This window comes from Triticum urartu, chromosome 4A (genome assembly GCF_056163025.1).
Source record: "Triticum urartu cultivar PI428250 chromosome 4A, HENAU_Tu73, whole genome shotgun sequence".
NCBI classification, from domain to species: domain Eukaryota; kingdom Viridiplantae; phylum Streptophyta; class Magnoliopsida; order Poales; family Poaceae; genus Triticum; species Triticum urartu.
Window position 1 is genome coordinate 438417344 of NC_141876.1, and position 72089 is coordinate 438489432.

Sequence of the window (72089 nt, forward strand, 5' to 3'; positions counted from 1 at the left end):
TTGAGTCCATCGGAAAGCCAATACTATTAAAAGGGGACGAGGTTTTGATAATGACTCATTGCTCCAGTACTTAGTGATATTGCTCCAAAACCCTCAACCACTTCACCACTTCCATCCTATCCAAAACCCTAAAGTTGATCTCGCCCCCACCGAAAAGCCCTCATCCAGACCCAAGAAGATTACCATATACACTGCTGCTACCTCTTGAGCACTGTGTTGGTTTTCCCTTGAAGAGGAAAGGGTGATGCAGCAAAGTAGAATAAGTATTTCCCCCAGTTTTTGAGAACCAAGGTATCAATCCAGTAGGAGGCCACACTCAAGTCCCTCGTACCTACACAAACAAATAAGAACCTCGCAACCAACGCGATAAAGGGGTTGTCAATCCCTTCATGGTCACTTACGAGAGTGAGATCTGATAGAGATAATAATGATAAGATAAATATTTTTGGTATTTTTTGATATAGATTGAAAGTAAAGATTGCAAAGTAAAATAGATTGGAAACTTATATGATGGAAAATAGACCCGGGGGCCATAGGTTTCACTAGTGGCTTCTCTCAAGATAGCATAAGTATTACGGTGGGTGAACGAATTACTGTCGAGCAATTGATAGAAAAGTGAATAATTATGAGAATATCTAGGCATGATCATGTATATAGGCATCACGTCCGTGACAAGTAGACCAACTCCTGCCTGCATCTACTACTATTACTCCACACATCGACCGCTATCCAGCATGCATCTAGAGTATTAAGTTCATAAGAATAGAGTAACGCATTAGGTAAGATGACATGATGTAGAGGGATAAACTCAAGCAATATGATATAAACCCCATCTTTTTATCCTCGATGGCAACAATACAATACGTGTCATTTTCCTTTCTGTCACTGGGATCGAGCACCGCAAGATTGAACCCAAAGCTAAGCACTTCTCCCATTGCATGAAAGATCAATCTAGTAGGCCAAACCAAACTGATAATTCGAAGAGACTTGCAAACATAACCAATCATGCATAAAAGATTTCAGAGAAGAATAAAATATTGTTCATAGATAGACTTGATCATAAACCCACAATTCATCGGATCTCGACAAACACACCGCAAAAAGAGTTACATCGAATAGATCTCCAAGAAGATCGAGGAGAACTTTGTATTGAGATCCAAAGAGAGAGAAGAAGCAATCTAGCTAATAACTATGGACCCGAAGGTCTGAACTAAACTACTCACACATCATCGGAGGGGCCATAGAGTTGATGTAGAGGCCCTCCGTGATCGATGCCCCCTCCGGCGGAGCTCCAAAAAAGGCCCCAAGATGGGATCTCTTGGGTACAGAAGGTTGTGGCGGTGGAAATAGGGTTTCGTGGTGCTCCTGGATGTTTTCGGGGTATGTGAACATATATAGGAGGAAGAAGTAGGTCGGTTGAGCCACGAGAGGCCCACGAGGGGGGAGGACGCGCCCAGGGGGGTAGGCGCGCCCCCTGCCTCGTGGACACCTCGTTCGTTTCTTGACGTCCACTCCAAGTCCTCTGGATCAAGTTTGTTCCAAAAATCACGCTCCCGATTCCGTTTGGACTCCGTTTGATATTCCTTTTCTGCGAAACACTGAACTAGGCAAAAAAACAATTTGCACTGGGCCTTGGGTTAATAGGTTAGTCCCAAAAATAATATAAAAGTGTAAAATAAAGCCCATTAACATCCAAAACAGATAATATAATAGCATGGAACAATCAAAAATTATAGATACGTTGGAGACGTATCAAGCATCCCCAAGCTTAATTCCTGCTCGTCCTCGAGTAGGTAAATGATAAAAACAGAATTTTTGATGTGGAATGCTTTCTAGCATGTTCTTCAATATATTTTTCTCTAATGTGGCATGAATGTTCAGATCCGAAAGATTCAAGATAAAAGTTTATTGTTGACATAAAAATAGTAATACTCCAAGTATGCTAATCAAGCAATTATGTCTTATCAAAATAACATAGCCAAAGAAAACTTATCCCTACAAAATCATATAGTTTGGCCATGCTTCATTTTCGTCACACAAAATGCCCCCATCATGCACAACCCCGATGACAAGCCAAGCAATTGTTTCATACTTAGCCTTTTCAAACTCTTTCAACTTTTACGCAATATATGAGCGCGAGCCATGGACATAGAACTATGGGTGGAATAGAATATAATGATTGACACTACTAGGGAAAACCTTATACACAGAACTTTAGCAGTAGCGCGGGTCAAAAAAGCACGCTGGTGCTAAGTAGCAGTAGCGCGCCTGTGCAAACCGCGCTGCAGATAAAGTTTTAGCAGTAGCGCGTCTTGTTCTAAACACGTTACTACTAAAATTCCCACGGCTTAGCCGATAGGCTACACATAGTAGTAGCGACCTATATCGAACTGCGCTAACGCTACTTTCTTTGTAGCAGCGCATTTTAATCTAAACTCGCTACTGCTAAAGGATATAAAATTAAATGGAAAGCAAATAGAAAGGTAATTGAAAATGAAAGAAATAGAATAAGGTGAAAGGAAAAAAAATAAAATGTGAAGAAAACTAAATGAAAAAGGGGGGAAAGAGAAAGGAGTAGCAGTAGCGTGTATCCCAGAACGCGTTGTAGCTAACGTAGCAGTAGCGCGCTTTCTGGAACGCGCTACTGCTACTTCTGACTTAACCACGGGGTTCGTCCTTCCCCACGGCCACTTCCCCCAAATCCAGCTCTCCACTCTCGCCACCGCTGTCGCTCGTCGGCCGCCGTGCGCTCTCCGCACACCATCTACGCCGCCCCCGACCCCAGATTCAATGCCTCCCCCGCCCCCGACCTCAACGCTGCCCCGGACGCCGCCCCCGACCCTGACCTCGACGCCGCCATCCGCCGCGCGCCCGAGCCCCGACCCCGACGTCGACGCTGAAGGAAATATGCCCTAGAGGCAATAATAAAGTTATTATTTATTTCCTTATATCATGATAAATGTTTATTATTCATGCTGGAATTGTATTAACCGGAAACATAATACATGTGTGAATACATAGACAAACAGTATGTCACTAGTATGCCTCTACTTGACTAGCTCGTTGATCAAAGATGGTTATGTTTCCTAACCATAGACATGAGTTGTAATTTGATTAACGGGATCACATCATTAGGAGAATGATGTGATTGACTTGACCCATTCCGTTAGCTTAGCACTTGATCGTTTAGTGTGTTGCTATTGCTTTCTTCATGACTTATACATGTTCCTATGACTATGAGATTATGCAACTCCCGTTTACCGGAGGAACACTTTGTGTGCTACCAAACGTCACAACGTAACTGGGTGATTATAAAGGTGCTCTACATGTGTCTCCAAAGGTACTTGTTGGGTTGGCGTATTTCGAGATTAGGATTTGTCACTCCGATTGTCGGAGAGGTATCTCTGGGCCCTCCCGGTAATGCACATCACTTAAGCCTTGCAAGCATTGCAGCTAATGAGTTAGTTGCGGGATGATGTATTACAGAACGAGTAAAGAGACTTGCCGGTAACGAGACTGAACTAGGTATTAAGATACCGACGATCGAATCTCGGGCAAGTAACATACCGATGACAAAGGGAACAATGTATGTTGTTATGCAGTCTGACCGATAAAGATCTTCGTAGAATATGTAGGAGCCAATGAGCATCCAGTTTCCGCTATTGGTTATTGACCGGAGACGTGTCTCGGTCATGTCTACATTGTTCTTGAACCCGTAGGGTCCGCACGCTTAACGTTATGATGACAGTTTCATTATGAGTTTATATGTTTTGATGTACCAAAGGTTGTTTGGAGTCCCGGATGTGATCACGGACATGACGAGGAGTCTCGAAATGGTCGAGACATAAAGATTGATACTATGTTTGGGCATCGGAAGTGTTCCGGGTGAAATCGGCATTTTACCGGAGTACCGGGAGGTTACCAGAACCCCCGGTAACCTAATGGGCCTTAATGGGCCTAGTGGAGGAAGTAGAGAGGAGGCCAAGGGGCAGCCGCGCGCCCCTCCCCCCCCCCCAAGTCCGAATTGGACAAGGAGGGGGGCGGCGCCCCCCTTTCCTTTCCCCTCTTTCTCTCCTCCCTCCCAAGTCCTAGTCCAACATGGAAAGGGGGGAGTCCTACTCCTGGTGGGAGTAGGACTCCTCCTGGCGCGCCCCTTGCCTGGGCGCACCTCCTCCCCCTTGCTCCTTTATATACGAGGGCAGGGGGCACCCCATAGACACAACAATTGATCATTGATCTCTTAGCTGTGTGCGGTGCACCCCTCCACCATAATCCTCGATAATTTTGTAGCGGTGCTTAGGCGAAGCCCTGCGATAGTAGAATATCAAGATCATCACCACGCCGTCATGCTGACGGAACTCTTCCCCGACATTCTGCTGGATCGGAGTCCGGGGATCGTCATCGAGCTGAACGTGTGCTAGAACTCGGAGGTGTCGTAGTTTCGGTGCTTGATCGGTCGGGCCGTGAAGACGTACGACTACATCAACCGCGTTGTGCTAACGCTTCCGCTTTCGGTCTACGAGGGTACGTAGACAACACTCTCCTCTCTCGTTGCTATGCATCACCATGATCTTGCGTGTGCGTAGGAATTTTTTTGAAATTACTACGTTCCCCAACAGACGCCGCCTGCCCCTCCCTCGTCGCATGCACCCGAGGTGAGCACGCCTGCTCCTCCCTCTCCCCTAGCTCTGCCTAGGGTTTCTTTATATTTTAGTTGCATCAAATTAGTTAGGGTTCATATAAGGGTGGAAACGAATCGGATGCGGATGCGGCTCAAATGAGTTAGGGTTCATGTAAGGGTGGGAACGAATCAAATTTCTAAGATGAATCATAAAACGAGTAAAATTTGACCACTTATTTCACTTTATAGTTGGATAATTGGAATATCCGCTACCACTTTCCACCCCTAGCTTCATCAAATTAGATGGTAATTAGGGCAGTAGTTCCTAGGTACTTATTAGTTAGTAAGAACTAGGTACTAATTAGGTACTAGTTTATTTTTATTTATAGTAAGTTTATTTTTAATAAGAACTAGTTGAATTAATAGAACTAGTTAGTAAGAACTTGTTGCTATTTTTTTAGTTAAAGCAATTTTTCCCGCATTGACGTGGACGATGCCTATCCCGCATCCTCGTCGTCGAGTCGGCGGAGGACGACACCTGCTTGACCAGATGGGCCATGTCCGGGACTGGGCTCCGCCGGGGTGGTACTGGGAGGCGCTACCTACCGGGGGCGCAGGTTGGTGAGGAGCCAGCCTGTCGTTGACCCGAATCTTCTTTGGTGGCGGTCGCGTGGGCCAGTGACGGTCCAAAGGCTCGAGGACCCCGCGGAGGTGGTGCGCCACCGTGTCAGTGAGGAGGACGCGCACGTCCGTCGCTACTTGTTTGCATTGGAGCACAGGTTCTCCAATACCTGGCAGGTTCTCCAGGGATCTCACTGGAGCTATGATCCCGTGATGGTTCCTTCTTTGTGGGTGTCCACCGCCCGCGCCGATACCCGTCGTGTGCTAGAGTTTTAGTTGTATTAGTGATGTTATATGTATGACACTATTCGAGATGTATTAGTGATAATATTCGACGATGTACGGACGCATGAGATGATTTACTTTTGCTTATTGAATGCATGCTAATTTGAGTCCTATAGGATATTTTGAAATGTATATCTTGTGTTGCTCAAATAGGATATGTGCTTGCCCAAGTGGCCGGTCATGTTTGCAGGTTACACCTCCGAGTGGCCTATGTTTTGCCGGAGTGTTGATTCATTTCCGTTCCGGCAAATTTCAGGCGCTCGATATGTCCTATTTTAGCAAAGGTCATGCCGGATTTTTTCGTGAATTTTGGCATGACTTGTGCCAGAATATGTAGGAAATATCGAGTGCCCCGGATTTATGTGTTGAGTATCCTAGTAGTTGTCTTCGATCGATTTTCAATTAATGTTTTAACTATGAACATAGGAAATGTCTGACGACGAAAAGGATTTCGGTATTTGCAAATACTGCGAAGACGAGCGCGGCCTGTGTGATGGAATCTTCCTAGATGATGATAGGCGCTTCGGCATCAAGCTAGACGAGAACTTCGAAGTGGATACGGTAAGTCACAACAACAAGTCTTTTTTCATAATTAAGCATGACATTTGCTTCATTTGCTTCAACTTATAATTTAAGCATGACATTAAGCATGACAAGTCTTTTTTTTTACTATTCTACTAGTGTATCCCCTGTCATGCAAGAGTTTTTGTATTGGATAAGATAGGTTTCAGTCATACTATGGAGGAAAAGAAAGTTTACTTGAAGACTGAGCATGGTTATATTTTCCACACAAAATTATACAATTTAGACGACTACACCTATTTTGGATGCAAAACATGGCGAACACTATGCAAGACTTATGCATTTGAGCCTGATATGGTTATCACCTTTGATATTCGTCCGGAAGATGATATTGAAGGTAATACCGACATCTGGGTCGATGTGCAGACGCCTCCAGTTATACCATTATGTAAGTTTCTCAACCATATTTATGTCTTTGATATTGTTTATTCAAAAATAGTTGACAACTAATTTGTATTGTCAGCTTATTTCGGTGCAAGCAAACATGTCCATCGCTTGGTAGACAGGACCTACTACTGTCCCGGGGCTGAACTAAACTGCGATGAGCTAAGTCATTATGTTTCATGGCTTGAGGATCTTGATACTGTCAAGACAAATTTTCTTCCTGCACTTAGAAATGTTAGTACTGAAAACGTGCGACCAATAGTGTTCGTAATGAACTACGGTCACATCTATTTAGGAAGGATGGTAAGATTTTTACTATTTGTCCTCGGTGCATCTTTTCCATACATTATTTTTGAAGCTAAACTTCATTGCTAAGTATGTTACCATACGATGTTCTTCAACAGGGACTCCCGGTGAATGTTGTGCCTTATGGGATCGAGACTAAAGGTACCATGAGTATTATTAGCTTACGGCCAAGATATCCTACATATTACTTTAGTGCATTCAAGATTAGCGACGGATGCTTAATAGTGCAAGACTGGACCAAATGTGTGATGGAGAAGCACAGAGAAGTACTAGGGGGCAGCAAACAAATGCGCTACCCACGATTAGGAGACAGGTTCATCTGCATGCTCCAACTTGATCAAGGAGGAGAGCTACACATGTTTTATGTTATTTTACCTAAGAGAGAGCAGCATGAGTGATTAGCTAGCTAGAAATGAGTTTGAGGATGGTGATGTGCTACACTATTACTATGATGATAAAATAGCTAGTGTTGGTGGTAATGACTATGATGATTATTATTAGCTAGTGTTAGTGGTGATTAAATAAATACTGCTGGTGGTAATGACTATGATGATGATTAAATAGCTTGTGCTGGCGGATTAGATTCAAGTGGAGGCAACATGTGGTGCACATCGAAAGTACTACTAGTCCAAACTAGATCAAGTTTGGATTAGTAGTATACTTTTAACATGCACCACATATTGCCTCCACTTGAACCTAATCCACCTTCATTTGACACACCGTTATGGACATAATGATGTAAACCTCATAACTGGTACTGTACCAATATTTGTATGATGGCGCATAAATGCACTAAAAATAAAAAAAATAAAAAAGAATACTAGTAGCGATGGAGAGAAAACACGCTGCCAGTAGTTACATTAGCAGTAGCGTGGGAGTGAACAAACGCTGCAGCTATTTGTCCTAGCAGTAGCACGTGCGGGCACGCGTTACTGCTAAGAAATAGCTGTAGCACCTTATTAGTAGCGCGCCTACCCGCGCTACTAGTGAGCACAAAACCAGCGCTACTGCTAGGGTTTTCCCTAGTAGTGTGAGGTTGTGTGAGAAGACAAAAAAGGGAGAAAGTCTCACATTGACACGGCTAATCAATGGGCTATGGAGAAGCCCACCGATTGATGCCAATGCAAGGAGTAGGGATTTGCCATGCAACGGATGCACTAGAGCTATAAATATATATGAAAGCTCATCAAAGAAACTAAGTGGGTGTGCATCCAACTTGCTTGCTCACGAAGACCTAGGGCATTTGAGGAAGCCCATCATTGAAATATACAAGCCAAGTTCTATAATGAAAAATTCCCACTAGTATATGAAAGTGACAAAATAAGAGACTCTCTATCACGAAGATCATGCTGCTACTTTGAAGCACAAGTCTGGAAAAAGGATAGTAACATTGTCCCTTCTCTCTCTTTTCTCTCTTTTTTTGTTTGGGCCTTCTTTTCTCTTTTTTTATGGCCTCTTTTTTTCGTCTGGAGTCTCATCCCGACTTGTGGGGGAATCATAGTCTCCATCATCCTTTCCTCACATGGGACAATGCTCTAATGATGATCATCACACTTTTATTTACTTACAACTCAAGAATTACAACTCGATACTTAGAAGAAAATATGACTCTATGTGAATGCCTCCGGCGGTGTACCGGGATTGCGATGAATCAAGAGTGACATGTATGAAAAATTAAGCATGGTGGCTTTGCCACAAATACCTACATGATCATGCAAAGCAATATGACAATGATGATGCATGTCATAATAAATGGAATGGTGGAAAGTTGCATGGCAATATATCTCGGAATGGCTATGGAAATGCCATAATAGGTAGGTATGGTGGCTATTTTGAGGAAGATATAAGGAGGCTTATGTGTGATAGAGCGTATCATATCACGGGGTTTGGATGTACCGGCGAAGTTTGCACCAACTCTCAAGGTGAGAAAGGGCAATGCACGGTACCGAAGAGGCTAGCAATGATGGAAGGGTGAGAGTGCGTATAATACATGGACCCAACATTAGTCATAAAGAACTCACATAATTATTGCAAAAATCTACAAGTCATCAAAACCAAGCACTACACGCATGCTCCTAGGGGGATAGATTGGTAGGAAAAGACCATCGCTCGTCCCCGACCGCCACTCATAAGGAAAGCAATCAAAGAACACCCCATGCTTCAAATTTGTCACACAACGTTTACCATACGTGCATGCTACGGGACTTGCCAACTTCAACACAAGTATTCATCAATTTCACAATTACTCAACTAGCACACCTCTAATATTACCACCTTTATATCTCAAAACAACCATCAAGCATCCAACTTCTCTTAGCATTTAAAATTTATAACCAAATTGAATTACCATGCTGTTCTAAAAGACTCTCAAAATGATATAAGTTAAGCATGAGATATCAATTATTTCTATAAAATAGAACCACCGTCGTGCTCTAAAAGATATAAGCAAAGTACTAGAGCAAAAATTATCCAACTCAAAAGATATAAGTGAAGCACATAGAGTATTCTAAAAAATTTCAATTCATCTGTGTCTCTCCCAAAAGGTGTGTACAAAAAGGATGATTGTGGTAAACTAAAAATCAAAGAATCAAATCATATAAGACACTCCAAGCAAAACACATATCATGTGGCGAATAAAAATATAGCTCCAAGTAAAGTTACCGATGGACGAAGACGAAAGAGGGGATGCCTTCCGGGGGATCCCCAAGCTTAGGCTTTTGGTTGTCCTTGGATTTTACCTTGGGGTGCCTTGGGCATCCCCAAGCTTAGGCTCTTGCCACTCCGTGTTCCATAATCCATCAAATCTTTACCCAAAACTTGAAAACTTCACAACACAAAACTTAAAAGAAAATCTCGTGAGCTCCATTAGTAAAAGAAAACAAACCACCACTTCAAGGTACTGTAATGAACTCATTCTTTATTTATATTGGTGTTAAACCTATTGTATTCCAACTTTTCTATGGTTCATAAACTCTATTACTAGCCATAGATTTATCAAAATAAGCAAACAACACACGAAAAACAGAATCTATCAAAAACAGAACAGTCTGTAGTAATCTGTAGGTTTCGAATACTTATGAAACCCCAAAAATTCTAAAATAAATTTCTCGATGTGAGGAATTTATCTATTAATCATATGCAAAAATAATTAACTAAATATCACTGTCCAGTAAAAAATGGCAGCAAATCTCGTGAGCGCTAAAGTTTCTGTTTTTACAGCAAGATCGCAAAGACTTTCCCCAAGTCTTCCCAAAGGTTCTATTTGACACAAACACTAATTAAAAGTATAAAACCACATTTAAACAGAGGCTATATGAATTATTTATTACTAAACAGAATCAAAAAGCAAGAAAATAAAATAAAATTGGGTTGCCTCCCAACAAGCGCTATCATTTAACGCCCCTAGCTAGGCATAAAAGTAAGGATATATCTAGGTATTATCATCTTTGGTATGCAATCCATAAGTGGCTCTCATAATAGATTCATAAGGTAGTTTAATTTTATTTCTAGGAAAGTGTTCCATGCCCTTCCTTAACAGAAATTGAAATCTAATATTCCCTTCCTTCATATCAATAATTGCACCAATCGTTCTAAGGAAAGGTCTACCAAGAATAATAGGACATGTAGAATTGCAATCTATATCAAGGACAATGAAATCTACGGGCACATAATTCCTATTTGCAATAATAAGAACATCATTAATTCTTCCCATAGATTTCTTAATGGTGGAATCCGCAAGATGCAAGTTTAAAGAACAATCATCAAATTCACGGAAACCTAGCAAATCACACAAAGTTTTAGGGATCGTGAAAACACTAGCACCCAAATCACATAAAGTAAAGCATTCATGATCTTTAATCTTAATTTTAATAGTAGGTTCCCACTCATCATGAAGTTCTCTAGGGATAGAAACTTCCAATTCAAGCTTTTCTTCATAAGATTGCATTAAAGCATCAACGATATGTTTAGTAAAAGCTTTATTTTGACTATAAGCATGCGGAGAATTTAGCACGGACTGCAAAAAGGAAATACAATCTATTAAAGAACAATTATCATAATTAAATTTCTTCAAATCCAAGATAGTGGGTTCATTGCTATTTAAAGTTTTGACCTCTCCAATCCCACTTTTATCAATTTTTGCATCAAGATCTAAAAACTCTGAATCATTGGGACGCCTTCTAACTAAAGTTGACTCATCTCCAGTCCCATCATTATCAAGATTCATATTGCAAAACAAAGATTTAATAGGGACACATCAATAACTTTTAGATCTTCATCTTTATTATTATGGAAACTAGAAGAACACGCTTTCACAAAGCAATCTTTTCTAGCACGCATCCTAGCGTTTTTTTCTTTGCACTCATCAATGCAAAATCTCATAGATTTGAGAGACTCATTGATATCATGCTTAGGTGAAATAGATCTAAGTTTCAAAGAATCAACATCAAGAGAAATTCTATCCACGTTCCTAGCCAACTCATCAATCTTAGACAATTTTTCTTCAATCAAAGCATTGAAACTCTTTTGCGAACTAAATTATTTAATATTAGATTCAAAACCAGAGGACATATTATTATAATTTCCATGAGAATTGTTTTAGGAATTACCATAATTATTAGAGGAATTACTAGGAAACGGCCTAGGATTAAAATTACCTCTATATGCGTTATTACCAAAATTGTTCCTACCAACAAAATTCACATCCATAGATTCATTATTATTCTCAATCAAAGTAGACAAAGACATATCATTTGGATCAGAAGAAACACTTTTATTAGCAAACAATTTCATAAGTTCATCCATCTTTCCACTCAAAACATTGATTTCTTCTATAGCATGCACCTTTTTATTAGTAGATCTTTCAGTATGCCATTGAGAATTATTAACCATAATATTATCTAGGAGTTTAGTAGCTTCTCCTAAAGTGATTTCCTTAAAAGTGCCTCCCGCGGCCGAAGCTAAAAGATTTCTAGAAGCAAAGTTCAATCCGGCATAATTTTTTTGTATAATCATCCAAAGATTCAAACCATGTGTAGGGCAATTACGTATCATTAATTTTATCCTCTCCCAAGCTTGTGCAACATGTTCATGATCAAGTTGCTTAAAATTCATAATATCGTTTCTAAGAGTGATGATCTTAGTGGGAGGAAAATACTTAGAGATAAAAGTATCTTTGCACTTATTCCATGAATCGATACTATTTTTAGGCAAAGACAAAAACCAAGTTTTAGCACAACCTCTAAGAGAAAACGAGAATAGCTTCAGTTTAACAAAATCATTATCCACATCTTTCTTATTTAGCATATCACACAAATCAACAAAGTTGTTTAGATGGGTAGCTGCATCTTCACTAGGAAGGCCGGAAAACGGATCTTTCATGACAAGATTCAACAAGGCAGCATTAATTTCACAAGATTCAACACCAGTAAGAGGAGCAATTGGAGTGCTAATGAAATCATTATTGCTGGTATTGGAAAATTCACACAATTTAGTATTATCTTGAGCCATCGTGACGAGCAAGCAATCCAACACACAAGCAAACAAGAAACAAGCAAAAAGAGGCAAACTGGAGAAGAGAAGGGGAACGGAAAAGAGGGCGAATAAAACGACAAGGGTGAAGTGGGGGAGAGGAAAATGAGAGGCAAATGGCAAATAATGTAATGCGAGGGATAAGAGTTTGTGATGGGTACTTGGTATGTCTTGACTTGTGCGTAGACTCCCCGGCAACGGTGCCAGAAATCCTTCTTGCTACCTCTGAGCACTGCGTTGGTTTTCCCTTGAAGAGGAAAGGGTGATGCAGCAAAGTAGCGTAAGTATTTCCCTCAGTTTTTGAGAACCAAGGTATCAATCCAGTAGGAGGCCACACGCAAGTCCCTCGTACCTACACAAACAAATAAGAACCTCGCAACCAACACGATAAAGGGGTTGTCAATCCCTTCACGGTCACTTACGAGAGTGAGATCTGATAGAAATAATAATGATAAGATAAATATTTTTGGTATTTTTTGATATAGATTGAAAGTAAAGATTGCAAAGTAAAATAGATTGGAAACTTATATGATGGAAAATAGACCCGAGGGCCATAGGTTTCACTAGTGGCTTCTCTCAAGATGGCATAAGTATTACGATGGGTGAACGAATTACTGTCGATCAATTGATAGAAAAGCGAATAATTATGAGAATATCTAGGCATGATCATGTATATAGGCATCACGTCCGTGACAAGTAGACCGACTCCTGCCTGCATCTACTACTATTACTCCACACATCGACCGCTATCCAGCATGCATCTAGAGTATTAAGTTCATAAGAACAGAGTAACGCATTAGGTAAGATGGCATGATGTAGAGGCATAAACTCAAGCAATATGATATAAACCCCATCTTTTTATCCTCGATGGCAACAATACAATACGTGTCGTTTCCCTTTCTGTCACTGGGATCGAGCACCGCAAGATTGAACCCAAAGCTAAGCACTTCTCCCATTGCAAGAAAGATCAATATAGTAGGCCAAACCAAACTGATAATTCGAAGAGACTTGCAAAGATAACCAATCATGCATAAAAGATTTCAGAGAAGAATCAAATATTGTTCATAGATAGACTTGATCATAAACCCACAATTCATCGGATCTCGACAGACACACCGCAAAAAGAGTTACATCAAATAGATCTCCAAGAAGATAGAGGAGAACTTTGTATTGAGATCCAAAGAAAGAGAAGAAGCCATCTAGCTAATAACTATGGACCCGAAGGTCTGAAGTAAACTACTCACACATCACCGGAGGGGCCATGGAGTTGATGTAGAGGCCCTCCGTGATCGATGCCCCCTCCGGCGGAGCTCCGGAAAAGGCCCCAAGATGGGATCTCTTGGGTACAGAAGGTTGCGGCGGTGGAAATAGGGTTTCGTGGTGCTCCTGGATGTGTTTCGGGGTATGTGAACATATATAGGAGGAAGAAGTAGGTCGGTTGAGCCATGAGGGGCCCACGAGGGGGAGGGCGCACCCGGGAGGGGGGGTAGGCGCGCCCCCTACCTCATGGACACCTCGTTCATTTCTTGACGTCCACTCCAAGTCCTCTGGATCACGTTTGTTCCAAAAATCACGCTCTTGAAGGTTTCATTCCGTTTAGACTCCGTTTGATATTCCTTTTCTGCGAAACACTGAAATAGGCAAAAAACCAGCAAATTGCACTGGGCCTTGGGTTAATAGGTTAGTCCCAAAAATAATATAAAAGTGTAAAATAAAGCCCATTAACATCCAAAACAGATAATATAATATCATGGAACAATCAAAAATTATAGATACGTTGGAGACGTATCAACTGCCACATACCAAACCTTAATACTTTGGTACAACCGAAATGGATATGGTCTCACCTAGTTGGCCTGACCAAGTTTTTGTGATGAAGTTGCTTCATTTTGGAATCACCGAGATGAACCAATCAGAATTTATGAAACGAGATCTTGCCCTAGCCATCGCACTTCGGTCCCACCGAGTTGGTATGATCGGTCTCACCGAAAAGCCTAACGGTCAAGTCTTTTGCGCTAGTCGGTCTCACCAAGATTTTCATGTAGGTCTCACCGAGTTGGGTCAAAGACTTGTAACGGTTGTATTTTTGGTGCTGCCTATTTATACCCCTCCATCACAACCTACTCTCTAAGAGAGCCATCGAAACGAACCGCAACTTCCACCACTCATTTTCTGAGAAGAGAATCACCTACTCATGTGTTGAGATTAAAAGATTCCAATCCAACCATTTGAATCTTGATTTCTAGACTTCCTCAAGTTGCTTTCCATTCAATCCCCTCTCCTACCCAAGCCAAATCCGCGAGAGAGTGTTTGAGTGTTGGAGAGGCTATCATTTGAAACACAAGAGTAAGGAGTTCAGCATCAATAACACAGTCTATTATCTTTTGGAGAGTGGTATCTCCTAGACTAGTTAGGTGTCACTTGAGAGTCTTCAAGATTGTGGAGTTGAACCAAGGAGTTTGTAAGGTCGAGGAGATCACCTACTTCATAAAGATCTACCCGAGTAAAGCTAGTCTTTCGTGGACGTAAGCCATGATGGAATATACAAGGTTGCTTCTTCATGGACCCTTCGTGGGTGGAGCCTTGCGTGGACTTGCACAACCGTTACCCTCCATGGGTTGAAATCTCCATCAACGTGGATGTACGATAGCACTGCCTATCGGAACCGCGCCAAAAATCATCATGTCTTCATTGCGTTTGAAATCTCAAATCCTTCCTTTACGTTCATATGCAAAGTCTTTACTTTCCGCTGTACAACTCTTAGACTTTCATGTGTAGGGTGTATTTGACTTGGTAGAATTGCTAAAACTTGCCTACAACTAAAATTAGGAAAATGATAAGTTTTATTTGGTCAAGTAGTCTAATCATCCCTTTAGACATACTTTCGATTCTACACAACATACAACATGAAAAAAATTGGAGCAATCACACTCCATGCATAAGCTATACAAAGCAGTAGCAATCCTCCTCTCTATCAGCCACGCAGCCCCGGACCGATCCTCTCTTCCCCATCTCCGACAACCCACGTAGCCTCCGCCTCTTGCAGTGCCCAACATTGGCGACTTCTTCTCTTCCCTCACAACAACAACACATTAGCCCAAAGAAAAACAAATTAAATGGAAGGTGAATAAAAACATACCAAGACAGAGCATCAACACACCCGCACGCAGCAGAAGCGAGGGCGAAAATCCTTCAACAACAGAGACGACGACGACGGAGGTCCTCCAATGACAGCCACACGCACATGGGCGGATGTCCTCCAACAACAACGACATCCCCCGACAGAGCTCCTTCAATGGCATCATCAAGCGACAATAAGGATGACTGCTCCCGTAATCCACTCCAGTTCCTCGCCAAATCTCACTATCCTCGCACCACCAGTGTCGACCACCCCAAAGCTGACCTCAACCCACCACAACGAAGACATCAACAGATCGACATGTTTCACCCGAGTGGCTCCAAGATGCCACACCGCATACCGGTCTTTGACCAGGAAAGATCGCCCCCACCATTGACAACGAAGTTCCACACGACCCATCCACTTACCAACAAGGCCCACCCAGCAGGAGATCCCTCCAAATATCCAACAAGCGACTTGGTTGAAATTAAGCATCAAATGGAAATCAATGCCCTCAATCGACTGTGCTTCCATCCCGAGGGAGCTTATAGTGATTTATAAAAAATATGTAAATCTTCCTCTCTTCAGTTATGTATTTGTATATTCTAACCTTTTTGCAATTGTATTCTAACTCTTTTACGTACTTGGCACCACCAACCTTTTCCACTTAAAAATTAAACCTTTCCACGTCTCGCAGAAAAGCCCTTGCTTTACTCCTCCGTCCGCCTCCGCTCCCATCTATTCTCCCCCCTCTTCCCTTGAAACCCCAGCTTTGCATGGGCAGGCGCTTCCCAGCCGCCGCCCTAGCCGCCGCTGTCCGCCCCTACGCCCGCTTCTCCCCCGCCGCTAGCAAGGCAGCGAAGCCCCCGACCGCTCCGCTGGATACTCCCAGGAACGCCGGTCCCGGCGCCGCTGCCGGGGCCAGCTCTGGACGGGCCGAGGTGCGGGATGTGGCGGCGGCATGCGGGATGCAGGAGGACGACCGGGTGCCGCTCGCGGAGGTGGTTTTGGACTGCACGAAGCGGTGGTTCCAGGACACGCTCAAGGAGGCGCGCGCCGGCGACGCCGCCATGCAGGTCCTCGTCGGTCAGATGTACCGCAGCGGCTACGGCGTCAACAAGAACGAGCACAAGGTGAGCCCTTCCTTCGCTGTCGCTCCGGATTTTTATGGAATCTGGAATAAAAGGAGCCGCCTTTACTAGCGACCTCGATCTGGATACCTGGCCTTGGAATATGAAAGTTCGTGATTCTTGAGAGAAACCTAGATTTGCATGTTCTACGGTTTATTATGCTCAATCCTATTATATCCTGCATCATAAATCTTATGGCAGTGTCAAAACTTCTTTAGTGAACTTGTACATAATTAGGTGTGCCTTGAGCATGTTTGCCTTCTTGCTATGCTAGTACTTGCATCGTGGCACAATTATGTACTTATCGATATAGTTGCATGAAACTGGAACCGCGCAAATAGATCTGTAACCTGTTTGATTGCATCGAGCATGTAAATTGATTAATAGCCAAATGAATGGACACAAACATGATGCCTCGGATAATCACAAGGTTATAAATTTTGGTAACAAGTATTCGCTACATGTAAAGGGAAGTGAAGTCCATGCCGCAAACATGAGCTTAAACATATACTCCCTCCATCCCAAAATTCCTGTCTTAGATTTGTCTAGATACGTGACATACGTCTGTATCTAGTCATGTTTTAGTGTTAGATACATATGTATCTAGACAAACCTAAGACAAGAATTTTGGGACGGAGGTAATATATGACTGCCAATTTTTTGTTACGACTTTAGCCTGACCGTTTACCAACAACACATAATAGGCTTGCAGTTCAGTTGATGGAGCATGAGCTATTCTGAAAAGGCAGTAGATACTGAATTACTGTACTTGCAGAAGTTTCAGTTTACTACTTCTACTGAATTACATGTCTTCTTGTTATGTTGTATTGCTGCAAATATTTGATTGACTAACCAAGAATTTTTTCATTGTATAGTCTAGAATTTGGATGGAGAAAGCATCAAGATATCGGTCTACAGTCTGGAAAGTTTGCAATAAACGCCCAGGTTAGCCGTCCTTGGCTAATTTCAAGCGTCCTTCATATCTTCAACTTGTTCATGTAAAAGGTGTATGTGCTTCTTTTGTTTGTTGGTAACATGTTGTTTTGTTTTAGGGTACAATGCTAGTGACTCAGATTCAGATGATGTTAAGGAAACAGGCAAATAATGGATATTTCCGAGTTATGGGTTTGTTGGCAGGGTAAGTTTCATGTCCAGAACTGCCTTTTTTATGGCAGCTTTGTGATTTAGTTAATGGAAAAAGAATCCTTGTTTACCAGTTCATCATTATATGAATATCTATACTTTTAGCTGCCTACCATATTAGGCTATACAATGAAGAAGGTAGAATTTTAGGAGTGACTAATTGCTTGATCTTGACCGTGAAATCAACTCATGGTAGGGCCAGTTCTTTTGCAGCTTATAGGACCTTTTTGCCAAATTAAGACAAAAGAACAAAAGAACTCGTTTTGGAGACTTGGGCTTAACTTATTTCCACCCTCACCTCCTTCACAATGGAAATAAGCTGGCGGCCCACTTAGAAACAAAGGGGTATAGCTTTGTACCACTGAAGTTTGCTCTATTTACAAGGAAAATGCCACCGTGAGGCGTCACCTGTACCCAGCCACTGACCCTTGATATTTTTTTGAATCAATCGATTCGTTCTGTCTGGCGAACAAGGAGTGAACTCTTCAGCTAGGGTTCCCCCTGCCGCCGCCCCTCTGCTTGTCCCTTACCTCGCACCCACCCGTCCCTCTAGTGCTGATGACATAGACGGAGGCTAGCCCCTCCCCCGCACCCACCCGTCCCTTCGGCACCGCCGTCGGCACTCAGCGCTTGAAGCTCCGCCTCCGTTGGCGCCCTCTGGTTGCCACCAAAGCCATGCCTCCAAGCATCCTCCCCGGTCGGAAAGCTCCTCGTCCGGGCTTGCTGACCGCGAAGCTCCCCTCTGCTCCGCTGCAGGTCCGGCCGCCGCTGATGACCCTCGTGTGCGAGCTCTCCCCCCGTCCAGCCGGCTTCCTCCAAGCTCTCTAGTTGTCCATTGAGCAGAAAATGCTTGACAATCTCATGGCGATTGTTAGGAGTAGTATTCTGATTGTAGACATAGAGATGTAGCTGATTTTTGTTGACAGTTCTTCAGGTTTCAGGAAGTATAGTGGTCATGCGCATTCAGGAAGTGTACCTGACTTTTGTTGACATTTCTTCAGGTTTATACTTGCTGTAAAAAGGGCAGTTGCTACTGAATGCATTCAGAAATTTGTATACAAGCACTAGCATTTTGATTGTTGTTTGATTTGGTCCTGCTAGCCATTTTGCAAGTTGGCAGTAAGAATACCTTTGCTAAAATGGAAGAGAATATGAATGAAGCACAAAGGTCCTTTGTGTTTTCTGGAAAAAAAAATGAATGAAGTTGTCCAGGTTGCTGCTATGATAAACACAATAGAAATTACATAATATAAGTTAAAAGGTCATACTTGTACAGTTTAGGGGTACTATAGACTTTTCATCAGAGAACTTAGAAAATAAGCTCAGTCAAAAGAACTGGATGGCTTATTCTCATGGACTTATTTCCAGAGCAGCTTATATGAGGCTTATTTCCAGAGCAGCTTATGCATAAGCCACAGTCCAAAAGAACTGGCCCGTACTGGCATGTGGATAGCTAGCTTGCACGCACACCTGTCCATGGCTAGCTCTTTGGTGATATTCCAGCCCTTCAGATCTCTCTTTATGGACTTCTCCCATGTCAAGTTTGGTCTACCCCAACCTCTCTTGACATTATCAGCACGCTTTAACCGTCACTTAAGACTATTTTCCTTATGATTAAGAAAAATGAAGCTTTGAAAGATCGACAATTTTCTTAGCATGTGTTGACGCTTCAGGAAGGCAAGGTTATTCATTTGGGGTTCTATCTTTACACATACGAGACTAAGGACACTGTTTTAGTGCTCTTTTATATACTCCCTACGTCCCAAAATAAGCATGTCAACTTTGTACTAACTTTGTACTAAAGTTAGTACAAAGTTGAGACACTTATTTTTGGACAGAGGGAGTATATCATAGCAGTGTATACTTTATCCCTATTTCTACTTGTTCCATTTTAGGAGCTTCATAGAATATGATATTTGTTTAACAAGCAACTTTACTTTGCAGGGCCTGCAGTGACTACAAAGCCAGCAAGGCGGCACAAAGAATTCAAATATGCAGTTGTATCAGGAAAAATTATCTGCGGCCTCATTTGTTAGCCCGTACGGTGTTCTGTTTTCTTTACCTTTTTAAAGTGTGTTAAATCTGCTTATCATCACCAATGTAAAATTTCTTGGAATGTGTTTCAACTGGACATATAACAGCATCAACAGGATATTCATTTACACAGGTATTCATCATCCATTATAATTCTGTGAATGTTGTGTTTGCCGAGCCCTCACAGAAAGTTATGGATGAATCCACTTAGATGGCAATTAAGTGATTTAGTATGGCTCAACACTTGCATACCCATTCGGTGATATAATAATCTCTCAAGTTCTCAGGAGCTGATCCAGAACATAATCTTGATCACAATTGTTGATTACTTGCCACTACCTTTTTTTTAAAAAAACCTAGCCTTTATTCACTTGAAACAATTGTTGATTACTTGCCACTACCTTTTTTTTTAAAAAAAACCTAGCCTTTATTCACTTGAAATAACAGTTTCATTCAAAGGCTCCTCAATCCATGTTGGAGAAAATCTAGCCAACCTAGCAAGCTCATGCACTTCTCTACTACAAAAATCAATACAAGAAAGATGATAATGAGAAGCCAAATAATAACAATCGTCAAACACCGCCGCACCCAACGACGCCCTCCATTTTTCATTGTGTCAATCACCTTCAATACAAGAAAGATGATAATGACTTAATGAGAAGCCAAATAATAACAATCGTCAAACACCGCCGCACCCAACGACGGCCCTCCATTTTTCATTGTGTCAATCACCTTCAAATCATCAAGAGTTAATAACCAGACGAATGCACCCTGCCCTTTGAGCAAGGCATAGATCGAACCTAAGCGCCAGAGCTTCCAATCTACTCCAATCTACTCTCCAGTTTCCCTGTAATGAATTTTTCTTTGTCGTCCCTCGAGACTGCCCCAGTCATAGCCTTAAGTAAGCCATGATCAAATGATGCTTCAACATTAAGCTTCACAAAACCCACAGATGGGCGAATCCCCCCCCCCCCCCCCCCCCCCCCCCACACACACACACACACAAACCAATAGAAATATTTGGAGAAGCATGAAAATAATTAGCCATGAGAACAAGAATCACCATAGCAATCTGGATAGTATCCTGAATCTTCTCCTTATGCACAAATATTAAGCAGTGATGGCAATCAGCTCACGCGTATTCTGGAGGCCCATGACAGATAAATCTTAATCTCGCAAGTGAAGTAAAAATTCCAGGACAACATCACCAGCACGGTCAACTTCACAAGTTCTCAGTAATTTTGTCCAATCTCAGCCTTCTCCAAACCTCCTTGGCTTTCTGGCATTGAAACAACAAATGTTTTGTATCTTCTAGACCAGAAGAACAAGATGGCCAAAGGGGCGAAATTTTCAGATATCTATTGGCGAGCGTAACACAACATGGAAGAGTGTCGTGTAATGTCCGGCAAATAAATATTTTAACCTTCGCCAGACAAGATAATTTCCAAATCTTGCATCAAATGGGATTAAAATTGGTTCGACCCATTCCATTGGTGCCTTGAAGTTTCTCTCCATGTTGGTGATCCCATTTGACGAAATAGGCAGATCAAACAGAAAAAATAAAAACTCATTCTTGGTATAGATCCAAGCAACAAAGTCTTGCATGTCATGTTGAGGAAGACAAATAGAAAGGACCCGTTGTACATCAATTGGTCACAATGTTTGTCTTACCAAATCTTCATCCCTACTGCTAGACATAGTCAATGAAATCTGATATCTTTGATAGCAATGACTTCATTTTGGGTTGATGACTTTTCTGTTAGCACAATTAGGGATCCAAGCATCTTCCTAAATATCAAATACACCGATCATTACCAACTCGCTAGATATAACCATTTTTCAGAGAATACGCCCGCCATAATGCTTTGCCAAGAAAAAAGATCTCATTTTAAACTCATCAGTGAATCTCCATCAGGAAAATACTTAGCTCTCAAAAGTGACGGATAAAGAGTCTGGGTTCTTAAGAAGACGCGAAGCCTGTTTCGCCAACAAAGCCAAACTAAAATAATGGATATCATAGAAACACACACATCCTTTGTTTTTTTGGGACACACTCCACCAAAACATCCAATGCATTCTGCTCTGGTCTTGATCATCTCCCCACCAAAACTACGACATCATGTCAATAATTTCTTTGCAATTTTTTTAGGAATTTTAAAGAACAGATATACCATATGTAGGAATATCTTGGACAACAAACTTGAGAAGAATTTCCTTCCCTCCCGAGGATAATAATTTTTCTTTCCAGCCACTAATTTTCTTTATAATATGATCGATCAGATATTAAAAACAGTCGGTCTTATCTAAACCCACATTAGCTAGTAAACCTAAATATTTTTCATTGAGAGCCTCGGTCAAAATATTCAGAATGGAACAACTTTGTTCTCTGGTTTCCACTCTCGTATTTGGACTAAAAACTATACTCGATTTATCAACACTCACCAAATGCCCCGATGTGATACAATACTGATCCAAAACTTGTTTCAGAGACTCCGAGAGTATTAGCTTTCATGAGGATAAATGAGTCATCAACAAAAAGGAGATTGGTAATAGTGGGGGCATCTCTACACACCTCCGCTCCAGAAATATTTTCACTCTCCTTCCCATGCACCAAAAGATCAGTAAGACCCTCCGTTCATAATAAAAACAAATATTAAGATAAAGGATCACAATGTCTTAAAACCCTCTTAGGTTTGAAGCTTTCACTTTCTTCTTCATTAATTTGGACCTTACCTGGTTTTGAATCTGGAGGTGAACTTTGATCTTGAATTAGGCATGCCACAAAAAATATATTACTCCCTCTAGTCCTAATTAACTGTGAATGGACCTGTGAAGGGGTCGTGTGAATTAAATGGGGTCGGAGGGAGTACTATTCTTTTTTATGGTAACTCACAGTTCATTACCTAATTTCATAACTAAAGTTGAGCTCAAAATTGGGTATAATAATATATTAGTACTAATTTAGAATTTTTTTATATTATGAAATTACTTTGCAAGAATCGAACATATATGATTTCTCTATGTTTAATCTAAAATATGTTACAAATTTCATATCATCAAAGCTCGTAGATTTTCTCCTTCTTGAAATAGGCCTCAAAGGATTTCGGTTCATTAATAAAGAAGAAGAGGGTTGCCTGGTTAATTAACGAAAAACCAAGCAAAAACCATTACAACAAGCTTGCAGAAACAATGCACCCGAGCGACCTGCTTACCCGCACAAGAAAGCACACACCATTGAGGAGAATAACACTTGTAGAGTTTGACCTAACCCTTGTTCGTACTCTATTTGTTTCAAAATACTCACCATATTTAGGCTTCATTAGGACATTGATTCATAAAGTTGTTGGCATAAAGAAAACTACTCTTATATACTTTGTGTTACATAAATTTGTTGACATTGATTCATGTTCCAAAGTACTTATACACGATTACGATTTTGTATCGCAAATGTTACATTTAAAACTGAGATTATTTATAAAAATAAAAATGTTCACTTGTATCGTTGAAGTTAAAAAAGTCACTAAAGTTTAAAGATGAGTATCGCTTGAATTCGGATAAAAACAAAACTACCTTCACTCAAGTTCATATATTTAATCTGAGGGTGTTCAAAGGAAATAAAAATAGAAAATAAAATGAAACAAGAATATCATGGGAAAAAATTTAGGCAGTTAATGTAGCGCCCGTGAACCGACACAATGTAGATCTAGCAACTTCCGCTAACCTCCGCATAATATCAGTTCCAACACCCCCACTTTCACACAACGTACATGTGAAAACTGTGCATGCCATGTGATGAAGCGCTGGTATCACAACCCAGATTACAAATATTTAGTAACCAGGGCCTTTCGACAAAGATCCAACTCATGCAATGGAAGCGAATAAATCTTAGACAGGTAAAGAACAACAATTGCCTTAAGAAGGCTCAAAGTAAAGAAAATGATGTCCATATCCCTGCTTAGACTGCTACCCGAAAGCAACCAAGCTAACACCGTCCATCACCATATCTGTAAGTGTTTGTTGTAGCAAGAGTACATTGTGTACTCCTCAAGTCTCATTACCAAGGGTACTAACACTAACAATACATTAGGTATAGAAGGGATAAGTGGTAAAGCTGCAAGAATCTAAGCGAGACACTACAACTCACATATAGAAAAATCAAATTCATGAGATTCTCCATCAAACTTAACAGTAACTTTTTCTTTTATGCAATCAATAACAATACTAGTAGTATTCAAGAAGGGTCTATCAAAGATTATGGGATAAAAGTTATCTTGTTTAGAACCAAGTACTAAGAAATTAGTAGGATACTTAGTTTTTTCACAAAGAACTTCAACATCCTAACAATCCCTAGAGGTGAGATAGTATATGTATTTGCAAGTTTAATAGTAATATCAATATCTTCCATCTCATAAGGTGAAATGTATAACCTCTTGATATAGAGAAAAACGAACGACACTTACACTAGCACCCATGTCACATAAATCATGATAACAGTGATCGCCAATCTTAGCCGAATAACAGGCATGCCAACAACCCTAGCAATTTTGTTCTCCATAACAACGTTAGAGGCTTGGTCACATAATTGAATAACATGTCCGTCAACATTTCCAGCTACAAGATCTTTAGCCATGGCTATTTGAGGTTTAAATTTAATTTGTTCAGAATAATGTTTAGATGCTCTAATATAGCTTTTAGTAACCATCATTGTTACCATAGAGTGCTCCTCAATCCTAATAGGAAAATATGCTTTCTTAATATAAAAAGTAGGTGAAACAAGATTAATAGTATGAACTTGTATTTCATTATGGGATAATTGTATTTGTGCCCTTAGTTGTGTCACCGTCGACAGGAATACCCCTAGTTTTGTAAAACACGCGGTCTTGCCCAACTCAGTTTGTTTGCCTTGTGTTTTTGCCCTTACGGCACGACTCTGTCCAGTCAGCGCCGTTTGATCGTAAGTAGCGCTAGATTTTGGACATTGCTTGCCCCCCGGTCGACCTAACCATTCCCACTATCTCTCTTTCTCTCTCAGCAACCCTAGCTCGCTTGGCGGCAGCGAAACCCGCACTGCCAGATCCATTGCCAGGCGATGGGGGAGACCGGAGAAAGCGTCGGCAGCCGCGGCCGCCGCCGTAGGGACACCACATCTTCACTTGAGCGCGGAGAAGGCGGCGGTGTTGGTGGAGCCAACGGAGACAAGGGTAGCGGATCTGCACGGGAGCGTAGACAAGGCGGCGGTGGCGGCGTCCACAACAACAAGGGTAGCGGATCTGCACGGGAGCACGGGCAAGGCGACGGTGGCGGCGTCCACAGAAACAAGGGCAGAGGATCTGCATGGGAGCGTGGAAAAGGCGACGGTGGCGGCATCCATGGCGACAAGGGCAGCGGATCTGCACGGGAGCACGAACAAGGCAACGGTGGCGGTGCCCACGACGACAAGGGCAGCGGATCCGCACGGGAAATTCCTGCGGGGTAAGTATCAGACCTAGATCTGCTCGTGTTCACTGCTGTAGGATTGATTCCACGATGCTTTAGGCTCGGTTTTGTTCCTTTTTCACGGGAGATGTCATGTTTTTATCATAGGATGAATCCAGCGACCGCGTTCTATCTTTCTATTAGAATGGAGACCACTGTTCTAGTTTCTGCGGGTACTAAAGGAAAAGATTGTGGCTTCACATTTCCATTGTTTGTGGAGAACACTACTACATACCAGGATTTTAGGGCTGTCATTTGTGCCAAGTATCCATGGGGATTGTTTGATGCTGTTGAGATGAGATATTGGGATAGTAGCAATCTTTGTTGGGTCCCTGTATAGTGTGATCCAGAGTTAGGTGTGATGTTTGCAACAAATGCAGAAACTATGCCATGCAATTTAGAAATCACAGTGATACAGAGAACTAGAGCACATAGGTTTGACAACCCATCTACTTCTAGGCCCTCTAAATCTAAGCCATCTTGTTTTAATCCCACTGTTGGAGGAACAAGGTCTAGAACTAGGGCTGGCAGTAGAAGTAGGGTAGCAAGTGACACCCTTACTGCTCCTGGAACTCCAAGTGTTAATGAAAGTCAAGAACAACTAAACATCTAGTTTGCAGAAACAAAATAACATGTTTCATCTTGACCACAACAGTGCATCATTATCTTCAAATACATCATACTAAGTAGACTGATACAACTACAACACAAACAACAATATAACACAAATTCCTACAAACAACAATGCTAAAAGAAGCATCATCTCGTCTCTTCCTCTTAGCTTCTTCTTCAAAACACGATTCTTCCTTGACAACTCAAGGTTTTCCTTCTTGAAATTGTGACTTTTGATCCAGCTCTGTTCTACCTCTGCATGCAGGTCTTCAAAAGCCAGGGCAACTCGCAATGGAGGAGGAGGATAAACCCAAACCACCCACCGACACTCCTGTGGTAACTGATTGCACATCACATTAACCAAACATTTGATGTTTCATAAAAAGAACTAATAGATGCTCAAATTCACAAAATTTACATCTAAAGGACACCCTAAAAACCAGAGGCCAGTGCTTGCCCCTCCCCAGGAAACACGGCGGGCAGGAACAAGGCTGTGACCAGGGCAACGATGCTTTGAACGATACTCCAATCCACAATAGGTGTCATCGGGAAGATAGAACTCAGAGACGAGCTGCACAATATTAGCCCCATCAACCTAAACCAAATGGAAGGGAAGGAAACTCAAACTTTTCCCCCAAATATCACAAACCCTAGAAACCCTAGAACGAACTGGGGGTGGAGGAAGGCACACACTGATGTTCACTTACCTCACTGGCCGCCTGCGAGTAGTTGGAGGAGCCCGAGCTCGCCGTGCTGTGCCGCTCCATCCTCTTCCTTGCCAGGCTTCGCCTCACCGGCTTTGCTTTGCTCCTCTGTTTTTTGCGCGAGCTCACTGAGGACGAAAGGGTATTAAGTGTAGCACCGATAGGGGCAAAAAATGTCCAAAATCTAGCGCCGCTTACGGTCAAACGGCGCTGACTGGACGGAGCCGTGCTGGAAGGGCAAAAGCACAAGATAATCGAACTGAGTTGGGCAAGACCGCATGTTTTCCAAAACTAGGGGCAATCCTGACGAGTGGTACCCAACTAAGGGTATAAAACCGATCATCCCTTTCATTATTAGCAACGATAGTTTGTTTACAAGTATATTTAATGGGTTCATGATATTTAAATATTTCTTCTTAGGGAGATAAATATGAGCAGCAAAAGATTTATAGAAGTTGGCAACTATTTGAGAATCAAGTCCATACTTAGCACTAAGTCCTTTAAAAAACATCTATTTCAACGAAAGACTTAACACAATCATATTCAAGATTTATACCTGATTCTTTACCTTGGTTGACTTCCCAATGTTTAGCATTGCATTGAATCCTTCAATAAGATCCCATTTGTAATCAATACATTTACTTGTAAAATAACTAGCAGAAGAAGCATCAAGCATTTCTTTATCGCAAAGAGAAAGTCTTGCATAAAAATTATGAACAAAAAATTCTATAGAGAGCTCATGATTAAGTCATCTAGGAATTAATGAGTTAAGCCTCCCTCAAGCTTGAACCATACTTTCTCCTTAATGATGCCAAAAGTTATAGATAAAATTCCATTTATAATGAATCAAGTGCATATGATAGAATTTTGAGTGAAAGGCAGATTTTAGTTGTTTCTAGTTCCATGACTGCGGATAATCCAATAGCTTGAACCATGCTAATGCATTTGCCACCAAAGACAAGGGAATATCTTCTTCTTAACCTCCCTATTTGGCAAACCTAAAAGCTTGAATATACCACATAATTCTTTTATAACGATCCAGTGCATATTAGGATGAATCTTTCCATCTCCTGCATAGCGGTTAACTCTTACTTGCTCAAGGATGGCAATAGGTATTTTGAAATAAACATTTTCAGTAGGTGGGGGTTCCTCCCTCACCACTTCTGCACATGGGGAAGTCACTCCAAATAAGCCTCTTAAGGGATTATCTTCCATAGTGAAGCAAAGGAACAAACGAAAATGAAAAACAACAAGTACAATAAAGGTTTTTCTTACCAAATTATACTTAGCAAAGAGTGGTACGCTCCCCGGCAATGGCGCCAAAAAGAGTCTTGATGACCCACAAGTATAGGGGATCAGTCGTAGCCTTTTCGATAAGTGAGTGTCGAACCCAACGATGAGAAGAAGGAATTGACAAGTAGTTTTCAACAAAGTTTCACTGCAAATGTTGCAAAGATAATTTGATAGGTTGCTTCATAGCAAGATAATTAGTAACAAGATAAATAGTAACAAAAGCAATATAGTGCAGCAAGCGGCTCAATCCTTATGTATGCTAAGGACAAGTCGGTTGTGTTTCTTATAGGGATTAAAACGCTCTTGATGATTCACGGGAATCACGTCAAGTTACTTTCAACACGATTCATTAAGTTACTGTTCATTGCTTTGATAAGTCTTGTGTGGGTGGATCAGAGCTAAGGTATTGTACTTATTTGAACAAATATCTATGTATGACTATACCCTCCATGCAAGCATCCACAAATACAAGAGATGTAATTAAGATAAATTTAACCATAGCATTAAACATAAGGATCCAAAACAGTCCCTTGCGGAATAATTCATAAGATGGGGTTTAGGTTTCTATTTCTCTCGCAACCCATCATCTACAAACTACTTCCACAATGTCTTCTCCTAGGCCATATGATGGTGAAGTGTCATGTAGTCGACGTTCACATGACACCACTAGAGAAAGAACAACATAATATTATCATCAAAACATTAAACAGTATTCAACTTCACATGATTACTAGCAACAGACTTCTCCCATTGATACGTCCATTTTGCATCATGCTTTTATATCGATATTTATTGCATTATGGGCTGTTATTACACATTATGTCACAATACTTATGCCTTTTCTCTCTTATTTTACAAGGTTTACATGAAGAGGGAGAATGCCGGCAGCTGGAATTCTGGGCTGGAAAAGGAGCAAATATTAGAGACCTATTCTGCACAACTCCAAAAGTCCTGAAACTCCATGAAAGTCAGTTTTGGAATATATTAAAAATATTGGGCGAAGAAAGCACCAGAGGGGAGCCAGCCACCATCCACGAGGGTGGGGGGCGCGCCCTACCCCCTGGGCGCGCCCCCTGCCTCATGGGCCACCAGACAGGCCCTCGATGCCCATCTTTTGCTATAAGGTGTCTTTTGCCCTGGAAAAATAAGAAGGAAGCTTTCAGGACGAAGCGCCGCCGTCTCGAGGCGGAACCTTGGCGGAACCAATCTAGGGCTCCGGTGGAGCTGTTCTGCCGGGGAAACATCCCTCCGGGAGGGGGAAATCGTCACCATCGTCATCACCATTGATCCTCTCATCAGGAGGGAGTCAATCTCCATCAACATCTTCACCAGCACCATCTCCTCTCAAACCCTAGTTCATCTCTTGTATCCGGTCTTTGTCTCAAAACCTCAGATTGGTACCTGTGGGTTGCTAGTAGTGTTGATTACTCCTTGTAGTTGATGCTAGTTGGTTTATTCGGTGGAAGATTATATGTTCATATCCTTTATGCATATTAATACCCCTCTGATTATGAACATGAATATGATTTGTGAGTAGTTATGTTTGTTCCCGAGGACATGGGAGAAGTATTGCTATAAGTAGTCATGTGAATTTGGTATTCGTTCGATATTTTGATGAGATGTATGTTGTCTTTCCTCTAGTGGTGTTATGTGAGCGTCGACTACATGACACTTCACCATTATTTGGGCCTAGGGGAAGGCATTGGGAAGTAATAAGTAGATGGTGGGTTGCTAGAGTGACAGAAGCTTAAACCCTAGTTTATGCGTTGCTTCCTAAGGGGCTGATTTGGATCCATATGTTTCATGCTATGGTTAGGTTTACCTTAATTCTTCTTTCGTAGTTGCAGATGCTTGCGAGAGGGGTTAATCATAAGTGTGATGCTTTTCCAAGGAAGGGCAGTACCCAAGCACCGGTCCACCCACATATCAAATTATCAAAGTAAGGAACGCGAATCATATGAGCATGATGAAAACTAGCTTGACGATAATTCCCATGTGTCCTCGGGAGCGCTTTCCTTTATATAAGAGTTTGTCCAGGCTTGTCCTTTGCTACAAAAGGGATTGGGCCACCTTGCTGCACCTTGTTTACTTTTATTACTTGTTACCCGTTACGAATTACCTTATCACAAAACTATCTGTTACCGATAATTTCAGTGCTTGCAGAGAATACCTTACCAAAAACCGCTTGTCATTTCCTTCTGCTCCTCGTGGGGTTCGACACTCTTACTTATCAAAAGGACTACGATAGATCCCTATACTTGTGGTTCATCAAGACTCTTTTTTGGCGCCGTTGCCAGGGAGTGAAGCGCCTTTAGTAAGTGGAATTTGGTAAGGAAAAATTTATATAGTGTGCGGAAATTTACTATCACTTGTTACTATGGAAAACAATCATTTGAGGGGCTTGTTCGGGGTATCTTCACCCCGACAGTAGAGCAAAGAGTTGCTCCTCAAGCTACTGAACCTACTGAAAATGTTTACTTTGAAATTCCTTCGGATATGATAGAGAAACTGCTAGCTAATCCTTTTACAAGAGATGGAACATTACATCCCGATATGCACCTAATCTATGTGGATGAAGTTTGTGGATTATTTAAGCTTGCAGGTATGCCCGAGGATGTTATCAAGAAGAAGGTCTTCCCTTTATATTTGAAGGGAAAGGCATTGACAGGGTTTAGGCTATGTGATGATATTGGATCATGGAACTACAACCGATTGAAATTGGAATTTCATCAGAAGTTTTATCCTATGCATCTGGTTCATCGTGATCGTAATTATATATATAATTTTTGGCCTCGCGAAGAAGAAAGTATCACTCAAGCTTGGGGGAGGCTTAAATCAATGTTATATTCATGCCCCAATCATGAGCTCTCAAGAGAAATTATTATTCAAAATTTTTATGCTCGGCTTTCTCTCAGTAATCGCTCCATGCTCGATACTTCTTGTACTGGTTCTTTTATGATGAAGACTATTGAATTAAGATGGGATTTATTGGAAAGAATTAAACGCAACTCTGAAGATTGGGAACTTGACGAAGGTAAGGAGTCAAGTATAACACCTAAGTTTGATTGTGTTAAATCTTTTATGGATACCGATGCTTTTCGTGAATTTAGCACTAAATATGGACTTGACACTGAGATAGTAGCTTCTTTTTGTGAATCATTTGCTACTCATGTTGATCTCCCTAAGGAGAAGTGGTTTAAATATCATCCTCCCATTGAAGTAAAAGTAGTTGAACCAATTAAAGTTGAAGAAAAGTGTAGGATCGAAAGTATGTCTAGAGGGGGGGGGGTGATTAGACTACTTGACCAATTAAAAATCTATCCTTTTCCCAATTTAGTCTTTGGCAGATTTTAGCTATCTTAGCACAAGTCAAGCAATCTTAACACAATTCAAGCAAGCATGCAAAGAGTCTATGAGCAGTGGAAAGTAAAGCATGCAACTTGCAAGAATGTAAAGGGAAGGGTTTGGAAAATTCAAACACAATTGGAGACACGGATGTTTTGTCGTGGTTCCGATAGGTGGTGCTATCGTACATCCACGTTGATGGAGACTTCAACCCACGGAGGGTAACGGTTGCGCGAGTCCACGGAGGTCTCCACCCACGAAGGGTCCACGAAGAAGCAACCTTGTCTATCCCATCATGGCCATCGCCCACGAAGGACTTGCCTCACTAGTGGTAGATCTTCACGAAGTAGGCGATCTCCTTGCCCTTACAAACTCCTTGGTTCAACTCCACAATCTTTGTCGGAGGCTCCCAAGTGACACCTAGCCAATCTAGGAGACACCACTCTCCAAGAAGTAACAAATGGTGTGTTGATGATGAACTCCTTGCTCTTGTGCTTCAAATGATAGTCTCCCCAACACTCAACTCTCTCTCACAGGATATGGATTTGGTGGAAAGAAGATTTGAGTGGAAAGCAACTTGGGAAGGCTAGAGATCAAGATTCATATGGTAGGAATGGAATATCTTGGCCTCAACACATGAGTAGGTGGTTCTCTCTCAGAAAATGTGTATTGGAAGTGTAGGTATGTTCTGATGGCTCTCTCCATGAATCAAGAGTGGGTGGAGGGGTATATATAGCCTCCACACAAAAACTAACCGTTACACACAATTTACCAATCTCGGTGAGACCGAATTGAGAAACTCGGTCGGACCGATTTAGCAAACCTAGTAACCGTTAGGATTTTCGGTGGGACTGAGATGCAACTCGGTAGGACCGATATGGTTAGGGTTAGGGCATAACGTAATCTCGGTGTGACCGATTACACAAACTCGGTGGGACCGATTTTGGTAATAAGCTAACCAGAGAGTTGGTTAGGTAAACTCGGTGGGACCGATTTGCTCATTTCGGTGGGACCAAAATGTTACAAAAGGGAGACAGAGAGTTTACATTGCAATCTCGGTGGGACCGATCACTCATCTCGGTAGGACCGAAACGTTACGAAGGGAAACAGAGAGATTACAACCCCATCTCGGTGTAACCGAGATCCCTATTGGTGAGACCGATTTTCCTAGGGTTTGTGGCAGTGGCTATGACATCTGAACTCGGTGGCGCCGGATAGAAAGAATCGGTGGGGCCGAGTTTGACTTTTGATTTAGGTCATATGTGGATGTGGGAAGGTAGTTGAGGGTTTTGGAGCATACCACTAAGCACTATGAAGCAAGAACGCCATTAAGAAACACCTCATCCCTCCTTGATAGTATTGGCTTTTCCTATAGACTCAATGTGATCTTGGATCACTAAAATATAAAATGTAGAGTCTTGAGCTTTGAGCTTGAGCCAATATTTTTGTCCTTAATATTTTGAGGCGTCCACTTTCCTCATCCATGCCATGCCATTCATTGAGCTTTTCCTGAAATATTAATCTTGGAATAGCATTAGCTCAATGAGCTATATGTTGTTAGGAATTACCAAAACCACCTAGGGATAGTTGCACTTTCAATCTCCCCCTTTTTGGTAACTGATGACAACATATAGATCAAAGCTTCGACGAATGATAATAAGAGTGAAAAACATTGTCGCTTTGAGAAGTATGTGAAAAGCAAGAGCTCCCCCTAAATTTGTGCATAGTTTATGATTTGCTTTGGACTGCAAATGCACAAAGAGTTAGGCTCATGGGTTACTCTTCCATGTCACATACATCTTGGTGGAGTGCTCAAAATGATAATAATTAAATACATGCACTCATCACCAAGCAAAGTGAATGATCATATAGGGATAAAAAGATAATGTCATCCAACAAGCATTAAAGTAGCATATGATCAAACACATGATCATCCAAGTATCACGTAGACAGAAAGTATCTCAAACAAGCAAATAAACTTCAACCACCAAAGCAAGAGAGAATAAAAAGCAACGCTCTCTCTCGAAGCCTATGATCTATACATTTTTCTCCCCCTTTGGCAACAAGTTACCAAAAAGTTCCTAGAAAATGCATAGCACTAAATCGTCTCTCAGGCTTGGTCTTCAGGTGGTGGTGTCCGGATAACTCCAAGAACGAAGGCTTCAGTCGAAGTAGATGGAGCTGATGGAGTAGGTGCTGGAGCTGGTGGCACTGAAGCTGTAGCTGGTGCAGATGAAGTGGCTCTGGTGTCTGGAACAGGCACTGCAGCAGACCTCTAAGCTCTAGGCACTCTGGCAAATGCATCAGTGGTTGTCTTGCCCTTCCTCTCCTGCATATCATCCTGAAGTTGCTCCACAACAGACTGGATCTCAGTTACCTTCACATCCAAGTCATAGAACTTCTGTTCCACGATCCTTTCCAGGCTCTCCTAGTTTTGAGTCAGGGTGGCCAATCCCTTCTCAATCCTCAGAGTGGAGGCAATCAAGTAGCCAAGCTGATCTTGCTTGCTCTTCAGAAGATACTGAGATGCTTCTTCAGTAGTTGGCATCCTTGCAGCCTTTTTAGCCTTCTCCTTCTCCTTCTTTGCTTGTGCGTGCACAGAAGATGGTTCATTTTCATCCATCACCACAGTGTTGTCCTCAAATTCTGGGTAGATGGGCAGGTGCTCCTTGTCCAGCAGATATGTGCCAGTGCCCATCTTGGAGTTAATCAGCTCCTGGATCTGTGGGGCATACCCACAACTCCTCTTCTGATCTGCAGCTGTCCTCTTGATAGTTTCAACTATTAGGCTCATGACTTTGAACTTCTGTGGGACATCAAAGATGTGAAGCAAGTTAATTGCATGGCCTCTGATCATCTTGTGATCACCTGACTTTGGCAAGAGAGTGTGCCTGAGGATCCAGTTGATAGTTGGCAAGCCTGATAGAAGGTAATGTACAGATCCAAACTTGTGTGTCTCAAGAGCAGCATCTGGGATCTCCTTGTACATGTGTGCCATGGTGTTATGATCCTTCTTCTTCTTGGCATAGACATCCAAGTCATCTTCACTCTCTTTTGGAGCATTGATCAATTTCGCCCATTCAGCAACCGTTGACTGGTACCTAGTGCCTTCAGACATCCAGACAATCCTTCCATCTGGTTAGAAGTGAGCTATGGAGTAGAACTGCATGATGAGCTCATCATTCCATTTTGTGAGCTTCTGAGCCACAAACTCATCAACTCCACAAGCCTTGAAACTGTCATATACACCTGGATAGTGTTCATCATTCTCCCTGATGTACTCCCAGTCGACCCATCTCATGTCACACACTATGGGCTTCTTGTCAAGCAACAATGTCTCATAGAAGTCCTGTTGTTCCTTTGTATGGAACCTGTAGTCCATAGCAGTTCTCCTTCTGGTGGCATATGGATCTGACTCTCTCCATAGCCTCAATCCTGAGTCCTTCCTTATCTTCATGTTTTCAGCTACTGGATGAGCATCATTGTGATCTGAAATTTTTGGCTTCAACTTCCTCAAGACACGTGACTCATCATCTTCTTCTTCCATTTCAGCTTCAGGCACTGGGGCCTTGTTCTTCTCCTCAGCAGGGATGTTCCTGGTGCTCCTCTTTGGTTTTGGCTTTGGAGCTAGAGCAGCAGCCTTAGGAGCAGTCTTAGGCTTAGATGGAACAGCCCCTGCACTGATGGCATCACCCATAAGCTTCTGAGCTTTGGGTGCTGGTGCAGCATCTTCTTCCTCTTCCTCTTCAGAATCTCTCATGATTGCACTACAAAAAAAAGACACAGCCGTGACATTTTGGGCCGAAGGAATTTTTTTTCTGTCATACATATGACACTTCTATGACGATAATTGTGACAAAACCCGATATCATCATAGATGTGGTGGGCTCCTACTTCTATGACAAAAAATCATGACAGAAAATGGGCTTTTCGTCCTGGGCGGGCCAGAGACGCAGCTGCATGACACTCTTTGGGCCGTCCATGACGGAAAAAACCGTGGTAGAAGCGAGGGAGAGGAAAATTTCGGGGAGTTCCCGGTTACGGTGGGAGGTCGGGGGCCGAGCGATGCGCGTTTCTCTCGTACATGTATGCGCGTGTGCGCGAGGCATTGGCTCTAACTGAACCCGAGCGAGGCGTTGGGCTCTAACTGAACCCGAGCGATTGCACTGCAGGCTATGCGTTACTGAACCCGAGCGATCGATCGATGGCTGTTAACTGAACCCGATCAAGCGATTCCTTCGCTACTGCTGCTAACTGAAGCCGATCGATGGGATGAACAGTGAGCGTTGCGGGGGGGGGGGGTTGGATGAACAGTGAGCGGTGGCGTTGCCTCTGGATGAACAGGACCTCGTGGTGTGGTGGAGGGCTGGATGAATAGTAGACGGTGGAGGGGTGCCCGTGGAGGGGTGGATGAACAGGACCCCGTGGTGTGGAGGGCTGGATGAACAATAGACAGTGGAGGGGTGGTTGAACAGGACCCCGTGGTGTGGAGGGCTGGATGAACAGTAGAAGGTGGAGGGGTGCCTGTGGAGGGGTGGTTGAACAGGACCCCGTGGTGTGGAGGGCTGGATGAACAGTAGACAGTGGAGGGGTGGTTGAACAGTAGCCGGTGGAGTAGCGCACGGTGGAGGCTAGATGAACAGGAGCCCGTGGAGGCTGGAGGAGGTCGACGGTGGAGATGAACAGTATCCCGTGGAGTCCCGTTTTGCGGTACGCCACACCCCTCCCGATGAACAGGACCCCCGTTTCGACCGTAGCGCTCCAACACAAGTCCGTTTCCTCCGTTTTGCGGTACGCCACACCCCTCCCGATCAACAGGACCCCCGTTTCGACCATAGGAGGTCCGTTTCCTCCGTTTTGCGGTACGCCAGACCCCTCCCGATGAACATGATCCCGTTTCGAACATGGCCGGTCGAACACAAGGCCGTTTCCCCCGTTCTGCGGTACGCCAGGCCTTGTTTCCATCGCCGGTTCCGTCCAAGCCCTCCCGATGAACACGACGCATTCCGTTGCCTCCCCATGAACACGACGCATTCCGTTGCCTCCCCACGAACACGACGACGATGTTGTTTCTCCGTTCTGACCCAGCCACGTACAGGAGCCCTAGCTGTACGTATGCGCGAGTAGGCGTTCGAGACCCCGCCCATATGTACACATACGTGGCCGTATTTTCTTTCTTGCACCCTGGCCGCTTTACGTACGTGTAAATGCTACGTGCGCGCCTCTACTACGACACGTGCGCGCCTCTACTACGACACGCGCGCCTCTACATCGACCAGTATGTACGTACACGTTCACGACCAGAATGACAACGCTACGTATGCTTCGACCAGGTGGGTCCCGACTGTCAGGCACTTCCTTGCCTGCGAAGATGTAGCTGGTGGGTCCCAGCAGTCAGGGGGCGAATCATTTTTTTTGCCTGGACGCACTTCCTTGCGTGTGAAGATGTAGCTGGTGGGTCCCAGCAGTCAGGGGGAAACATTTTTTTCACAAAATACGGTGGCCCATCCGGTGGGTCCCGCTGTCAGGTGGAGGAATAATTATTTTGCACGTAATAAGGAGGCACTTCCTTGTTGCGGCCGTGGACCCAGCTGTCAGCCTCTCCACGTACAGTCCACGTCCGATGGAAGCCGTTCCTTGACCACGTTGACCACGCCGCACCGAGAGCACCAGGGCGGTGGACGGCGGTGAGGCCTAGGAAGGGGACGACGCAGAGCCGGGGAAGACGCGGCAGTGGATGCCCACGCGTAGAGGAGTACGAGAGTTCACTGGTTCGCTGCGGTGTGGGGCTGCAGTCGCAGCAGAATAACAGGGGGTGTGGGTGAGTAGAGGGATGGCCTGGCCAGCGGTGGGAGTAGTAGGGGGCGGTGAGGCCTCCGCCGCATCGCAACCGGCCACGGGAGGCAGGAGCACGAGGCACGACCGGCGCTGGTTTGGGCGGCTGGAGCAAGAGGACCAGAGGTTGAAGAAGCACTACGGCCGTTGGATGGACATCGTACGGTCACTGGAGCTAGAATCGTGCATATTGACTAAGTTGACAAAGCCCTCCGTCCCCGTCAACTTAGTAGGCCCACAAGTCAGCCTCCCACCAAGGTGGGTCCCAGCTAGCAGGGGGGTATTCATTTTTTTGAGCGTAATAAGGAGGCACTTCCTTGCGTGCGAAGATATAGCTGGTGGGTCCGAGCTGTCAGCGGCGGTAACGTTTTTCATGAAATACAGAGGCCCTTTCGGTGGGTCCCTGATGTCAAGTGGAGGAATCATTATTTTGCGCGTAATAAGGAGGCATTTCCTTGCGTGCGGCCGTGGACCCAGCTGTCGGCCTCTCCATGTACAGTCCACTTCAGATGCATGTCGGTCGTTGACCACGTTGACCAGGCCGCGCCGAGAGCACCAGGGCGGTGGACGACGACGAGGCCTAGGAAGGGAACGACATGGAGGCAGGGAAGACTCAACAGTTGTTTCCCACGCGGAGGGGAGTACGATTGTGCGAAGGTTTACTGGTTCGTCTGCCGTCGCCGGAGAATAACAACAGTTGTGGGTGAGTAGAGGGATGGCTAGGCCAGCGATGGGAGTACGGTGGGGCGGTGAGGCCTGCGCGGTAGCAGAGCCGGCCGCGGGGAGGAGGGAGCAGGCAGTCCCGCCGGTGCCTGTTTGAGCGGCTGGAGCAGGAAGAGTAGAGTTTGAAGAAGCACGATGGCCATTGGATGGCCATCCAACAGTCACTGCTTGTGCGTCAACCTTTTTTTAGGAAAGCCTCAAATCTGTGGGAAACAGCATACAACCCATCTGCCATTATTTCTAATAATTTACAGCCCATTTGCTAATTATTAAGGTTTTTTTGGAGCCCATGTTCTTTTTGTTAGCATTACAGCCCATATTGTGGCCACGGTTAAAAAACTATACGAAATTTTGCATATTTCGATGCGGTCCGAACTGTTTTTAATCCCGAAATTTCGACTCACATTCAAACTGATTTTAAAAATAAATGTATATCAATATAAAATCCAACAAATTCTCCACACATAAAAATTAATGTAATTTCAAATCTCGAAATGAAGAAAAGATATTTGAAACTAATTGCCGGTTTGATGTGTTTTAAAAATGTACAGCCCATTTCTCATTACTGATGGGCCATTTTCTCAGCCAGCCGAATGAAAGCTCTCCTCGTCTTGAAAGATTTGCAGCCCAACAGGCCTGACAGTGCGACTTACTTGGCAAATCACAAAAAAACTGGGCTGTGGCCGTGGACCTAGCTGTCAGCCTCTCCACGTACAGTACTCTTCCGATGGAATGTCGTCGACCACGTTGACCATGCCGCGCCGAGAGCACCAAGGCGGTGGACGATGGCGAGGCCTAGGAAGGGGACGACGCGGAGCCGGGGAAGACGCGACAGTGGATTCCCACACGGAGAGGAGTACGAGGGTTCACTGGTTCGGCTGCGGCGTGAGGCTGCCGTCGCCGCAGGGCCTGACTAGCGGTGGGAGTAGTAGGGGGCGATGAGGCCTCATCGGCAGCACAGCCGGCCACTGGAGGCAGGAGCAGGCGGTCTCCCCGGTGCTGGTTTGGGCGGCTGGTGCAAGAAGAGCAGCGATTGAAGAAGCAGCAGGACCGTTCGATTCAAATCCAATGGTTACTACTGCTAGAATCGTTTGTTGACTAAGTTGACAAGCCCTGCGTACGCGTCAACTTAGTAGGCCCACAGGTTAGCCTCCCAACCGGTGCGCCCCAGATGTCAGTGGGAGGAATTATTTTTTTCGTGTAATAAGGAGGCAGTTGATTGCGTGCGGCCAGGCCAACGGAGGGAGTAGGGTGGGCCGAGGAAGCCTGCGCGGCATCACAACGGGCCACAAGAGGAGGGAGCAGGCAGTCCCGCCGGCGCTAGTTTAGGCGGCTGGAGCAGGAAGATCAGAGATTGAAGAAGCACGTCGGCCGTTGGATGGACATCCAACACTAACTGCTGCTAGAATCGTGTGTTCACTGACAAAGCCTTGCGTAAACAAGTCAGCCTCGAAATCTGTGGCCTGTACAGCCCATTTGCTATGATTTTTATAATTTTTACTCATTTTCTAATTCATATGGAATTTATTGCAGCCCGTTTTCCATTTTTAGAATTGCTGGCCATTTTCTGGTCAGTACCAAGGTCAAAAAATCAACTAAATATGTGGGAAATTTTGAAAATTCGCAAATTTTTGCTGGGAACGAAATATTCTTAATCCAAAAATTAATAGCCATACTAAAAAAAATTTAAAAATAAATTAGTACTATGTCATGTTAAATCCAATGAAATACGTATAAGATATCAGTGAAGAACAAAAACAAAAAAAGAAACTTATATCCCATTTGCTATAAATTTTTTGGAATTTTCAACCCCTTTTGATATTACTTTTAACAAACATTGACCATACTCTTAAGCCAGGCCGGAATGCATCCCTCCTCGTCTTTAAAGATTTGCAGCCCAGTAATTCAGAGAAAACAAATAGGCCTAGCTTGGGTATTCTTCAAAAAGAAATACTAGGCTACCTATTTTCCCAAAGAACTGGTGCATGAGCATTTAGTTTTATTTATTTAATTATTTATTTACTTATTTATGTTTAGGGGACCATGAGCATGTGCCTGGGCCGGATTCATGTGAGAGCCTCCCTTCTAGTTAATTATGGGCTTCTCTATTGGGCTTTCATCAGTGGGCTGCATGTTATCAACAAGTGGAAAATGTGTTCCGAGTTTAAAAAAAATGTGTTCCGTACGATAAATAGTATGCGCTACGTACGGTACGGGGCACTAAAGGATCGAATCGTGCAACGACTTCCAAAACATTGTGTTTGTCATTCTAACAACACATTTATTCAACCAACAGACGAAATATACTACTGATTGTACATTGAAAACAGCAGCAGCAACCAGGGCTGGGGGTGCAACAGAAGCAGTAAGCAGGCTAGAAGAGTGAAGACGCATCTCTCTCTTCCAAACCAAACATCAGCCATCATTACAAAAGGGCTACCAAAAAAGAACAAGTGTATGCATCAAACTAAATAAAGATCCTACCACACCAAGTGTACGTATCTAACTAACTGGCTTAGTTAGACGTTACTATTTATTAAGCTGTGGAGATTGGCTGACGGTTTGAACCAGATGGGTGCCTGACGGGGGAAACTCTAGCCAGCAGGTCGAAGTCTGATACTTGCGACCCTCTATCCTACTTTGGGCTACAGAGCGTGGCGGCACATATCAGGGTATGGTGCATGCAGAGACGCATGGTACGTTGTGTACACACAATTTTGCCTGATGAACGAAACCGCGCTGCCATCATGATCCTTGCCGTCGGTTTCTCCTGGTTAATCAGATAATTCAGTCCGACAAACAGAGAGCGTGTACCAAGGCTACTTACCAGCCTCCAGTCAAAAATTCCTGAAGGCCCAGAGAAGTTGGGATCCTGCTCAAAGACCTTGCAGTGACTGTGATTGTATTCCGCGAAACAACACGTCCGGTACGTGTGAACGATCATCAATCTTTCGCCATCGTCTGATCGAGCCAGGAACCACCTACAACTGCCATGCCGCTTTTCTTTGAAAGGTTCTGGGATTAGGAAGGGTAGGGACACCAGGCGGCCTACAACATCATATCAAGTTGGAGTCAAATAAAAAAGGGCTCTTGGTTTAGTCAATCTTAAGAACAGCATGTTATGAGCATGAATATTTTTTCAGCAAATGTTGACAGTAATATAAGCAAGCCATCATGATATCATAGGAAAGTAACATACTGCTATAACAGCCGTTTGTAGCGATGACTGGAGTAGGCCAGCAATACGTCCATCCATAGAAGGAGTCGACAACGTAAATGAAGCCCTTGTGTTCAATGGCATCAGAGAACCATGGAGGATGTATGATCCTGCGATGGACGTGCAGATTTATCCATTTACCGCAGTGACCTGTCAGATAGGCGAGACCGCGATTGAAGAACGCAATTAGCCCGAAGTCTTTATAATTCGCAGATCTTGTGGGCACTTGGCAGATTACAACCTTGAGCAAATCAAACTTGGTATCATGTTGGCTACTGTAAGATTCCGAGTATTCTGGGCCGCGGTGCCAAAGCAGTGCGCGTCTATCAAGTGCAGTGTTAATCGAAGGAAGGGGGATCAATCGCCGGGTGTAGACCTCCACGAGCATCCAGCTACCGCGACCGTCAACGAGCACCATCCAAGACGTGTTCATGCCGACCCAGTACATACCGTTAATGTAGTTGAGGCTGACGGGGATCGGATCGCAGTCAAGGGGGTTGATGCTCGCCACCCTATGATCGTTATGCCGCGTGACACGCTGTTTCTGAAGATCAGACGGCATCAGCAAGCAAGGAGCTGGCTTAAAAAGCTACGGCCCGAGGGCTTTGAGTAAACGGTACAGCCCCGACGAGCACGCGACAAGCGGCATGGTACTGAGATTGTCCACACGCGAAACAATGAGCTTGATTACCTCTGTGGGGAGCGAATTCCAGCCACTCTTTCGGCGGACGCTGCTCGGTTCTGCCATTGTTAGTGCTTGGGTTTCGGACGAGGGGGGAGGCGCCTTAGCAGGGATGGAAGATTGGACGAGATTATGTGCGGGCAAAGATGGAGAAGCGAATATGTGCTGCGGGAAGTGGACATGTGATGATGACTACAACACGCCGCTTGACTCACGAGACACATACCAGCAGCGTAGGGTCATGTCGATGCCAGACAACTTGCTTGAGTGTTCACAGTACTGGTACTCCCTACAATGCTATGCCCTAACTTGCTTGAGTAGAGTAGTAGAGTAGGACTCTGCTCTACTACTAGCACCAGAGGAGTAGTATATTCTAATCTAAAATAGTTACAAACTTCAATGCCCGATCGTGGAACGACTATGAACCGTGCTCAAAGACCGTGTCTACGTGGTGTTTGGACATGGGCGACAACCTCAACGCCAACGGTGCAGCTCCCGTTGCACCACATGTGTTTCTGTCCTTCCTGTTCGAAATCGTGGTAAAATTCATGTTTCTACTCTATATCCTACTACTATGCTAGTCCACATGATTAGTTGTGAATGACGACTTCTTCCCCGACCTCGGCAACCTCATCCTCGACGACATGGGCGACAACGTCAACGCCGACAACCAGTGAGATACAGGGTGTAGGAAGCAGTTTGGGAATTTGAATGCCTTTCCAACCAGTGAGATACTCCGTACAAAGTACGAAAGAGAAATAACCACAGAGAAGGAAGCTAGAAGTAAACAATCAAACGAACATTTTTGCATTTGTTTTGCATTGAATCGTTTCATAAGCTTGACTAGTGCTGTTTTTCTACTTTTACAAAAACCGCATCGTAATGTTAAAACGTGCATTTGCACGTACATAAGTAATAGTAGTGCTCCCTCCGTCTAGGTGTATAAGTCTTCCCTCCTTCTTGGTCACAGTGCACAACCGAAGATGACTTATTGACCTGGACGGAGGGAGTAGCACAGTCTGCAAGCATATATCGAGAGAGACGTGTAGTGCGATAGTGGAAAAAAATACTCATATATGAGACTAGGTCTCACGGTTAGCAGGTGAGACCCGTCCTGATGGATGACACGTGGCTTTTAAGTGGGGGGTGGGGGATGCTTTGTGATTTGTGAATGCCACATGTCATCCATCAGGATGGGTCTCGCGTGAGACCTGGTCTCATAGAATTCTTTTCCTGCGATAGTATATAGTAAAGTTTGTGCTATATGCACGTACTTGCAAAATGCGTACGAATACATAAGGTTTCCAAAATTTCCCTTTTACATACTTAATTAAGGACGCTAAAAATTCCTGAACGTTCGGGATTTATCATTTGCGTCCCGAAACAAAAAATATACTCCTCCTAAAAGCCACGGCGCTCGCAGGAGCGCTTGCGGCGCGCCACGAGTGCCCTGGTGCACGGCCGTTTCCCAGCGCGCCGACACAACGCCTCTTCCTCAGCCTCGCAACTCGTGAGGTGCTGATTGGCGGCTTGCCGGCGGGCGAGTGCGATTTCACCGGTGTGGTGATCCGGCGCCAACAGGTACTCCTCCTCGCTGGAAGCGTGCACCGGTCCACGTACCGCCAAGCATAGATGAGGCGCTTGGGCCCGACTGCACTCAGGGCATCGGCACGGGCGTCCTCCGCCACCCTCACGGCCCTTGCACGAGCCTTCTGCCAAAGAGCCAATTGCCTGACTCTGTCGGACGCGACATAGGCCTCCCAGGCAGCTTGTTCCGTGGTGCGCTTCTCTTCCTCGACCTTCTTCTCCGCCTCTATTTTGGCGTGCTCTGCTGGAGGCAAAGCCTCCCACAAGGCAACATCCATTTCTTTCCAAAGCTCCTCAAGGCTGGGGGGCTCGGCGGGCGGCGCGGCGTTCTCCTCGTAGCGGGGAGCCGACGCGTCCTCCGGCGCGTGTGCTGGCGAGATTGGGAACACCGACGCGTCCACCTCGACGCGTCGTGGCGAGGAGCGGAACGCTGACACGTCCTCCTCGACTAGTGGCGGCGAGGAGCGGAACACCGACGCGTCCTCCTCGACTAGTGGCGGCGAGGAACGGAACGGCGATGCGTGACCGTCCGCGCGGTGTAGCGAGGGGCTCCTAGGGCTTGGGAGGGGCGATGCCATGGTGGTCGACGTGAGAGGGAGGGGGAGGAGATAGCGATGAACGTGAACGTGAGGGGGAGGAGATAGCGATGTCGTGGGAGGCGCAATATTTATAGTGAGCAATGGCACACCTACGTAGGATATGGACTGAGCTGCACTGACTTAACTGCCGGTCCAGTTGCGTCACTAACATGTGGGCCAGACCCCTGTTGGGTCCATATGTCAGTGACCGAATGCACCTGCAGTTAAGTAACAGCTACGTGGGCATATTTGTTGGAGTAAATTACAGGGGAGCGAAGGGGTGGAAATATTGCTGGTCACAACAGATTGGACGAGCGTGGGGGGAGGAGAGTCATGCATGCAGATTTTTTCACACGGGGTGGAGTGGTGGGACCACCGGAGGGAGAAGGAGAGTTTGGCAGGCATATTGTTTCCACACATGTAGAGGAAAAAATTTGGAGACGAACGGGCTTCCTGCAGGTACGAGGAACGGTGCATAATAAGTCATCTTGCATGCCGGGCTAGGTATAGTCTCAAGTCATTAAAAACAAACACGCCCACACATGTTCATATTTCAAGGTGCACTAAATTATTGCATGCGATGATTAAGGCTGGCCATAATGGTGGTATCTTAGCTGGTATCATGCACACGGGAATAGCAAACATGCTGATGTGGCAAATAATTAAAGAAGAGAGGGGGGTTAGAGTAACTAGAGTTCATGCATGCATTGGTAAACACATTTTTTTATGGAGAACGACATCACTAGTTGAGTACTTTTGCAGACTTCAAAAACTATTCCACAATGTGTCAACATTCACAATGTCAAATCGATATTTTTACACTCATTATAAAACGTAGTTCTTATACTCCCTCCTTCCATCTATATAGGGCCTAATGCGTTTTTCGAGGCTAACTTTGACCAAATGTTAGAGCAATAATATATGACATGCAACTTACACAAAGCACATCATCAAATTCGTATGTGAAAGGAGCTTTCAATGATATAATTTTCACATTATGCATGTCATGTAGTATTAATTTTATCAATAGTCAAAGGCGGTCTTGAAAAACGCATTAGGCCCTATATAGATGGAAGGAGGGAGTACTCATTATAATCAGTACTCCCTCCGTCTAGGTGAGCAAGTCATCTTAGATTGTGTACTGTGACCAAGGAGGAGGGGAAAACGAGAGATCTTAATGTTTATTTGCTAATTAATAGCATTGCATGCAATGAACTAACCACTGCATGTCGTGTTTGGTAGTCTCAAGTCATTAAAAGCATGCACACCCACATCTCCTATTGGTTGATATGTCAAGAAACAAGAAACAAGGTAGAAGTTAATGCACCGCGCCTAACTGTTTTGGGAGTATTGTAGATATTGATATTTTTAGTATAAATTTGGTCGTGGGATTTCATTGATGCCTGTCAAAGCGTTGACAGGTCTGCTATGCGTGACCTGAAGATGAAAGCGTTGAGCATCTCGAAGTTGATCAACAATCTTCAATTGTCAAAGATTAGCCGTTCGGCCAATAAGGTGGCACACTTAATCACTAAGTATAGCTTTGACAATAGATTAGATGGTATTCTTGTAAATAACGTACCGCCCTGTGTGGTGAATATTGTATCGCATGAGTGTACTGGTGTGGCTGGTTAATTAATATAAGGTGGTGTTCAAAAAAGTATAAATTTGGTCAAACACTTTGCAAACGGTTGACGGGAGTAAAAATGACCAGAGGGAGTATCATGCATGCGGAGTAGGCAAAAAAAATTGCTTGTCTAAAAAAAGGCAAAAAAATTGCTCATTTATAGTCGGTCGAAGTCTCAAAGGGCGCGACCGCGTGAGGGAGGTGAAGGTCGTGGGAGGCGCGACATTTGACGGAATTAACTGAAGTTACATCCACGTGCCGGCATGGCGTGTGAACAGGCAGAAGCTATACCGTCAGGCCTACGATATGGGTCTAGTAGACATGACATCTAGTGGGTCCCGCATAGTTCTCGAGAACTCTTTGGGGGCTTGCAGCCGTTTATCCACCGGGCAAGCCAGCAACCCCACGCCGTTCGCACGCCCTACTCGTCCCCGTCTTCTACCTTACAACAGTTCGCTCCCAGTCGTCCCGTCCTTTCACATTAGTTCGCTCCCAGTTTTTTTGCGGGGTACAACAGTTCAACTTCTCCTAACCCTCCTCCAAAATCCATGGCCTCCCAAATCTCCATGGTCGCCGCTGAGTACCAGGTTAGAGCCATCACCGGCGATCAGTTCATCGTCATCTACACACGTGGATCCGAGACGGTGAAAGCATGGCTTGCTCGCTTCCTACGCATGTTCAACAGTTCAATGGATGAGTGGGTCGCTGGGCTAGATGTTGAGTACACCACAGTCCTGGGACGAGAGAAGGATCTAAAGGACGAAGAGAGGAAGAAGCCCGCCATGATCCAGGTTTGCGTACATAATGTTTGCTTGGTCTACCACATATGCCATGCCGACGTTGAGTGCCAGGATTTTAAGAACTTCCTCAAGGACAAAAGAGTGAAATTCGTTACTGTAGGCTTTAAGAACAACAGTGACGTCCTGCATCGGATAGGTCTCGTTGTAGGCCAGCCCTTCGATCTCCAAAAGGCAAGCCTGGTGTCCTCCTCTCAACCTTCAATGCTGACCCTGGCAACAGCCATGATTGATCCTTCGTACGCTAAACTGAAGAAACCTCATCACGAGTTTCATCATGCATGGGAGTCGAAGACATTAGATGAAGATCACATCCTGTACGCAGCAATGGATGCCTACCTTTGTTTAAATATCTACAAGGGTTGGATGAAGAAGCAGAGCCCAGTGTCCGGTTCAAGCAAAGAAGCGTCGGCGAAGAGGAAGAGGAAGAGGGACGAGGACGAGGACGAAGTCGAGGACGTGGACTCGGACTCCAAGTAGGTGGCAGTGCCGTCGCTCATGCTGGTTCTACTGCAGTGTCAAGCGGACTAGTTGCTTATTAGTTTATTTTCAAGGGTGTGTTGTGCTGAGGCCCCAACAGAACTATGGGGCTGTTTGGATTGTGACTATCTTTGCCATATGTTGCCACATGATTTTTGCCACATTTGTCACACTTGCCTTACTTGAGTTGCTCAAAATTAGCCATACTTTGGCTTGCCTAAGGGAATCTTGCCACACTTTTTGTGTCTATGACATGTGGGGTTTACTGCTCATAAAAAATTCCTTGTCTCAAGTGTGCTAGAACCAAACACCTACCTAACTTGGTCAAACTTGCCTAAGGTTAGGTGTGGCAAAGTGTGGCAATGTGTGGCTAGGAACCAAACAACCCCTATGTTTATGTTCTTTCTCATTATTTGAACTCTTTAGTACGTATAGTAGTACTAGTACTATGTCTTACTACTGTTCTTCTTGCAGTTGGTACTACTGCTCGTATCTTCGTGTTCCTACTGTACTTAATACGTTCATACTAGTAGTATAATTTGGGTCAGTCGATTTGTGAAAGAAGTTCGACGGAGCGAAGGAAGAAGACGATAGAAGAGGTGGAAGAAGCCCTTCTAGCCATCCATGTTGCATCAAACGGCTCACATGAGTCGACTGACCCAAATTGCTCCTTCAGATTGCAGGATCCACATGGCATTCAAGGTCTCGAAGGTAGATTCCGCGTCCGCACCCGGTTTGCGGGCTCGACGCGCGCGCGACCGGCTTCCGTCGCGACAGCCACCATGTGCGCCTCCTCCTCATGGACGGAGACGACAATGACATGCTAGTTCCTCCTCACCGGCGTGCTGGAGCACGTGCCCGTCCTCCTCTTCGTACGCTGCGTGCATAGACGCGGCTCCACCAGCTGCTCGCGTGCTTGGCAGCGCGGCGGCATCGCAAGGAGGGACTGCAGACGACGTGAGCGGGCGAGCCTTCGGCTTCATGGTACACGGATGGCAGCGACACGGCGGTGATGGGCGAGAAATTGTTGGCCGGAACAGGCGGGCGCCGGCATGCGCAATGGCGGCGGCATATTGATGAGTGCGTGTGTGGGAGCTTACTTTAGTTTTATATATAAGGTTGGTCAAACTTAAAAGAAAACCATACTAGTACATGTAAACATTAGACTTAGGCAGCGCTTTTATTAGTTACTAGCTTATGTTCTTGCCCATTGTGACCAGCCTTAGTACCACGGCCACGATACGGAATCCTGTGCAAGCGCGTGAACCGCGGCCGCGCGGTCGATCGAACGGTGCGTCACCGTGTCGCGCTCGAAGGACATCCACCGAACCTTTTTGTGTGTGTGAAAACAATCCTCGAATATTACTCAACTTTTTTTTTCCTGTGAAAGTTCTTGACGCTGCAATATTTCCATATATTTGAATTTAGCTCCAGTTCGTGTTTATTTGGATTTGGACGTTTTAGGTGCGCCCTAGTTTTTTTAATACTGATTTTGTGTGTGTGACTGAGAGAGAACGTGTGTATGTGTCCATATGTGTGTTGTGGCGGAAGGGCAATGTGGAGACGGTGTGCGTGTGATACAGCCATAGAGAGGTGTGAATGCGCAAATGATCGTGCATGAGTGAGACATAGACAGATGCCGATATGTTGTGTATACATGAGAGAACGGTCTTCTAGTTTACTTGTGTGTGTGTGTGAGAGAGAGAGAGGGGGGGGGGGAGAGAGACAGAGAGAGGAGCATCCGTAACACAACAACCATCTCTCCTGATTCATCCGTCTCTCGCACGGTCGCATGCAACACATGCATCAGCGCGCACATTTTGACACCCTCACCCGGCCCCTGCCCACCTCAAGGCCCGCACAGTCTCTTCGTGAATACCCATTTCTCTCCTTAGGTTTGTTTTCTCTCAATATCACACACACACACATAGACACACGTAGCACAACACACACACACACACTCCCCCGAGCACACAATTCATCCCCATCCAAGGTTATACGACGACCACTCTCGCTTGTGCTTCTTTGCACCCTAACATGCACAACACCTCAATCTTCAAAGAGGGCAATGAGCAGATTGAAGACGACGACCACACCGCGCTAGAGAATGCGGGGTCATTTGGAAGTAGGGTGATGTGACGACGGCTGACTGACTCCTCCCCCACCCTCTCTCTCTCTTGCACAAAATTACCAATCCCTCTCTCCCCCGCACAAAATTGTCAATCCCTCAACCCACGAGATCCTTCCCCTCTCGTCCATGTTTTTCCTGCTCCCTCATCAAACATGTTGTCTCTTCTCCTTCCACGTATACAGAATCCAGATGCACACGCATCTCATGTATATTACATGTATGCATCTTTCTCACAGACCTAACTTCTTCCTCTCTCTTTCTCTCTCTATCTCTCTCTCTGTCTCGTTAGGTTTGTCTCCTACTCTCTCGTCCACATACATACAATCTTTCCCGCCCTATCTGCTCCATCTTCAAAAGCTCTCTCTGCACGTTTCATTCACACACTGGGATATGTCAAAATGTTGCTTCTATAATGGCTGATGTAGAGTTATGGTTGTTCTTGTTGCATCCTACAAAGTAATAACTATGAAATGCATTTAGATTCTCATTTGACTGGGATTATGTGAGTTTGAGCATGTTGTGAAGTACTATAGACCTTGTATACATCTTGGGATTCGACAATGATTATAACTATTGAATTGTATAGACCATTACATTCGAAGTCAATAGCCTAATATATTTATTTCACAATTTCAACAAATGATTAGTTCACTACAAACTAAGAAAACAAATGTGTACTCCCTCCGTTTTTATTTAAGTCCGCGTATTAGCATTGGTCAAAGTCAAGTTTTGTAAACTCTCAGAAAGCTTATAACAAAAAATATTAACATATACAATAACAAATAAATACCATTAGATTCATTATTGAATGTACTTTCACATCATACATATTTGTTATGGTAAATGTTTATATTTTTCTATAAACTTGGTCAAACTTTAGGAAGTTTGACTTCGGTCAAACCTAATATGCAGAGTTTACTACTACTACTCACTAGTTGCTTAGCTGAATCACTCAACACGCCACACGGGGAGTCCAGTGTCACAAAATTTTGAGGTCGGCGGGAAAATCTCCTGTGACCCTGATTCGAGCAGTGGGAAGTTACCATCATAGCCTTCGGAACAGGCCTACGGATGACGCTTGGTAGGGGGCTGTTTTCGTAACTTCAGGTTCACCCTACCCAGCCAACCCCACCCCGGCACCCAGAGTAGTACACCTGAATACTCCCCAATTTCTATCCCCACCGCAAAATAGACTTCTCCACGGCACTGCAACCTTCGTGCTCCTCCCCTTTACATCGGCGCACTCGTCCACCGCAGCGCATCTGCCTAATCGACGACCTCGTACGCCGCACTGGAGCTGGTCCACCATCGTCGTCATACACGGAGCCTCTTCCCCGGCATCGTCTTCCATGGTCTCGTATCTGCTTCCCGGAAGCCGACGCCAAGCGCAGAAGTACCACCGTCATGGACAATGAACTGACTCCCGTTGCCGACCATGACTCACAGAGGCCGCCGCGACCATCGTTCTCCTCCTCGATTGGTAATGTGTGTATTGAATCACTTAGCAGTACATGTGCAGTTGCAATTTTGTTCATACCTACCCTTCAAATTTCCTGGGTGCTATTGTTTCCGTAAAAGTAATTGGTTATAGCCTCCATTGTCCAACAGAATATCAGCTTGTAATTGTGCATCGCTCCTGTATCACGCTGTGCTTGGGTAGGTTTTTCATCTGCAACCAGTAGTGTGGCAAATGATGAAAAGGTTTTTAGAACTAGCAAAATGCCCATGCGTTGCACGCATCAAGATGCATTTGTATGAGTAGTTTATCTTGTTGGAGATGATCTAACATGACAGACGAGTGCTTTAATGTTGCCCACAAGATGCGCGAGTATTACTAGTAGTATATTTTTCTTGCCATGTTGAGATTTTAAAACCACGAGTGTGAACATGCAGAGGAGCAATGAAGATCAAACACAGGATATTCGGGACATCTTCAAGGAGCGTGGCAAGTTAAAGAGGAGCTGCACCGAACCTGTAAACGAGCTATGGTAAGTAACACCCTTTCAATTACTTTCATGTAGCCTCGTGTTCTTCAATGTGTATATGTTGTAGTTTCTGTTTCTCTTAAGCGTGGTGTTCTTCGATGTGTAATAAGAAGAGTCTTAATCGTCCTAATGCTTTCGTCTTTAGCTTGATGTAGGAAGTGGGTGTTCTCACCTTGTAGTGTGTTTTTATTTATTTATTCCTTTTGAATTCACTTCTCCGAGTTCTGTTTATATGGCTTCTACTAAATGGATCTAGGTTGCTCTGAGTATTGATCTAAAAAAGAAGTAACTTCATGTCAGGATGCAGTTCCTGCAAGGAGGGAAGTATGGTCAACCTCGAGATCATGTTTCCAAAATGAGGCTGGATTACGCACAAGGTACCAGTTCTCTAATGATGCTGGATTAGACACAAGGTGCAAATTCCCAGATGATGCTGGATTACACACAAGCCAGGTGGAGTCGTCAGTTGTTCGTGTCCTCGTGGCATTAGTAAAGGCTGAAAGAAAGTGTGCAGCATCCCTTGAGAATGTAGCTGAGTTCCTGAAGAAGCGAAAAGAGCAATCAGATGCTCTCTTCACCCAAGCCAAAGAAGAGATGGAAGAAGCCAGAAATAAGCTAGCAGAGGCAGAGCAGGCTAGGCGTCTCCTGCTATCTAAAACTATTGTCAATACAAAATTTCCTTCATAATAGCTAGGTTCAAATGTTTATCCAGTCAGCATGCCTGTTGTGATGTCCGTGCATCTACTGATGTGGCACACAATGTTTTTTTCCGGTCATGTAATAACAGCAATTACTTTCCAAACAATAACAGACGAAGCATTGGACATGGTATAGTTCACGCGCAAGCCCGACATTCCAAGTTCAACTTCCACATCAAACTCATGTTCATAGATATCTGCACATTCAGACATAATGTCCACAACCATGATTCACTTCAAAGCCAAAACAAATGTGAGGAGAGTTATAAATAAAGAAAATCATCTACTAGTTCCTGCTACCAGTGCGAGCACAACAAGTCAAGACCATGCGTAAATTAATTATATTGTAGTCATTTTTTGTGTTCTAAAATGCTTGCCGGCTCACGGAAGGACGTGTTGCCGGCACACGCGCGGATTCAATGAAGGCAGGCGGGGCAGTCTTAAGCTGGTTACACGCGGTGAGAGGCGTGCTCAGCCGGGCCTGCAGCGAGTGCGACCCTCTTGGCCGGCGCACCGGTTCAATGCCTGCGCTATGAGAGGTCACGTCCGTGTTAGAGCAATCACTCCCTCCAGTCCTTTTTTGTTTGGGTATAACAAAATCTCGTTTTCCATTCACATTTTAGTGGTAGGAGTTGTGCGTGTGTGTCTGTGTGAGAGAGATAGGAGACGGTAGTCGGGGTTGTCTGATCGGTAAACAAATGAATAATGTCAGTCTAGGATGGAGACGAAAAGGAGACCGCAACAAATGTTGTGTCTACAGGAGAGATAGAGAGTAATTTTAGTGGTATGAGTCATATGTAGAGACATATAGGGTGTGTAGAGAATCCCATAGAGAGAAAGACAAAGTGAAAGACGAGTGGAGACTGTGTGTTTGGCGGTGAAAAAGAAAGCTTAGGTACCGAGTGATACCAGAGAACAGTAGAGACGTGAGAGATAATGAAAACCGTGTAATTTATAATGATAGGGAGAGTGTGACACTTCTCAAGGGAGACGTCGAGAGACCATGTTTGCGAGGATAGGAGCAACATGAAGTGAGCATGCGGGTGAGCTGGAGAAAAGAGAGTGATAGCTACCTGAAGGAGCATGCATGCGAGAGAGATGGGCGTGAAAGGAGTGAACAAAAAAGGGATTCAAATATTTGAATTCGAGATGATGATACATGTAATCCATACTCGAACCAAAATTGATCTATCAAACATGCATACTCATATGAATTCACGCACATCTATGTTATTTAATATGTAGATATTACTGATCCATACATTTTAGTAGAACATAATTTGGTTAAATTTTTTAGAATTCAACCTTAAGATTTCGAGATCGTTGTATTTGTAAATCATATTATACATATAAAGGAGCAGAATTCTTTGTTGTGCTTTTGAAAGTATATATAAAAAAATGATGTATATAGAATGTAATTCCAATTGAAAATGGATCCCGCCCGAAAAAAATAGAATACAAACGGGATTCGAATTGAGTTGGCACGGTAAACGTGCACTCTGCAAAATTTGAACGAAGCGGGGAAAGTTGGAGTAGCCGCCCGAAACCAAAATCGGCGAAATGGAAATCACTACTGCCTATCCCTGCCACGCAAAACCTATATGCTGGATTTCTATAGGTTTTGATAGGGGTAGGTTCGTAATTTCACCCAAATGTGACGTAACCGCCTCTCACCCGGATTCATACATGGTGGGCGCCAAAACACAGTGTGTCCTCGGCTGAAATCGACTCCCTCCCCGATTCATATTCATACACGGTGGGCGCCAAAAACAAACTCTCGTCGGCAAATATTCGGTGTATGCGAGATTACCGTCCTATCCCCAACCGACTAGTGTTGCTGTGATGTAGTAGAAATTTGAAATGGGGGCTAAGTTTGTAAATTTCCTCGCATTTGAGACAAGTGCGCCCTGAATACATGGTTCCCCCCTTCCTCTCTACCTCCCTTTTCCCCATTCGTACTTCGTGGCGCCAAAACACCCTCTCCACCCCACTCTCCTCCGTCCGCCGCCGTCCGCCACCCCATCCACCGTCCTCCTCCACCATGCCGGAGCTGATACCCCGACGCCGCCGTCCATTACAGGAGATCGACCTCTCTCATCCACGGCTTCGGACCGGGATCCTTGCACCCCGTCCTCTCGCTTCATCCCCGCCGTCATCCACCTTGCCGGCGCCGCTCCTACGACCGTCTCGTCCACCGCGCCTCGCCGCCACCGTCTACCCTCCTAGATCTGCTTCCACGCCGCCGACAGCCATCGCTACCACAACACCGTCAAATTCTCAGCAGATGCGTACACGGCGCTGCACCAGAGGCGGTACTCTTTCGTATCTGCTCAACTTATTTATTGTAGCAAGAAAATAGATCGCCACTGCTTTACTCTGATTTCTTGTCTTGGTTGCGGAGTTGCCTTTGTCCGGTTTGCGCCTTCAGATCCGCCATGGCACGCTCAACACCATACTCGCAATGCTTATGGTTTTCCCCTTTTATATTCCACACTAGTTAAATCACAGTAGACTAAATTTCAAAATTGGGTTAGTCGATTTTTTAGAGCTCGCCGGAGTTCGCCGGTGTGATCGAAGGGGCTCGGGTGGTTGTGGGGCCTCGCCGAATGAAGAAAACTCGACGCGGGTGGGGGTTGGGGTGGGGGTGGCGGAGGAACACATGCGGTGGGGGCCGGTGGTCCGGCCGGCGGCCCGTGCGGTGTTCTGTATGGGAAGAATCAGAGACGAGGAAGAAGAAGGGTTAGGAGACGTAGGATCTTCATCCAACCACCTGAAATGGTCGAGAGACAGCTAGAAGTTGCATTCTTAATGCGCTCTGGTTCATCATGTGTGGGCACTGCGCAACCAACATTTCATTATCCAAAATCTGCTTGCTCTTCTTTACCATGTTCCTCTTCCGTTCTTCTTTAATATGTACTCTCTGCGTTCCTAAATACAAGTATTTGTATAGATTCCAGCATGGACTACATATGGAGCAAAATGAGTGAATCTACACTCTAAAATGTACCTGGATACATCTGTATGTGATCCATAGTGGAAATCTCTACCAAGACTTATATTTTGGAACGGAGGGAGTATGATAGTAGTACAGTATGTTCCTTGTACTGAAGATTAGCAGGGACATTTGCAGTGTAGAGGTCTATACGGTCGGTTGTGATGGACACTTTGAGCCTCTTTGATTCGTAGGATCTTGTAAACATAGGAATAGGATTTGTAGTGGCCTTCCCACTTGAATCCTATAAGAATAGCAAGGAAATGTGGGGAGCTGTGTCGCCTTTGAGAGTTACATTGATATTAACAGTACCACACCTTCACTTGAAGAGAGCTGGTATCCGAAGCCTTTCTAGCCGTACCGGCAATACTAGCACATATATTCCAGCAAGTTCCACTTTGCTGATTTTACTCTGATGCTTAAGGTTTTCCCGTTATATCTACACTATGATCTGTGTAGCTGCTTTGTGTCGCACTAGCAGCAGTCCACTCTTGAAGCTAAACACTGCAATGACTTACAAAATTGGCACCAAGGCATTGAGTGCCATTCTGGATGCAATGAAACTCATACGCTCCCCACCTGTTGATTCTTGTTCAGAATATCATCGTAATGACTGTTCTAACCTCGAGGAGTCAAAGGCAGATGGCCTGTCCTGTTCACCCATCAAGGTGCCTGTTCTAATTTGGCAATGTTTTATTGATTACGGGTATCTTGCATATGTTGTCTTGCATTTCTTCTACTTTGTTGCACCGCCATCTTCTTAGTTTACTCATCATATATGTCGAGATGCCATGCCCATCCATTATCAATACATATTCCATCTGTCATCATACCATGTTTTTCCACTCAAATGCTGTTCTTGTGCATCAGACATCAAAAAGGAAGAGGGTGATTGCCGAACCTGAAGGAGCACCAGCAAAGTCCTTGAAAAACGTGGTGGTGCCGGAGAAATTAGACAACACCCCACTTATATTGGCTGTACAACCAGTGACACAAAACGTAGGACCGACTCCAGCAGACTGTACCCATACTTCACTGGCCACACCACTAGCCCCACCACACAGGACCAACACTCCAGCAAAAGGTATACCGATTTCATTTGCCATAGCACCAGCTGTACCACAGAAAAATCCCACTCCAGCAAAAAGTACAGCAAGTCCACCGGCCGAAGACGTATCCCAACTGCAGAGACGGTCAATTCCTGCAGATTGGAACCCCATTCCATTTATTCCCAGTTTAAAAGACAATGCTTTCAATGTTGTTAGGGACTACGTGCATATATTCCCATCATGGGAAGATTATTGTGAAGACAAACACCATTTTCACATCTTCCTGTCCAACTTACGTGTAAGTGCTATTATTCATGGCTATTATTTTCCTGTTTTCTGCTGATTGAACACATCAATGATTTACATTACATTGTTGTAACTAGGCGAGGGTCAATCTGGATAGTCATGACGAGCAAAGCTTGCTTGTGCTTTTGAAGGAAGCATTTCAGCAGTATCGGTGTTACCTGAGGAAATCACACTTTGATGGCAAGTCTATAAATGAATTTCTGGTGAAGTCTCCTGTGCTAAATTTAGAAGACATTGAATGGAAAAACCTTGTTATGCACTAGTCTCGTTCCCAGGATGAGGTACTGTCTATGAAATCACATTACAATTTGAACTTCTACTTTTCCGCATGTGCCTTACGGATCTTTTTTGCAGGAAATCTGCTCGAAGAATTCCGGTTTGACAAAAATGACAGGATATCTCAAATATGCTGCCCGCTGCTTTCCTCTTGTTAGTACCTGTTGTCCTGTATCACTGTACTTGCATACATACCTGGTTCATTATGTGACAGTAGTATGCATGATAGCTTGCTTATCAATTGTTCGCTCCAAATTATCTGATCTGTATGAATGGTTACATTAGTGTAGAATATATCCGATACCAATGTTTTTTTAGCTCTGCATTGTTCTTGTAAGTACATGCTGTCCTTTATTAGTGTATTTATAATGACAGGTAGTTGTTCATGTACCATCACTCTGCAGCTTATTTTCCTTTGCCCTCCATTTTCTACACATCAGATCTATATTTACTCTTACCATAAGGTTGGTACTGAAGAAGTTTAGCTGTGCATTGCTCTTGGCTGTACCTTTTGCCTGTATCGCTGCACTTACATTTATAGCTACTTGGTTATGTAGCATCACTCTTCATCTTATCTTCAATATTCTTCATTTTTTTCGTATATTATGACATCTATATTTACTCTTAACAAACTGTAGAATAAAGGCAATGCTTTTGAAGAAGATTCTATGGTAAACTTCTTGAATTGCCCCCCCATCAGCATGGACAAGGCCTTTATAGAGCATGTCTTCACCAATAATGTAAGTTTGTCCATCTCAAGCCTTCAAACTTTGTTGTATATATTTGGTTAGGCATGACTGCAACAGCTGTTTATTTTTGGTGTTTGCATCAAATTGCTTGTTTAAAGTTTATTATATGTAGTTCATAAACAAAAGTTCATCCTTTCTCAATTTAAGTTTTCAGCTGTACAACCAAGTTCCTTCTTCATACCATGTAAATTAAACTATACAGAGCAAGTGATCTTCTTTTGCACTGCATGTATGCTTTTGTTCTTCATCTGTAATCTAGTGGTGTGGTGAACCTACCCACTACAGCACAATGTCATATTCTACAATGTCTTAACTATGAAAAGGTCATATCATTCTACTATTATTTAAACCGTCTCTTTATTTGCCAATCTGAAATGGTATAAATTGACAGCACACTAACCATTGATACTTATGAGTTCTTGATCTGTAATCCAGTGGTGTCGTGAAGCTGCCAACTCCTTCACAATGTCATTTCCTGCCATGTCTTGACCTGAACAATACCATATTGTGTTAATGCAAATTTAAACTGTGTCACTTTATTCGTCAGTAAGAAATGTGATGAATTGTCAGCACTGATACTTTTATGTGCAAAACCTGTCATCCGTCTGCTCGTTTAGCTTTCAGAGTGAGGAAGATATAAGTGTTGAACAAGCGCAGTCTCATCATCTTGCTCAGCTGCTTGCGCTGCAGCTCCCCAGCAGGGCTAACCTTTCTTGAACTCTATTGAAGTGCTGTCGGTTTTGTATATTATTTTGTCAGCGTGTTTATTTGCACTGGTGGCGATCTTTGATGCCCAGTGTATGTAATCTGCTGTCTGCTTGTGCTTTATTATCATAGTGGTGAATTTTGATGCCCAGTGGATGTAATATGCCATAATTTCTTTATTTTATAGTATAGGTTTTTTCTTATTCATGATGCTGCAGTTATTTTACTGTATATATATCCTGTCTTCGCAGTAAACCGGCCAAACCGTAAAATTACGGTACATAATCGGGCCGTCATGCAATCACGATGTAGGTTGGGCCTGAAACGTGCCGATCAGCTCACGGGCTGGCAGCAGCCCGAAATGAACCCCGGCCCATGATTGTGCGAATCAAATCACGGGCTTTTAACAGGCCGAAAAATTGCCTCGGTCCTTGTTTGGCCCAATCAAATATCGGCTGCTAGCAGGCCGGATGCAAACCGGGCCGTAGTTAGGCCCAACTATATGACATGCTTTTAACAGGCTGAAATTAATATAGGGCCGAAATGTTAAACGGGCCCTTAACAGGCCAAAACTAATATCAAGCCGAATTACTAAGTGGGCCTTTAGCAAGTGGGCCCAAAAGCATAGTGTCCAGTTGACGGGCCGAATCTGATATGGGCCATAGTTAGGCCCAAACCCTCTTAAAGGGTCAGACCTAATCTGGGCCGTAATTTAGCCCGGAATGTGGTAGGCTTTTAACGGCCCGGATCTCATATGGGCCACTATTAGGCCCGGAGCGTGGCAAGCCATTAATAGACTGTATCAAATATGGGCCGGCATTTGGCCCAAAACATGGCAGCCAGTTAACGGGCCGGCCTACTAGGGTCCTCAAAATCTTGTGGGACTACAGCTGGGCCGACCCATTAATGTCGGTGAAATCTCATGGGCCTTTAGCTGGGCTGGCCCATTATGATCCGCAAGAATTTTGTGGGCCTTTACCTAGGCCGGCCTATTATGGCACACAAAAATCTTGTGGGCCTGTACCTGGGCCGGCCCATTATGGCCCGCAAAATCTTGTGGGCCTTTAGCTGGGCCAGCCCATTATGGTCCGCAAAATCTCGCGAGCCTTTAGCTGGGCCGGCCCATTATGGTCCGCAAAATCTTGTGGGCCTTTAGTTGGGCCGGCCCATTTAAACTTGTTGGGCCGTGCCATGTGTCGACGTATTATAGGCGCCTTCTGTCCAGTGAGTGGATGACATCTGTCTCGACGATGAGCCAACACGTGTTTCCTCTAGCCAATGATGATTTTACACGTGGAAAATCCCCATTGGTCGGGGCTGTTAATGGGTTATCGGATCCAAAACCCGACCCGATAGCTTAACGGTGTTCCGTTACGGTGGATGCCACGTGTCTGTCACCCTTGACGAAAGCACTTCTGTGACGCGCGATTTATCGTCATGGAAGTGGACACTTCCGTGATGATAATTTTGGTAATGTCATGGAACACTTCTACGACAACACATGTATGACTATCTTGATTCTGTCATAAATTTGTCATGGATGTACATGCATGACAAAAAAGCGACCTACTGTGACAAACACGTCTCATCACGGAAGTGTATTTTTTTGTAGTGTTGAGGATCTCCCAAGCACTCTAGCAGTGGTCTTCTTGACCCTCTCTTTCCTCTTCTTCTCTGCCACAACCTGCTCTTTGGGTGCAGATCCCAAAGTCTCTTGAGTAGATGCTCTGGCCTTAGACATTGGAGCTCTCTTGGCAGGAACCTTTTGCTTCATGCCTGGCTTGGTGGCAGCAGCTGCGCCATATTCCTTCTTCAGGACTTTCCTCTTTGAGGTGGTTTCTTCTTCCTCAGCCACATAGTCCTCATCCTCTGACTCTGAGGTTCTTTTCTTGCTGGCCCTGGTGGCAGCCTTTGGCAGATTGCTTGGTGTGCTCCTGCTGCCATCATCTGAGCTGCTAGAGGGACTAGTGCCCTCACTCAAGTGAACCTGCTCCTCTGACTTGTTCTGGCTGTCACTCTGATCAGACATATTGCAAACACTGATAGCAGACCCTGTGAATAGATTATAGATGAGGTAGAGTGTATGAGCATCACAAAATGCAGATGTTTCTGCAAAAGAATGAGTCAAAAACTTAGTTTTAGTTTTCCACAGAAAGCATTTCGGATCAACCAATTTGTAAACTCGGTGATACCGAAGCAGCTGTTGGAACCTAAACTAGTGAACTCGGTCAGACCGAGTCACAGTTCGGTGGCACCGAGACTGCTAGGGTTTCACAAAGTCCTGAACTCGGTCACACCGATTTGCAATTCTCGGTCAGACCGAGAATCACATGTGCAATGTCCTGAGCCGAATCGGTGGTACCGAGTTCCACAACTCAGTGGGTCCGAGATGGTTTCGGCGGAAACCTAACCCTAAATTTTCAATTCACGACTAAACTACGGAGTGTTTTCGATGGATAGAATGATCTCAATCGTGGCAAGATAGATGGAAAACACAATGTGCTAGGAATCAGATAAGGATAGCACAGTGATCGAGTTCATACCCTAGTTCGGCGATGAACTCGCTACGGCGGCAACGGCGGGGATGATTCCCGTTGACGGCGGCGGAGACCAGCGACAGGAGGCAACTGGCGATGAGGAGGACGATCCGGAGATCCAGGGAGGCAGAGCGGGCTAAGCGCGGGCGAAAGGGTTCGGAGAAATTTTCCAAAATTTTGCCCATGGGTATATATATCCCGACCCTGTCGGTGTGACCAAGTGGAACAACTCGGTGGCACCGAGATGCATAACTGCAAGCAGTTACTGCAACTCGGTGTGACCGAAAAGTTCAAATCGGTTGCACCGAGATCGAAAACCTAGATCGACTTAGTGATCTCGGTATGACCGAAATGGGTGAATCGGTCAGACCGAAACACACAAAGAAGTTTTGGAAGTTTAAGTCTATGACGAATCGGGGACTCCGAGTGCTCCTCACACAGAGTAGTTCGAATCTGACTTGATCAAATTTTGTGATGTAGCATGAATAGAGTTTGAGATGAGAAAAGCATAGATAGCTAGAGAAGGTTCTTAGGCATTCTTGTCCATCCACTTGGCCAAAAGAAAAGGAAAGCAAACAATCAAAACAATAAGTGGATGTCCTCGAATGAGTAAATTATGCAACCAACATGTTCACACAATAAAATGACAAATGAAATATGTGACAAAGCATGCACAAACAATTCTAGCATCTATCAAGCAATTGGCGATGACTAGGTCATCTATATATGAGTATATTGACTTAGGAGTCAAATGAGAACATTTGATCATAGGTCATACTCATCGTTTAAGAACAAGTGGGGTTACCACTTTTACATAAAGCGTTGTTGTGTTCACACCATTAGTATTGCTTTAACTCAATTGTTAGAGTAAAGCCCCCCTAGATGCGAGATCCCCCCTAAGAGGGATGAACTAACCTTGGGTTTTGTCGATGATGACTTCATGTAGATGTTGAAGATGTGGATGCTCAATGTTGATGTAGATCATTTGGAGCTATCCTTTGGAGTGAGTTGCACTTTCAATACCTACACGGGTTAGTCCTACAAGGAACAAACAAGGATATCCATAGACATAGAGTGATGCACACACAAGATGATGTCTATGAAAACTTTAGGTTACCTTGTCCCTTGTCTTACCAACAAGAGGGTTTGTGACTCCTTGAACTAGTGCAAGATGTGGAAGTTGATTGCACTCATTCTTGCCAAAATGATAAGAGTGAAATATGTTGGTGGAGTCACCCTCAAGAACTCTCTAGTTCTTCTTCTTCGGGATCCACACCATCTTGATGGGAATCCTTGGAGTTGTAGTTGTACTTGATGAAGTGGAACTTGATGTAGTCTTGGGAACCCACTTGACCAAGGCCTTAGGAGCTTCTTCAAATGCATCAATTTCCTCTTGAAGCTTGTCCTTTCCTTTTTGCTTGTGGTCTTGTGGTGGAAGATCATCTTGAGCTTGTGTTCCTTTGAAAGAAGTAGGATCATACTTCTCTTGTTGAGGAACAAACTTCGTCTTGGGGTATTGATATTCTTCCCACTCAACTCCATTGGCATTGAACTTTCGTTCAAAACCAATACCTTGATTCTTCCGGTGCCTTCCTTGCTTGCGTACAATTTCCTCGAATTGCTTACTCCCGGCAAGGCTCTTGTAAACACCTTTCTCTATAATTCCCTTCAATAAACTATTTTCTTGCTCAAGTGTAACTTGGCTAAGAGAATCATTAGTGGAATCAAGAGAACTACTAGAAGCAACAACATTGGATTTAGCATGATTATTGTTACTACTAGAAGAAGAATCTTTCTTGTTCTTGTTACTAGACTTGACTTGAGGCATGTAAGTGGATAAGAGTAAACGCTTGGCAATGTAAGAAGAACTTTTGTTGCGAAGATCATCATTGATTGCCTTTAAGAACTCATGCTCTTGCTCAAGATTGAGCTTCTCAAAACGTAATTTCTCATGAGTCCTTAAAAGTTCTTGATGATCTCCTAAGATAGTTTCATGAGCTAACTTAAGAGTGTTTAGTTCTTTAGTTAGAGACTCAATCTTCTCCTTATCATTGTCATTCGTTTCATCTTGATTAGCATGATTAATTGACGTTTCATCATAGTATTTATCACTATAGTTGTCAACAAGTAAATCATCATCACCTAACAAGTCATCTTCATCACTATTGGAATCAACATACTCGAGGTGTGATACCTTTGGACCTTTGGCCATGAAGCATCTTCCAATTCCTTCATTTGGTGAATCAAATATGTCGTAGGAGTTGGTTGACACAAGTGCTAGACCGGCAACACCTTCATCTTGAGTATATTCAGAGTCGGAGTGATAGCTTCTCTCGGAGTCATTATCGGAGTCGGAGCCGGATACCCATTCACCAACATGAGCTTGATGTCTTCGTTTTGTGTAGCTCCTTGATGACTTGTCCTTCTTTTCCGAATCCTTGCTTCTCCGAGAGGGTCTTCATTCATATCGATCATCCCTACTCCTTCTCTCCCTTGATGGTGATTCTTCTCTTCTACTTCTTCTTTTGGGAGAATCTTCCCTTCTCTTGTGGGGAGCCGTACACTCATTGGAGTAGTGTCCGGGTCTTCCACAATTGTAGCAGTTTCGCTCTCGACTAGAAGATCTTTTGTCATTGTAGGACCTTGACTTGGAACTTCTCTCTTTGCTTCTATTCTTGTAGAATTTGTTGAAGTTCTTCACCATTAGGCTCAATTCTTCATTGAAGGTTTGTTTCTCACTTGATGATGTGGGGGCTTAACATGAGGCTTTGTAAGCAACACTTGACTTGTTATGGAGCTCCTCCTTATCCTTGAGTGACATCTCATGAGCAACAATTCTTCCAATGACTTCCGTTGGCTTGAGATCTTTGTAATTTGGAATCATTTGGATCAATGTGCATACGGTATCGTATTTTCCATCCAAGGCTCTTAGGATCTTCTTGATGATGAATTTGTCGGTCATCTCTTCACTTCCTAAGCCGGCAATCTCATTTGTGATAAGAGCAAGCCTAGAGTACATTTCAGCGACACCTTCACCATCCTTCATTTTGAACTTGTCAAGTTGACTTTGAAGCACATCCAACTTGGATTCCTTGACGGAGTCGGTACCTTTGTGCATATCAATCAAAGTATCCCAAATTTCCTTTGCATTCTCAAGACGGCTGATTTTGTTGAATTCTTCAGGGCACAATCCGTTGAGGAGGATATCACAAGCTTGAGCGTTGTATTGTAGCATCTTCAACTCATCCGCAGTAGCTTCACGATTTGGTTTTCTCCCATCAAAGAATTCACCTTGCAAGCCAACACACATAATAGCCCAAACGGCGGGGTTATGTCCAAGAATATGCATTTTCATCTTATGCTTCCAACTAGCAAAATTAGTGCCATCAAAGTAAGGACCTCTACGGTGATAATTTCCCTCGCTAGACGCCATACTCTCCTAGGTTGTGAAACCAAGGCTATGACCACCAAAAGCTATGGAAATCAAAGCAAATGGAGACCAAAGCTTTGATACCACTTGTAGGATTGAAAGTATGTCTAGAGGGGGGGGGTGATTAGACTATTTGACCAATTAAAAATCTATCCTTTTCCCAATTTTAGTCTTTGGCAGATTTTAGCTATCTTAGCACAAGTCAAGCAATCTTAACACAATTCAAGCAAGCATGCAAAGAGTCTATGAGTAGCGGAAACTAAAGCATGCAACTTGCAAGAATGTAAAGGGAAGGGCTTGGAGAATTCAAACGCAATTGGAGACATGGATGTTTTGTCGTGGTTCCGATAGGTGGTGCTATCGTACATCCACGTTGATGGAGACTTCAACCCACGGAGGGTAACGGTTGCGCGAGTCCACGGAGGGCTCCACCCACGAAGGGTCCACGAAGAAGCAACCTTGTCTATCCCATCATGGCCATCGCCCACGAAGGACTTGCCTCACTAGCGGTAGATCTTCACGAAGTAGGCGATCTCCTTGCCCTTACAAACTCCTTGGTTCAACTCCACAATCTTTGTCGGAGGCTCCCAAGTGACACCTAGCCAATCTAGGAGACACCACTCTCTAAGAAGTAACAAATGGTGTGTTGATGATGAACTCCTTGCTCTTGTGCTTCAAATGATAGTCTCCCCAACACTCAACTCTCTCTCAGAGGATATGGATTTGGTGGAAAGAAGATTTGAGTGGAAAGCAACTTGGGAAGGCTAGAGATCAAGATTCATATGGTAGGAATGGAATATTTTGGCCTCAACACATGAGTAGGTGGTTCTCTCTCAGAAAATGTGTATTGGAAGTGTAGGTATGTTCTGATGGCTCTCTCCACGAATGAAGAGTGGGTGGAGGGGTATATATAGCCTCCACACAAAAACTAACCATTACACACAATTTACCAATCTCGGTGAGACCGAATTGAGAAACTCGGTCGGACCGATTTAGCAAACCTAGTGAACGTTAGGATTTTCGGTGGGACTGAGATGCAACTCGGTAGGACCGATATGGTTAGGGTTAGGGCATAACGTAATCTCGGTGTGACCGATTACACAAACTTGGTGGGACCAATTTTGGTAATAAGCTAACCAGAGAGTTGGTCAGGTAAACTCGGTGGGACCGATTTGCTCATTTTGGTGGGACCGAAATGTTACAAAAGGGAAACAAAGAGTTTACATTGCAATCTCGGTGGGACCGATCGCTCATCTCGGTAGGACCAAAACATTACGAAGGGAAACAGAGAGATTACAACCCCATCTCGGTGTGACCGAGATCCCTATCGGTGAGACTGATTTGCCTAGGGTTTGTGGCAGTGGCTATGACATCTGAACTCGGTGGCGCCGGATAGAAAGAATCGATGGGGCCGAGTTTGACTTTTGGTTTAGGTCATATGTGGATGTGGGAAGGTAGTTGAGGGTTTTGGAGCATATCACTAAGCACTATGAAGCAAGAACACCATTAAGGAACACCTCATCCCTCCTTGATAGTATTGGCTTTTCCTATAGACTCAATGTGATCTTGGATCACTAAAATATAAAATGTAGAGTCTTGAGCTTTGAGCTTGAGCCAATCTTTTTGTCCTTAATATTTTGAGGGGTCCACTTTCCTCATCCATGCCATGCCATTCATTGAGCTTTTCCTGAAATATTAATCTTGGAATAGCATTAGCTCAATGAGCTATATGTTGTTAGGAATTACCAAAACCACCTAGGGATAGTTGCACTTTCAAAAAGACTATCACTTATAATGTTGATCTTATTTTTCCTACCGCTTATATTGAGAAACCACCTTTTCTTGTTAGAATAAAGGATCATGCTAAAGCTTCAACTGTGGTTTGCAAGAGTAATGCTAGAACACCTACACCCCTTGAGCAAATTAAAGTTGAACCTAGTGTTGCTATGGTTAAAGATCTATTGGTCGATAATATTGATGGGCATGTTATTTAGTTTTGTGATGAAGCTGCTGGAATTGCTAGACCCGATACTAAAGATAAACATAGACCTATTGTAGGCATGCCTGTTGTTTCTGTTAAAATAGGAGATCATTGCTATCATGGCTTATGTGATATGGGTGCTAGTGCGAGTGCAATACCTCATTCCTTATACAAAGAAATTATGCATGATATTGCACCTGCTGAGATAGAAGACATTGATGTTACTATTAAGCTTGCCAATAGAGATACTATTTCACCAGTTGGGATTGTTAGAGATGTTGAAGTCTTGTGTGGGAAAGTTAAATATCCCACTGATTTTCTAGTTCTTGGTTCCCCACAAGATGACTTTTGTCCCATTATATTTGGTAGACCGTTATTGAATATTGTTAATGCTAAGATAGACCGCAAAAAGGATATTGTTTCTGTTGGTTTAGGGGATATGTCTCATGATTTTAATTTTGCTAAATTTCGTAGACAACCCCATGATAAAGAATTTCCTAGTAAATATGAAATTATTGGTCTTGCTTCTATTATCGTGCCTCCTAATGATCCTTTAGAATAATATTTGCTAGACCATGAAAATGATATGTTTATGAATGAAAGAAGGGAAATAGATGAAGTATTCCTTAAACAGGGACCTATTTTGAAACACAACTTGCCTGTTGAAATTCTAGGGGATCCTCCTCCACCCAAGGGTGACCCCGTGTTTGATCTTAAACCATTACCTGATACTCTTAAATATGCTTATCTTGATGAAAAGAAGATATATCATGTTATTATTAGTGCTAACCTTTCAGAGCAGGAAGAAGACAGATTATTGAAAACTCTGGAGAAGCACCGTGCTGCTATTGGATATACTCTTGATGATCTTAAGGGTATTAGTCCCACTCTATGCCAACATAAAATAAAATTGGAGAAAGACGCTAAATCGGTTGTTGATCACCAACGACGGTTAAATCCTAAGATGAAAGAAGTGGTAAGAAATGAAATACTAAAGCTTCTATAGGCGGGTATAATTTATCCTATTGCTGATAGTCAGTGGGTAAGTCCTGTCCATTGTGTCCCTAAGAAGGGAGGTATTACTATTGTTCCTAATGATAAAGATGAATTGATCCCACAAAGAATTGTTACAGGTTATAGAATGGTATTTGATTTCCACAAATTAAATAAGGCTACTAGAAAGGATCATTACCCTTTACCTTTTATTGATCAAATGCTAGAAAGATTATCCAAACATACACATTTTTTGCTTTCTAGATGGTTATTCTTGTTTCTCTCAAATACCTGTGACGAAAGAGGATAAGGAAAAGACCACTTTTACTTGCCCTTTCGGTACCTTTGCTTATAGACGTATGCCTTTTGGTTTATGTAATGCACCTGCTACCTTTCAAAGATGCATGACTGCAATATTCTCGGCCTTTTGTGAAAAGATTGTTGAGGTTTTCATGGATGATTTCTTCGTGTATGGAACTTCTTTTGATGATTTCTTAAGCAACCTTGATCGAGTTTTGCAGAGATGTGAAGAAACTAATCTTTTCTTGAATTGGGAGAAGTGACACTTTATGGTTAATGAAGGTATTGTCTTGGGGCATAAAGTTTCTGAAAGAGGCATTCAAGTTGATAGAGCTAAAGTTGATGCTATTGAAAATATGCCGTGTCCTAAAGACATTAAAGGTATAAGAAGTTTCCTTGGTCATGCCGGTTTTTATAGGAGGTTCATTAAAGACTTCTCAAAAATTTCTAGGTCTCTGACTAATCTCTTACAAAAAGATGTTCCTTTTGTCTTTGATGATGATTGTGTAGAAGCATTTGAAATTCTTAAGAAAGCCTTGATTTCTGCACCTATCGTTCAGCCACCTGATTGGAATTTACCCTTTGAAGTTATGTGTGATGCTAGTGATTATGCTATAGGTACTGTTCTATGACAAAGAGTTGATAAGAAATTAAATGTTATCCAATATGCTAGTAAAACTCTAGACAGTGCCTAGAGAAATTATGCTACTACTGAAAACGAATTTTTAGCAGTTGTATTTGCTTGTGATAAGTTCAGACCTTATATTGTTGATTCTAAAGTAACTGTTCACACTAATCATGCTGCTATTAGGTACCTTATGGAAAAGAAAGATTCTAAGCCTAGACTTATTAGATGGGTTCTCTTGCTACAAGAATTTGATTTGCATATTATTGATAGGAAGGGAGCTGAGAACCCCGTTGCAGACAACTTGTCTAGGTTAGAGAATGTTCTTGATGACCCACTACCTATAGATGATAGCTTTCCTGATGAACAATTAGCTGTCATAAATGCTTCTCTTACTGCTCCATGGTATGCTGATTATGCTAATTACATTGTTGCTAAATTTATACCACCTAGTTTCACATACCAGCAAAAGAAAAAGTTTTTCTACGATTTAAGACATTACTTCTGGGATGAACCACACCTTTATAAAGGAGTAGATGGTGTTATTAGATGTTGTGTACCTGAGCATGAACAGGAACATATCCTACGCAAGTGTCACTCCGAGGCTTATGGAGGACACCATGCTGGAGATAGAACTGCACATAAGGTATTGCAATCTGGTTTTTATTGGCCTACTCTCTTCAAGGATGCCTGTAAGTTTGTCTTGTTTTGCGTTGAATGTCAAAGAATTGTTAATATTAGTAGTCGTCAAGAAATGCCTATGAACTATTCACTTGTTATCGAACCATTTGATGTTTGGGGCTTTGATTATATGGGACCATTTCCTTCCTCTAATGGGTATACTCATATTTTAGTTGCTGTTGATTACGTTACTAAGTGGGTAGAAGCTATTCCAACAGTCGGATGTGGGGTTCCGGCTAACCCTTAAGGTTCGAACACTGGAGTGCGCGCGAAGTCTTTTCCTCCTACCAATCTACGCCCTAGCTCGCTAAGATCTCGTGGACGAACTCGACGAACTCGCAACACAAAAAGACACGAGGTTTATACTGGTTCGGGCCACCGTTGTGGTGTAATACCCTACTCCAGTGTGGTGGTGGTGGATTGCCTCTAAGGCTGATGATGAACAGTACAAGGGAAGAACAACCTCCTGGGGTTGAGGTGTTCTTGTGTGTAGGCTATCGCTCGGGTTGGATCAAGCTAAGGTGAGATGAGATCCTCAGATCCCGTCCCCCTTTCTATGGTGGCTAGCTCTACTTATATAGGCCCTGGTCCTCTTCCCAAATATCGAGCGGGAAGGGAGCCAACGATGGCGGGCTAATTTGAAGGGGGACAGCTAGTACAAGCTATCCTGACAAAGGTGGTCTTCGCCTGCCAAAAGCTCTGGTGGTAACGCCGTCTTGGGCTCCACGATGACCTCCGTCTTGCCATCCTCCTGGTCTTGGTCTCGTTGCACCAATATAGCAACCTTTTCCTGATGCCTCGGTACTCTTGCATGCGCTGGCCTCCTTAGCACCAAAGAGGAAACAAGGGCGCTGCGCACGCTGGCGCCCGCCTGGTGTTGTGCGTCATGGATCACGTCATGAGGGCCTCATAAGGTTTGCCCCGCCTTGATATCTCCGCTCCTCGTGAGCCTGCCTAGCTAGGGCTCTCCAGAGGAGGCCTTGCGTCGTCCGCCTCGCGAGGCTTGGACCCTCGTGAGGGTCTTGGATGCTTTGTTGGTGAAGATGGGTCGTACGTCCTGCTGGCTCAGCCACGCCGCGGGCCGCAGGCAGGCAAGTCTGGGGACCCCCGTTCCCAGAACACCGACAGTAGCCCCCGGGCCCAAGGTGCGCTCAGGCTTGGCTTCGCAGTGAAGCCAAGGGCCAAGTACGGAGCACCGCGGGCCCCAAAAGCCTGCGGCCTCGATTGACGTGTGGTGGATGATTGGATGTGGGCGTCTCTGCTTCCCCACGCTGCTTTTGAATCCGCCTGGCTATGCGGCCCCGCCTCTTACACAGTTATTCTTCTTTCGCCACGCCCGACTCTTCCAATCCCCCTGCTTCCTTGACGCCCTGCTCCACCTTCTCAATCTGACCTGTGCTCCGCCCGCTTCACCGCCATGGCGCCAAAACAAGCCAAAAAGGGGAAGAAACCTCTGTCCTCGCCAACTGCGCCTCCATCCTTCGAGCCGGCGCTCGACCGGCCTCAGGTGCTCAACGACGAGGCCATGGACAAGGTGCGCCCCATGCTTGCCTCCAGTTTCAACGAGTGGGGAGAGACACCGGCTTGGACTGCGTCTCGCAGCAGCATGGCTCGGGTTGTTACCGAGGTTCCGATCTTCATTGATGCCCTCTGGGCCGGCCTGCTTCCTCCCTTCTCCGCCTTCGTCAACGCGGTGCTCGAGCACTATCAGATCCACATGCTCCATCTCGATCCTTAGGCTGTGACCCTTCTCGCCGTCTTCGCCTTTGTGTGCGAGGCCATGGTGGGCATCGCCCCCTCCGTGGCACTCCTTCGCCACTTCTTCTTGTTGCATCTCACCGGTCCCCGGCAAAACTCAGGGTGCATGGGCTTCCAGGCCATGGCTGCGACGGCAGGCGCGGGGATTGACTTCGAGCTCCCTTCATCCACGAGCAAATTCCATACGCGATGGGTGTTTGTTGACGCAGGCGTGCTCAACCCTTTGCTCCAAGATTCGGTGGGGCTGCCATCCCAAACTCCGGCTGGGGTCATCAGAAGCTCACGAGCCCCTGCCTTGCCCCCGTCTGGGTCAGGCTGAGGTGGTTGAAGGACCTTGGAGTGACTGCGCCCATGGTGGTGAGGGAGTTCGTCAGGCGTCGAGTTGCTCCTCTCCAGCGCCACTCTCGCACGATGTGGGACTTTCTCAGCAGACAGGACAACATGAGGTTTCAGGAGGAGGGGCTTCCTCTCGCTGCGCGGCAGACAGTGCTCACGGTCCTATCAGGTGTCCCTCTGCCAAACGAGATGCCTAGGAACATCTGCATGTTGTACCGCTGCGAGAACAAAGCCACATTTGCCGCGAACATGCCTTCCTTTGATGAGTGGGGGCTGCGCCCAGTCAGCTTGGTGGGGCCCCGCGAGAACCCCGTCATCGTGGTCCCCTTTTTCGCCGCCGGTGCCGAGCTCGCCCCAGGTGACGGTGCGGGGGAGCGAGCTGCGACGGGGGCCGACGGCTCAGGTGCTGAGGAGCACATGCCGGGTGGTGATCTGGGGGCGTCGTCGGCATGCGGCTCCCGAGGCTGAGGCTCCAGGAGCCTCGGGAGGTCGCAGTGGGAAGGAGCCGGGCTGCTTGCCTCAGCCGGGCTCCCCTGAGGCCATCCCCCTTAGGTCTTCTTCGGCTCCGCCGTGCACCGGCCGTCACGTCCAGCGCTTCGGTCGCCTTTGTGTGGACTTCAAGGAGCTCCACAAGAGGAAGGGGTCCCCCAGCGGCAGCAACATCTTCGGGCCATTGAAGCGACGGAGGTACATCGCTCTTGACGCGTAAGTATCTTGTCGCCGTGGCTTTTTGCGTGTGGTCTTCTTATCCGGACGCCTGTCCTCCAGGGCTCCTTCTGCTGAAGCTGTTGCGTCTTCCGAGAAGCGGCCTCCTCCTTCATCAACTCCCCCGTCGGCATTGAGCGTTCCTGGTCTGCTTGCCGCCCCTGGTGCAGGGTCGGTCGGAGGAGCGTCCCTGCCTTCGGGACGTGCTGAGTCCATGGTTTGGCCGCCCCTCGCCCACGGTCGGGCATGGAGCTTGGCGAGCATGCCCAAGACTCCTCCTCTGCTCATGAGCAGTCGCTGGCTAACCTCGGTCTTTGGTTCCTCTTCAAGCAGTGAGCCTCGTTCATCTTGGGCTCCTCGCAAGGATGGGCTGACGTCAGGCACGGCGCCAGCCCCCAGCCCCCAACCGGGAGGTGGCACGCCACTTGATGCTCCATCTGCAGCCCCCGTGGTGGAGGACGAGGCGGGTCGAGCTTTCGAGCTCGAGCGCGGGTGCAGCGTAGTCCGTCACGAGCTCTTCCAGGAAGCGATGGGCGCGATGAGCCGCCTCAGTGAAGAGCTTGCTGGTGTCGATTCACGTCTTGAGGATGAAGGTCTTCGGTTGGTGGAGGAGCGGCGCAAGCTGCGAGTGGCCATCAACCTTGGTCGCTATCAGTGTGACCTCAAGAACGCGAAGGCCGAGGCATCCCTCCAGATTGCCAATGAGGCCCGCTCGCGAGCTTTGGAAGAAGCTCGCGAGGCCGATCGCCACCACGAGGCTGCGGAGGAGCGCGCGTGGGGGCTTCAGGCCTGGAGCGCATCTCCTGAGCAGCAGGTGGAGGCGCGCGAGGCCGCTCTTGCATCGCTGAGGGGGACGCCTACGGAGGAAGAGGAGGTCCGGTGGCACGAGGAGACGCTGGCCCTGGAAGACGTGGAGCGCAGCCTCGAGCTCGAGCGACTGGAGACGAGGGAACGTCAAGTCGCCCAAGCAGAAGATGCCGTTGGGGCCTGCGAAGCCAGAGTCAAAGAGGAGATCAACCGTCGGGTGGCCGAGGTTCGCGCAGATCTAGAGGGCAGGTATGACTTGAAGCTGAAGCTCGCCGAATAGGAGGGTGCGGGCAGGGCCGCCGCCGTCAGGCCCAGGTTGGACGAGGCCAAGAGGCGT

At 44.6% G+C, this 72089-nt stretch overlaps 1 protein-coding gene across 1 annotated transcript; it reads left to right on the plus strand.

Moving 5' to 3' along the window:
- Positions 1-16157: 16157 nt before the first annotated feature.
- On the plus strand, positions 16158-19881 carry LOC125551952 (uncharacterized). Its single transcript, XM_048715375.2, has 4 exons — positions 16158-16579; positions 17452-17521; positions 17629-17714; positions 19664-19881. The coding sequence occupies exons 1-3, from the start codon at positions 16223-16225 to the stop codon at positions 17679-17681; spliced, it is 480 nt and encodes a 159-aa protein (XP_048571332.1). The 5' UTR covers positions 16158-16222; the 3' UTR covers positions 17682-17714; positions 19664-19881.
- Positions 19882-72089: the final 52208 nt, after the last annotated feature.

Coding starts and splice junctions, on each gene's coding strand:
- LOC125551952 (XM_048715375.2), top strand. CDS start 16,223: ATGGGCAGGCGCTTCCCAGCCGCCGCCCTAGCCGCCGCTGTCCGCCCC. Junction 16,580..17,451: donor TCAACAAGAACGAGCACAAG/GTGAGCCCTTCC, acceptor TTCATTGTATAG/TCTAGAATTTGGATGGAGAA. Junction 17,522..17,628: donor AGTTTGCAATAAACGCCCAG/GTTAGCCGTCCT, acceptor GTTTTGTTTTAG/GGTACAATGCTAGTGACTCA.